The sequence below is a fragment of the Pseudonaja textilis genome, chromosome 11 (genome assembly GCF_049901715.1).
Source record: "Pseudonaja textilis isolate UNSWEBS1 chromosome 11, rPseTex1.2, whole genome shotgun sequence".
Classification (NCBI taxonomy): domain Eukaryota; kingdom Metazoa; phylum Chordata; class Lepidosauria; order Squamata; family Elapidae; genus Pseudonaja; species Pseudonaja textilis.
The window spans coordinates 9,875,553-9,947,641 of record NC_142000.1 but is presented as its reverse complement, the minus strand read 5'-3'; positions in this window follow the sequence as shown (position 1 = coordinate 9,947,641).

Sequence of the window (72,089 nt, the reverse complement as noted above, 5' to 3'; positions counted from 1 at the left end):
TTCCCATTCACTGTTTCTTGTCTTGCCTTCTGATGCTTTGAAAAATAGGTTGACCCCTCTTCTTTGTGGCAGGCCCTCAAATATTGGAATGACTACTATCATGTCATTCCTAGTCCTTCTTTTCACTAGACTAGACATACCTAATTCCTACAGCTGTTCTTTATAAGTTTTAGCCTCTAATCCCCTAATCATCCTTGTTGCTCGTCTCTGTAGTCTTACCACTGTCTCATTGTTAAGCTCCCTGAGAATAAGAAAGGAAAACCAGAAGCTGATTGGAGGAAGAAGGAATGCTTCCCTAGATCAAACCAATAATCTTTCCAGATCAGCACTTTTAATTTCAACATTTAATTGAACCTCCTGGGAAGTTTAAATGCAGCATACAGTGCAGAAGACTATTATCAGTTCATTGAGTAGACAAATGATACTGCTTTTGAATGTGTATTCTCAGTTCTTTGCTTCCATAGCCAAGAGCTACAGATAGATCCATCTCTTAGTGATTTTGCTAATCTACTCCAAAAGCCACCTGTAGTGGCCATTGCAGCACTCCGAGATAGCTTTCAGACTAGTTCTTAGACTGGCCTGTTTAATCTATCAATTTAGTTCTCATTAAGGCAAGAAATGACAGAGATGGCAATAAATGACTCCCCCCCCTCTGCAATTACTTATATGCTCAAGCAGACAGCTGTTTTGTCGCAGGATATTTCCTTGAAAATGTCAGGCTAGCAGAAAACTGACAGAAGAAATACAAATCCCCATAAAAACATTAAATAGACAGAGTAAGCTGGTTTACTAGTGACATAATAAGGAGCTTCTCCACACTTCAAATACTCATTGTGCCTGGCTGGAATTCAATGCAAATGTGTTTATTTGAGAAGAGTTCCAATTCCCTATAACAATAATGAAAAAGCTGTTCAGATTCCTAAAATATTATGTGGTTTTAATGCTGCTTTTCTTTCTTTGAAATTCTTCAGATGGTGCCTCTGATCAGGAATCTCTAAATACCCCGAGACATTTTATATTCAGCTGTTAGGTACTGAATTTAGATCTGGTCCTTTATACGTTGGGTTGTATGAGTAAAATAATCTAGTATCAAGATTTAATAAGCTAACTGAGTTGGGTTAGTTTAAGCCTTGACTTGTTTGTTTGTTTTTATCAGATGAAGCTAGTCACTTTATTTAGGTTGGAACCTCAAAATGTTTGCATTTAGTAGCCAAGTTCAAAAAATTGTGGGAAGGCAAGCACCAAGTAGACTCAGTGTGGCTACTTTAAAATGAGTTGTGAGTTGATTATGTCCCCACATCATACTTATTATCTCTTGGATTCTACCTGTATACCAACTCTGAGAGATAAGCTGAGAGCTAATGATAAGCTGAGAGTTAAAGGCTGAATGCCAAAGAATTGAGGCCTTTGAACTGTGGTGCTGGAGAAGACTTCTGAAAGTCCCTTGGACTGCAAGGTGATCAAATCGGTCAGTCCTAGAGGAGATCAACCTTCACTGTTCTTTAGAAGACCAGATCCTGAAGATGAAACTCAAGTGCTTTGGCCACCTCATGAGAAGGAAGAACTCCCTGGAGAACAGCCTAATGCTGGGAATGATTGAGGGCAATAGAAGAAGGGGACGACAGAGAATGAACGGATGGAGTCACTGAAGCAATAGGTATCAGCTTAAATGGACTCCAGAAGATGGTAGAGGAAAGGAAGGCCTGGAGGAATGTTGTCCTTGGGGTCATGATGGGTCAGACATGACTTCGCAACTAACAACAACAAAAACAACAACAACAATTCTCAGGACAGTTATGTTAACAACCATTCCATTTCAAATCTATGAAGCTGAGGTCAAAAAGTTGTTAAATGTGGGAAGAAGAAACAAAAGGTTTAAATTCATAAAGATATAAAAGGGAACTGCCCCCTCTTGCTGGCCAGGGAAAATGAACTTGTGGTTTCATTCTAATTTACAATAAATATTCTTATCTAGTGCCACCAAATTGTGTGTGAGAGACTGTTTAGCCAGTTTCAACCTTGGCAGTCAGTTCAGCTGTGTAAAATTGTCAGATAGAGATTTATCACTGAGCCCAGGGAGACTGACATCATCCTTACTTATAACTTGAATTACAAGTTGTATTGATGTTTGTAGTTCAGCAGTTTTGGAAGGGAACCCATTCTCCAGCATTAAAGAAAGTGTCAGGTTATACAAGATCTTTAAAGGCTTTGAAAACAATGTTGTCAGACCCTCCAGATATTATTTTATGAAGCACTGATTCAACAAAGACCACAGTAAGTTTTATTTGCTCAGGACAAGATACCAGCAAAAGCAATTCCACTTAAAAGGAAATAATCAAAGGATAGATAGATAGATAGATAGATAGATAGATAGATAGATAGATAGATAGATAGATAGATAGATAGAAAGTTATGATAGATAATTAATAGATGGATGAATAATAGAGAATGATAGAAGATAGATGACAGACAGATTAGATGATAGATAGATAGATAGATAGATAGATAGATAGATAGATAGATAGATAGATAGATAGACGTTATATCAATGACAAAAACCTGTATGTGTACAAAACACACAAACTTTTATTTATGAATGTGCTGTCTAGCCACACCCAACTGATAGCACAACCCCACCAACCCCCAATATAATGAGCCAGATATGCAAAGGAAATCAGAATGCTGTGTTACTTGACAAATTCCTTTAATGTATCTGCAAGATACTGCCAAATTAGCTCCCTGAAGTCTTGGAGCTTTGAATGCAGACAGATTTATCTTTCCCATGTGAAACATTTTATTTTTTTCTGAAAATGAATTGTATTTAGAGTATTCTGTTTTTTTTTCAGAACAAGAAATGAAATCGGTGCCCCCCAAAATTACAGTGAGTCAGAGCTCTTTCTTATTTTTTTAAATACTATTTTATTTATGGCACTCTATCTATCTGCAGGTGTACCATAATCTCCAATCATTTCTCCTTATATTATTGTCAGAGGCATTCTTGGCCAGTTTGAGTCCCACAAGCTTCTATGGGAGTTTCAATTCTGCAAACAGCTCCCTAAATAGTAGGAGAGTAGAAACTTTGATTCAAATTGATATTCAGTTGGACAAGTCAAATCAATTGGATTTGAACTATCAATTCAAGTCATGTTGCATCATCAGTTTTAAAGTACCCAATAGAGATATACATTGAGTCACTGAAATGATATGAAAACCTTTGATTCATCTCATCAAAGTGATGTGGCAATCCAGTTCAATTATTAAAAGCCAATTGAATCTCCTTTTTAGATCAAATTTTCTAAATGTATCATTTGAATGAATAGTTTCTATACATTATTTATCACTTTATTTTGAGCCCTCTCCTTTCATAAAAGGTAAGATTTTATTACATCTGTGTCAAAGTCATCATATCAATCATATAAAATTTAAATAAGTGTAAAACACATCTTTGGTGTACATATGTTCAAAAGCAATTGTTTTTCAGCATCCCCCCCCACCTTGAGAAAAAATCTTAATGCAATATAAATAACGTTTAGGAAACTTGACAGAATTTAAAGACCTGACACCATGTTCCTGTTCCTGGGGAAGGACAAAGTTTGGCTCGGCAGAGCAGGAGAGAGATAGAACAAGGGAGAGGGAGTTCAGAGGAAGACCCAGGCCCGCCCCTTCTTCATGCTAGGACATGCAGGGATGAATGGAGAAGAGAGCAACATGGGTTACATGGCTTATGGGGGAGGAAAGGGTCCTGATTCTCTTCATTAGCCACACCTGGGAATGAAAGTTTAAAAGAACTGAATGCTGACTATGGCAGCTGCTGGTAGAAAACGTGACTTTATCTTGTGTTGACTTTGCTTATCTGTGTTCCTAGTGTCTTCCCAACTGTGAGCTTTCCCATGCCTTCATGTTTGGAATTATTGTTCCTGCCTTGCCACATAATTACCTCAGTTTGGCTTGATTGGACTTAAAGTTATAGTTTTTGTTGACCATGTTTTGGATTTGATTCTTTGCAGTTAAAGGCTGTTTCTGGCAGAGTTTTTCTCCAGCCAGAAGGTATCCAGGACATTGGGGGACAAAGTTGGAGCTACTAAAGGGACTCTTATTGATTATCTGACTGTGTTGCCTTTGTGCCATACCCTGGGTCATCACAGCTCCTTCTCTTTAATTGCATGTGTTAATCTATTCATTTCTGCACATTCTAATATTTTTCTAATCACATTTTCATCAGTAGGAGTCTCTTGTGTGTGTCTGAACAGGCAAGCATTCCCTGGCATGTTTATAATGAATTATTTACCAAATTCTTCTTTGGAGGGGTAGTACCGTATGGGTCTCATCAGCATTAAAAGCATCATTTAAAAAAAAGGAAGGAAAGAAAAAAGCTCATCTTGATAATCCATCAGTAGCTGGATATATTCATCATCAAGAATAAAGTGACGGTGGGTCTTCCTGAGTATGGATTTTCTAAGTACGCAATTTTCAGACTATACATTAAGCTCCAAATAGCTGTGGTGCTCTGAGGATTTCATAGTGTTGAAGAGTAAGAAGGTAACATATGAACTGATGGAGTGCTATCTTCCTCTTCATTGACAAAGTCATAAATGATGCATATCCAAGATTCCTAAGGGGTGGAGAAAACTGTTCAGTGATTGAAAATAGAGCTTTAAAGTCTTGTCCTTGGACTTTATGGTTGGTGTTACATAAACAGTGGACTCCCAAAGACTCCCAATTTATCATAGCAGAAGCCTGAAGTCCTTAGCATTGACACCCAGTTGTCTTGATACCTGCTTCCTGCCTCTCCAGACTTTTTAAAAAATTAATTTTTAAAGGAAGTTAGTGCATGCAACTTGTTGTGAAGTTTTACCTCCAGTCCTAACTTTATTTGTAAGAATACTTTTGAACCCCATTGGAAAATGGGAATTTTACAAACTTGTTTTTAAACTTTGGAATCCAGCTTCACAGTCAATCCAGCAAGTCATTCAATCTTCACTTTTAAAATCCTGGAAAGAAATATCTTGCTAGGATATTGGGCCTAAAGTTATTTAATAATTTCAATAGTTAATTTATGGAAATAACTAACAACAGAAGGGATAACAGCAACAAACTACAAAATACCTTTAAAAATAGAAGCTATCAATATCTGAGAATGATTTGAGACATACAATATGTCTTCATATAACTATAGAACATAGAATAACAGAGTTGGCAGTCTTAGAGTCATCTAGCTCAACTCCCTGCTCAAGCAGGAGAGTTTATACAATCTCAGACAAATGGTTGTCTCTTTTTAAAAGCCTCCAGTGATGGGGCACTACATCTTCTGAAGACAAATCATTCCATTGGTTGATTGTTATCACGGTTAGGAAATTTCTCCTTAGTTCTAGCTTGGATCTTTTATTGATTAATATCCATCCATTGGTTCTTGTCTTGCTTTCAGGTATTTTGGAAAATAAGTTGACCCACTTTTCTTTGTGGCATCCTTTCAAATATAGCAGATAGACATTACATGTTAATCAATTGGGATTCCTTTAACCATAAGTTGTTCAAAAAACTTCAGGCTTGTGCATGTAACAGAGTAACAACAACAAAAATGAGAAAGTTTCTCAATTGTAACAACTCAGCTCATATATCACACTAAGTGAAATCCATGCAAACCATGTTCAGCACATTTTCTATATTTGAAACATGGATCATGCCTTCATAGTGACACATCTTGGTGGCCAACAAGATCTTCCATTAGATCTTTTCTGATGTCAAATGATGCTTGATCTATATTATTTGGGGAAGTGAATTTTTTCACAATAAATACACACAATGCTAAAAGCTATTTCTACAACTTTTAGAATATATCTTTTTGGTGCTGGAATCCTAGATAATCCTTATTTATGTTGTCCATGTGAGCATCATGAAAATCTAATGTCTTATCAGCAATATGCACATTTTTATGGACATACGCTTCCTTATTTTACATATTCTCGAACTTTTTATTTAAGCTGCTAAACTATGCTATGAAATTGAGAGGAAAAAAATGTGAATTTTAAAGTCGCCTTATGGTTTTCTTAATATATTTGACGTTTGATCTGTGGAAAAGTTTGCATTAAAGTGTGAACCAAGCCAATTTTCTCTGATCCTTAATTACTACTTATACACCTTATTAAAGTTAATTATTTTCTCATTTTCACACTTAGAGAAAATGCTTTTTTTATTTTGTTAGGAAAGATTAGCTTTTCAAAATCTTGGGGGGGGAAGTCATGCAGAACAGCTGAGAGCTACCATTTTAGCAAATCTGTACTTTTAAAAAGGAAAGGAAAAGTGGAACCTGCTGTTTATGGCACATTTTTAGTTTGTACATGATGAGGGAATTGGGACAAATTGAAGAGACTAGCAAAATATCTTTCTATTTGACCTCCATGGTTCTCCAGTTGGCCTCATTTGGCCTTTTCAATTTTATTTTATTTTTTGGTAAAAAAAAAAACATGCAGTAACCGGGATTCCTTTTCCTACTAATGAATTTTCCACGAGTTAAGCAATTCAGAACAGAATATGATGACTTGTAGACATGAACAGAACTGCTTGCTGATTTAATTAGCACTCCAGCTGTTGAAAACTGTACATACAAATATGTGGATAGAACACTTGCAGCAAATGTTCCATACATATTTTCTGCAATTAACAAAATTGCTTCTAGCAGTACAACATTGTTGTAGGCTTTGATTCACAGTTCTGGGACTTTAGGAAAATCTGCAATTGAGCTGGTGAAAAAGTCATTTCTAAGAGAACAGTGGCATGTATCTTCAGATCAGAGGTGGTATTCTGGAGAACCGGTAGCAGACATTTTGAGTAGTTTGGAGAACCAGCAAATACCACCTCTGACTGGCCCTGCCCCCATCTATTCTCTGCCTCCAGAGTCCCAGATGATTGGCTGAGTCTTTAACAATGGAAATATATAGGTTGGCTTTCAAGTCATTCTTAGACAAGATTAACTCCCTCCCCTCTTTTTAAGGGAAATTTGTAACTGAAGGGAGGCCCCATGAAAAGTGTTTTTAGCTCATGGATGAAAGACAAGAGTTGTTTATTTTGGGCAATCATTTGAATCAATACATTTTACGGGTGGGGAATATATTTAGTGTGCTCTTCATGCACGCATGTTGTATCTATATTTATAAGGCATAGATAGCAATTTATATACAGTTTTGAATCAGGGTGTGCTACCTGCTCTAACATATGCCAGTGAAACATGGAGAGTAACCTCACAATCGATACAAAAGCTACGAGTGGAGCAAAGAGCCATGGAAAGATGCATGCTCAGCATTACAAGACAAGATAGAAAGACCTGCACATGGATAAGAGAACAAATGAAAGTATCGATATCATCAAGAGAGTGAAAGAACTGAAATGGAAATGGGCTGGTCACTTTGGTAGGCTGCTGGGGGTTTGCAGAGGTTCGGGAGAGCCCCTAGCTAAGGTTCTGTGCAGTTTGGAAAAAAAACCCAAATCCCACTCCTGCCCACCCCACTCCACCCTCCCAGAAGTCCCCACTTGGCTTGTTTTGGATGTAGGTAAGTACAGGACTGACATGGAGGCTCAGGAACGGTGAAAAATGGGCCTCCTGGAATTTCAGCTTCCAGAAAGCTTCCGGAGCCCAGGGAGGAAATTTTCGCCCCCCCGGAGGCTTGAGGAAAACCTTCAGAGCCCCGGGAAGGCAAAAACACCCCCCCACCGCTTTGGTACAGGAGGCCAAATAGGCTATGCTCATCATGACCACACCCATCCAGCAACTAAATTTTTTCAAGCTCACTCCTGGCTGGTCACATAGCAAGAAAAACTGATGGCAGGTGGACCAAGGCAGTCACAGAATATGCTCCCACTTGATAAAAAGCATCCATGAAACAGATCTCAAAACGAGATGGATCCATGACACCAGCAAGTACTGTGGGCCCAACTGACAAACAGAAAACTCAAGACTGGATAGGTTGGAAGCATGAGGAAGATGTCTTCTTCCTGCAGTGGTTGGACAATGGCTAAAATTAGATGATGATGATGATGATGATGATGATGACGACGACAATAGAGTGTGGGCATAACTGTGAACTTTGTAATTGCCATAAGTATTTTATTTTACCATCCTTCCTGCCTCCCTCAAAAAGAAAACATCTTACACCCAACCAAAATATCAGGAGAAAGGAGTCAAGGTGGATCTGATAATCTTACATGTTAATTTAGTCATAAGCAGAAAAGATCAAAGTACACTTGGTTAATGGCACCTTGTTATGTGTTTATAAACCAAGTTTCACTTCCTTGAGCTATTTCTTCATGAAATACAGATAGTCCTCGACTTGCAACAGTTCATTTAGTGACTCTTTGACCATTACAATGGCACTGAAAAAAGGAACTGATGACCTTTCTCACACGTACAACCATTGCAGCATCCTTGTAATCACGTGATCAAAATTCAGGCATTTGGCAATTGGTTCATACTTATGACGGTTGCAGTGTCCCGGGGTCATGTGATCACCTTTTGCAACCTTCTAACAAGCAAAGTTAGTGGGGAAGCCAGATTCATTTAACAACCGGGTTCCTAACTTAACCACTGCAGTAATTCACTTAAAAAACGGTGGCAAGAAGGATCGTAAAATGGAGCAAAACTCATCTAACTGTCTCACTGAGGAACCAAAATGATGGGCTCAACTGAGGTTGTAAGTCGAGGTCTACCTGCATACTGATTCCCAAATAACAACAACAACAACAAGAAGAAGAACAATTATTATTATTATTATTATTATTATTATTATTATTATTATTATTATTATTATTATTATTATTATTATTAGAAATGACTTCCACAATCCTGGGCATTCTCTAGTAACGAGGTGCCATTTGAATGAGCTAAAGTGTGCAATTGCTAGAGAAACATTTGTTTAATTTATTTATGATCTAAGACCAATATACATTTGAATATTTTATACTGAATATTAAAATAAGGACAACATTGCCCCTGGGAGTACCAAGGTATGATAATAAGTTATCCCTGTGAGAGACATTATATGGGGGTGGGGGGGAGGAAAGGAAAAAAGAAACCCCCGCTTGGAATAAATCCTGCTGTTCAAAGTCAGTGGGAAGAGGTAAAAAATTACTCCAGAGGACCAGATTGTCCTGTTTGTAATACCCAAGTTGGAGAGATTGGTGGGGGAAGACCGGAGTTCCCAGACCTTATAAATTCTTCCTCTGCCTGGCATGCCAAATTAGGTCATTAGGAGCTGGGGTATGCTGATTTATTGCTTGCTTGAGCTTTGCTCATCCGACTAAGCACTCAAAGCTAGTGCTGAGAAACTGATTGTTTTAAGTCTTTACCCTCAATGAAACTGTCATTGATGAAACAAGCCGGAGCTTTTCAAAACAATTGGTCAAATCTAAAAATAGTCATATGAACACTCCACAGCTTCCATCGGTCCCTTTTTAAAGCCACCTGCTTTTCTCTGATCCCAGCAATTGCCATTCAAAACAGAGGAAGCTGATTCAAAACATTCCAGGCTGAGGGACAAGTGGCTTTCCAGGGATTCTAGAAAAGGTATCAGCCATACTGAATATATTTTAGATAAGATCTAGAGCTTCTAAATTAAGAAAGGCTACTGGTTTTTTTCTCCGAATGAAGGGTTTTATTCACTGTTCAAAATTGTACTGCATTCTATGGCATCAAAACATTTATGCTTAGGATAAAAAAATAAATAAATAGATGACTTGTCCAGAAGATAATTGGGAATCAGTTGGACTATAGAATATCTTGTAGAATAGAACACTTTATTGGTCAAGTGTGATTGGACACACAAATTTGTCTCCAGTGCATAAGCTCCCAGTGTACATACACACAACAAAGTAATAAATCATAGATCATGAATCATAAGATACAAACAACAATTAACAAATAATAATATACCAAAAGGAGAAGGTAGTGGGAAAGATAAGAGGTGAGAAAGATGAAAAAATAAGAAAAATGATAATAATATTCTTAAATGCTTCCTTAATCTTTCAGGTTCTTGGTTAGGAGGTAAGTTTCCACTAGTCTTAGACTGTGAATCAAATTGTAGATTACTAACACATCATCATCTCATCAGTATGTGACTCCAGCTTGATGAGGTTGTGAGACTTTGTGCTCTGAGGAAGATAAAAGCTATGCCCCAAAAGGGTTCATATTGGACAGGTCTCACCTGAGCAGTGAGATGAAGACTGTCTCTCCCATAAATAATATGGTAAAATTTAATTTACAGAACCCCAATGTAGTATTGGTCATCACTTGGATCAACAAGGACCTCATTAGACGTTGGAATTCCTGGACATCCTGAACAAATGAGTTAAAGGAATCAGGACTGATGGCTGAAGAACTAGAGACAGCAGTTGCAGCACTACCAGAAGAAAAGGTGTTTGTCCGTTGTAAATATGTAAAGACTGAAAACCGAGAAACAAGGCTCTATTATTAACAATGGTGGCAAAAGAAAGCAAAGATAGTACCGATATGAATAAGTGCATTGGGTGTAATCCCAAAACATCTGGAGCACAACTTGAATATCGTCAGCATTGACAAATCACAGCCAGTTGATTGCAAGAAGCAGCTTTGCTTGGAACAGCTTACATCTGTAATAATAGTTTTAATACTATTAAAAACAACCACTGCTGATCTCAGATCCTTGGGAAGGACTCAATAGGTGGACAAAAAAGTCAAGTCCAGTCTAAACATCTGACTGACTGTGCAACCAACTGTAATAATTCAGGGTCTCCACTTTCTCTGGAGGACTTGGTGATTCACCCCATTGAGTTAGAAGGCTTGGTCAAGATGTTCCCACAGATTTAAAAGATTGACTCCATTTCAGGTGACTGTTGCTGGAAACTTCAGATTTGTAAGGTTTAGGAATATGACAGCTACCAGGTAAATTCAGAAGTACAAAGCACACAGAATAAGCCATGCTTGGATGAAGGCTTCCACATGGACTCTTTATGTGATTAATAGGAATCATTCTTTCCTCTTACTGTATTCTACATGCTACAACACCAGGAATGATCCAGTCCTGTCAAAGTGTGGAAAATGTTCCGAGTTATGCAAAATCTTCTCCCCACCCCTGGAGAACCAAGCTATTGAATTTCTTTCCCCCATATTATCACCCATTATGTTAAGAGTGAGATGGAAACAGCATAATGGCTTCATGTAGTATTAATGTGCTAATGGATGCTAGACAGCACATTCTATCATTCAGACGATATAGCACACCATTTCATCTTTAATGGGATAGAATGTGCATTATGGGGAAGCTCCAATTTGTAGATTGGCACTAATGTGGGAGGGTGCTCTGGTCTCCTGGGTTTCACAGTCTGGTCCTGTTATATAAACGTAGCAAAGCAAGAGAAAGGATTTATCATTCTTCTCTTTGAAAGTTTGACATTTCAGTGGTAATTGTTTTGGACTTGTAAGATGGTCAGAGTTAGGGATGGCAAAGCTTTCATTCCATGCAGGTTCCATTTCTGGGTCAGTCATCAGGATCAGAGATTTTGTGTCCTGAGCTTTCGGACTCGTGCCGGAGCCCATCTTCAAGGATCTGCTCTCTAGCAGACCAACGCAGATTAGATCCTGCAAGTGTCATAGGCATTTCTGACCGCTTCACTGTTGCCACACTGGACCTGAGGGATACGGAGGGGGGATTTGAGATAGAGGGGATTCTGTAGCCAAAACAAAATATTTTCTCTTGTATTTTTCTCCATCTTTAAACTAGCTTTCTCCGTTTGATCTTTTAATTGAATAGTTTTGTTAATATTGCCTTCTGATTATTAATCTCAAAACCCGATAACATACCAAATTCTATTCCCCCTATTGGATCTTGTAAAACAAATAGCAAATCATCTGAAAATGCCCTTAATTTCATGAACTTGTTATAAATGCATTGAAAAATTGTCTCGAATTCTCTGTTATCTTCCATAAATTATATATATGACATATATTCATCACTTTTTTTCAAAATTTCTTGACCTTTACATAAAGTAATATAATACTGATGTATAGTACTGATGAAACACTTTTCACCTATTTACATTATCTGTTATAACAGCATTTCTTTCTTATAATTTTAATATTACTTTCTTTTCTTTTACTTTTTGCAACTTCTATGCCAACCAACTTCCTGGTATATTTTTGAATTCAACGTCCCTAGTCCCTAGCTAGCTTTAAAATTTTGAATAAGAAGGGCTTTTTTCCATCTTAATCCATAAATATATTTGTAAATAATTGAGAGAAAAATGTTTTTTAAAGTTGTTCTAGGGGAACAACCCATTAGAAATTTCCCACATTAATTTATAAATCATGTGATTATTCTATACTTTTCTATTTAAATTATTTTTATGCAGACCTACCCACATAAGTAAAAATCAATGCTATGTATACCAATATGTAGTAATAAATAATAATAAGTAAAATAATGCTAAAATATTTTATTGGAGTTAAGATATTGTACAGCAGATTAATGCCTTAATGCCTTAGAAAATATACATGAGTACATATACATATACACATACATACATACATACATACATACATACATACATATATAATCTTACACGGGAAAAGACCTGAATATACCTAGACCTACATATATATATATACATATATATTCTTTCCAAACAAAATCAGGTTAGGCTTTAAACCAGACTGTCTGGGAGTGAAATTCCAAAGCCAATTGCAGATTTGTCTATTAGTGAATAAAAGATGAAAGATGAAAGAAAAAGGATAAGGGGACATCTTTCTAGCATTTCATAAATGGATCTAAATGTGCTTTTAACAAAGTTTATTTTCCTCCTCCAGACCTTGCCCGAAGGCTTATTTTTAGATCTGAAATGTTTTACTGATTTTTCATGCTAGTTTGCAGTAAATCCAGCACCTGCCACTTAGCTTCAATTTTTAAAAAAAGAAAAAGAAAAGCCAACATCTTCTTGGTTAAAGTGCATAAATAAATAAATACCTAACCTGCTCATTTCCTCCCCCTCCCCCCAAGTACTAAAATATCATCAATGGCACTTCATTTCTGGGAATCTCCTATTTATTACATAATGTCTCAATTGCTAACATACATATTTTTTTTGCACAAAGTAATGAATCCATCGATTGGAATCTTCAAAGTTGCAGGCATAGACAGTTCCATGTATGGATAGTCTTCGACTTACAGCAGTTCATTTAGTGACTGTTCAAAGTTACAACGGCACTGGAAAAAAGTGACTTATGATCCTTTTTCACACTTAACAACTGTTGACTGTTGCCATGGTCACGTGATCAAAATTCAGACACTTGGCAACTGACTTCTATTAGATGACCTGGAGTGTAACACAAATGTAATAAAATCCAAAATGTAAACAAATGTCCTTTACTGCCTCCAGCTTGGCCCCACTGTTTAATAGTTCTTAGTTGGAGATAAAACATATTCAAAAATAGTCTTCAAAGAGCAGATGAAGGTGAAATAAAAAACTAAAACAAACTACAATGAAGGAAATTCCACAGTGAACCAGGATAAGTAATTACCAACTTCAAGGAGATAACAAGGCACAGTCTGTTGGAAGGACGCCAACCAAGATAACTTCAGCCCAAAATAAAACACGCTTTGCTTCTAGCAATGCTGTGTTTTAACCATCTCCCTTATATTCTATTCTCCCCAGCTGCAACCAACAAGGAAGATCTTGGCCACTTCCTCTCTCATAAGCCAAGTTGTTTCCTTCTCTGTCCTCCCTGCATGTCCTAGGATGCAAAGGGGATGGGCTTGGTTCTTCCTCTGACTGCCTAGCCAGCCTCTGCCCTTCCCCAAGCCTCCTCCACAACCTCTGGAGCCACACCTGTTCCTCCTCTCCCTCAGAGTCGACTCTAACAAGGGCATGACACCTATTTGTGATAGTTGCAGTGTCCCAGGGTCATCGTGTGATCACCTTTTATGACCTTCTGACAAGTAAAATCAATGGGGAAACCTCGCTCACTTAACTGTTGTTGCCAGTTTAACAATTGCTGTGATTTACTTAACAACTGCAGTGAGAAAGATCATAAAATGAAACAAAACTCAAATATCTCAGCAGCAGTGACAAATGTCTCAGAGGCAGAAATTTGGGGGTCAATTATTAAGTCGAGGACTAACTGTACAGATTGGGCTGGGCTGGAGTGCATAGATACCTGTTGATACACAATCCAACTTAAAACATACTAAGCATCTTCCTTGCTCTGCTTTTTCTTTTGAACATATGGGTCAATGAGAAACAATTAGTAGGTCTGTAATGTGTATGTATTTGAAAGAAATATATCCTGCAAACCTTAATGGTGTTAGATCAATAATATCACTATTGCAAGTCAAATGCTCTTACATATATTATTAAGGCCTTTCAGAGGATTGAAGCTCTCACTCACAGAATGGATAGCTGATTGGGGAACCATCTCTGCAATAAAATTACTAATGGAAGCAGGTTTCCAAAAACAGAACATGGGTAGCCTTGTTTCTGTTTTAAAGCAGTCTGAGTCTTTAAAAAGAGGAGGGAAGATTTATGCACCAATAGATTTATGAGTGTACACTCATCAGAGTCAGTAGCACGTGCCAGTCAGCAAAATTCATGGAAACATCTTTGCTGCCCACTGAATCTTCAGGGACTAGAAGCATGGGAATAGAAGAGGAAGAAGCATCTGCAGCTTTTAGAGGGTGTAATTCACGAAGACTGTAGGCAGTTGCTCCAATAGCTATTTAGAACTGTGAGGAATCTTCTGTGACTCAAAGAAAGATAATGATAGCTGGGAGAACTTGTTAGAGGAATGCCTGAAGGGATCCTTTAATGATTCTTTATCTACCTTATTGCATTTTAAGTAGATTGTGAGCCAACCCAGAAAAGCAGATAGGATATAAATACTTCAAATAAGTCACATGTAAAAAACATTGGGACTATCATTTTGTTGGGGGAAAAAAATCTATGCAATGTCATGTTCAATTAAGCCAATTTCCAGCTTAAAGTTAAAGGTGGACCAAGGATATCAAACTGAGCTCACCTGTCACGTTGCATTACATTAAAAAAAATCCCAAAATAAAATTTAAAAAATGCTGGAAGAAGGAAGCTGCACATTAGACATCACTTCCAATACTAAGAATAACACTTCGCTATGGCTGCAAAAAAGCCCATGAGGGATATATCAATTGGGTTGAGAGGAGCTTAACTTAAAGTCTTTACTTTTGTATAAAATGAACTTGTACTTTGACTCTCATCTATTTTTTCTTCACAAATGCTATGATGGCATAATCTCGTGATAGAATAATTCTAATATGCACACACATGCCTTTAAGTCTTGGTGACTTCCTGGATTCGGTTCTTTCTTTTTATAAGATATCGGAAGTGGTTTGCTATTTCCTTCTTCCTAGGGCTGAGAAAAAGTGACTGGCCCAAGGTTATCCAACTGGCTTTGTGTCCAAGGACTAGGACTCATGTTGTTTTGGTTTCTGGCCTGGTGTCTTAACCATTACAACAAACTGGATCTTTTCTAGTGCAATGAAACTCTTAGTAATAAGTACTTAAAAGGGATGCAGTGGCTCAGTGGCTAAGACACTGAGCTTGTTGGTCAGAAAAGTCAGCGGTTCAGTGGTTCGAATCCCTAGCGCCACATAACGGAGTGAGCTCCTGTTACTTGTCCCAGCTTCTGCCAACCTAGCAGTTCGAAAGCGTGTAAAAAATGCAAATAGGGACCACTTTGGTGGGAAGGTAACAGTGTTCCGTGCACCTTCAGTGTTTAGTCATGCTGGCCACATGACCACGGAGACATCTTTGCACAGCACTGTCTCTTCAGCCTTGTAATGGAGATGGGCACCACCCCCTAGAGCCAAAAATGTTGCGAGGGGAACCTTCACCTTTATCTTTTCATCAGTACTTTGGTTGAAATATTTGAATTGCCTTATAGCAAGGATGTCAAACTTAAGGCCTGCAGGCTGGATCTGGCCTGCAAAGTACTTAGATCTGGCCTGCGCAGCCACCCTGGAAACAGCAAAGGACCAGCCCAAGGTGCTTTTGCCAGTGAAAACAGAGCTCAGTAGGGCCATGCGGCGCTCTCCCGAGCTCCATTTTCAGCAGCAACAGCCTCATGCAACCCTCTGCCAGCAAAAATAGAGCTCAGGAGGGCCATGCACAGCTCTCCCATGCTCCGTTTTTGCTGGCAGTGCTCAGGCCACCACAGTCGCTTCTGACATGAGTGCCATTGAGCTAGCCATGCCCACCATGGCCACGTCCACCTGGCCCCTTGAGATCAAACACAACCCTGATGTGGCCCTCAATAAAATCGAGTTTGACACCCCTGACTTCTCGTGTTTGCTAGGTAGTTTTCCTCTCCCTAATCTTGGTGGATGTTGATCCCCATTCTGTAATCCTTTTCGGATGGCAAGTTGTAGCTTAATTCTTGTGTTAAGACATGTCACACATGCATCCAACATGGAATATGGAATACAGAAGAATAGAATTTAACTTGGACAAAAAGCAAAAAGAAAATTCAAGAATTAAATATCTATGTTCATCTTCATACGTACAAGCATACGCAGAGAAGTGCATGCCCTTGCAGCAAAACTATTAAAAAATCTGTCTCTTCTACTGATTATATTTCTGAACTATACCTTGAGGTATGCAGTGAACCCAAACAAGTATAAAATAATAACTTTTTTTTTAACCAGACACACAAGGTGTCAAAACTTCTTCTTTTTCCCTTCGGTAAAGTTCTCAGTCATTTGTAAAATCTGTTACGAGCTCAGGGAAGGAATCAATATGATAGAACAAGACACAATTGTTTAACATCCTGAATCACGAGATTTGTGCTAAACCTACATTTTGCAGAGGCACAAATATTGTTAATGAGCTGGAAATTATCCAGCTGTTTCTAAAATCTGCCTGTGCTCCTTGATTCAATAGCTTGTTGCAGAAATGAATTCCAGGAAGTGATTCCGCACTCTCTGAAATTATCTCTGTTATTTATTCTGTTTGCTGGCAACTTACTCTGCCAATTTGTATTTTCAGTACAAGACTACGTTTAAAAAGGGAAAAAACAACAACAACCAAGCAGCCTTGATGTCTTAAACAGCTCTTCTTCTAGAAAATAAAGTTCACAGCATAATTCAGAATGTATGATGCCAATGTAAGGCTAAAAGCTAATTTCTTGGACATCTCACATAAGATCAGTAAAATACACCATTTTTAGAAACATGGTCATATAAAAAATTCAGATATCAGTGACCTGAAGGTCTACTATAGCTTAGAAAGGTCATGCCAAAGACCCCAATAAAATCCCAGTAACACTGAAAATTAAGGGGACCAAGAAGTCAGCTAGCTAAAATAAGAGCAACATGATTCCCTACTAGAACTGATGTTGTTATCTAGTTTTGGAAATGAACCACCCCAAGAAAACAACCAAGTTCAAAAAGCATCAAGGACTCTGCCACTTAGCTGGAATTTCTTCTCAGTGAGTCACTGAAAGAGGAAGAAAGTGCAATTTCTAATATATTGTATTCTTTCTTTCTCTCTCTCTCCCTTCCTCTCTCATTCCCTTCTTGTCCCTCCCTCCCTCCCTCCCTCTCCCCTTCTCTCCAATATCTGTAATATACTGTAGCTTGTTGGATGGATTTTATAAAAAAAAATACATAATGTTTTTTTAAATATTTGAAGAAGTTTTAATCTATCAACTGGAAATTTATTTATTCATTGATTACATATATGGCCTGAAATCTCAGAGAATTCTTGGCAGTTTAATAGATCCACAGATTTAAACATTCTATAATGTTTTCTTGACTCAAAATAAGCTAAACTAGTTTCCAGACTCTTCTTAGCAGGCTAGTACTAAGAAAAAGCAGCACCTTTCTATCGATTAAGAGAATTTTGTGAGTATTCCTCAATGCAACCCTGCTTCCCTTGGTTTCTGAGGGCGATTACTACAGGCTTCAGAAGGTGTTTTTGAGAGTTTCCTGCCAACTGTCCAGAAGGTTTTTAATACTATTTCTTTAAATCAGTGCAAATGTATGTTCTCTCCCCACCTCCAAAAAATATTGTCAAAAGGGTTAGAAGGGAAAAAAAAATACTTCAGCTGCCTTTTGAAAAATTTGGAAGCTAAATGAAACAAAGCAAAACAAAAAATAAAATGATAGCAATATCTGGGCTGCAGCATTAACTAATAGTCATGTAAAGAACTGTAATGCAAACATTTCATCAACGCTGCATTTTTGTTGTTGTTTTTCTTCTGCAATATATCACAGTGTACTGATTTCTATGACTTAGGAAAACTGCCACAGTGTGTCTGCCCTCTTGACTGTTGCATAGAAAATAGACTATAATGGCCTAAGTTAGCGATGATTGCATATCTTGTATATGTCAAGGCCTAAACAGATGGAAAGGGAATAACATAAATTTCCCACAGAGTTAGCTTTATGACTATGATTTAGCTGCTTGCCGCAATATAGAGCCATAGAGTTGACTGAAAAAGAAGTGGAAAGTTTGAAATCAATGATATTAAGATGTAGACATTTCCCCTACTTGTCTTTCCTTATAAACTCTCAATATATTTTCTGCATGAAAATATCCACATTTTTATAACAAACTGAAATAGTAGGATGGATCAATGGTATGCAAAGATTTGCTTATGAAAAGAAACACAAGACAGCTCCACTCCGATGAATGGGAACACCCACCTACCCACACCCACATTTCAGTATTGGTTTAAGAGCATCCCCTCTCACATTTAAGAGAGTGTGTCTTTTTATTTATGATTATTTTAACGCTCTTACCTTTTTCAGTAGTTCATAGAGGTTTGCAGATGGTCTCCAAGTAATTTCCGGCTTAAGTAGCTGGCAGGGCCAACTACCATTCATTGATGCAATACAATTCATGTGGTAGAAAAGTGTGCTTTACTACAGGAAGGCTCAATTGCACAGAAAAGGCAGAAAGACTTATTCAGACAAGGTAATATTCCTGATATTTTCTCTTTACTGAATTTAGTTAAAAGAATTATGATTCTGATGGAAAAAACTTGTCTATCAAAAGACATCCTTGACTTACATGAATGAGGAATCATATTATACGAGGAGATCTCCACCCCCCACACGGAGTATCTACATAAATAAAACTGTGCTACAGAAAGAGGTGAATTTAGTAGTCACATCTCCAAAAATGAGTGGAAGTGTTTTGTCATCCATCTGGAGCAGCTCAATAGATGCACCTATTTCTACCAAGAATACAACTGTATTATATTTAGACCTACCTGCCTTCCATGTACTGCAGCTGTTATAGACAGTGCATTTCACACATAAGACAAGTGGTGAACATAGTTATACACAAGGATTTGAAGCCACTTTTAAGAGCAAAATGCTTAATTGGAGATGGACTTTTAAAACTTTTAAGTGCCCTTCTTCCTATATGTCTTTTGTTTTCCATTTTCAAATATCAAATATCTTTATTATGTTCTTATGACCAGCCAGAGAAAAGCAACAGGGATGATAAGGGAGCTGGAGGCTAAAACATACGAAGAACAGTTGCAGGAATTGGGGGTGTCCACTCTTCTGAAAAGAAGGACTGAGGGAGACAGTGTAATGATATCTAAGGGGCTGCCACAAGGAAGAGAGGAAGGTCAACCTATTTTCAAAACACCAGCAGGCAAGACAAAAAAACAAAGCAAAACAAAACAAACAATAGATGGAAACTAGTCAGCCACTTGTCTGGGTTAAAATAGGTTCTCCTGCTTGAGAAGAGGTCTGGACTAGAAGACCTCCAAGGTCCCTTCCAGCTTCATTCTATTCTAAACTCAACAAGGAGAGAAGCACCCTAGAACCAAGGAGAAATTTTAACCAGTGGAATGGTTTGCCTCCTAGAATTGTGGGTGCTCCATCACTGGCAGCTTTCAAGAACAGCCATTTGTTTGGAATTGTATAGTGTCTTCTGCTTGAGTAGAGGGTTGGACAAAAGTGACCTCCATGGTCCCTTCCAACCCTGTTATTCTATTCTATTCTATTCTATTCTATTCTATTCTATTCTATTCTATTCTATTCTATTCTATTCTATTCTATTTTCTCTACTCTACTCTACTCTACTCTACTCTACTCTATTCTTCTCTATTCTACTCTACTCTACTCTACTCTACTCTACTCTACTCTACTCTACTCTACTCTACTCTACTCTACTCTATTCTGCCTTTAAAGTAAAAAAGAGAAATAGTTTTGGTGCAACAAGTTGTTCAAAAAAGGCAATAAAATGGTATAACTGATTAAAAATTTTATACAACTGTATATCTTGGTGAAGTTAGTCATCTGATATGTGCTTCTGGGGTTAGCATCCCTTAAAAATAATAAATGTAAAATTTATCAACGTGGGCCTCATATTTAGAAATTAATAAGGCAACCAGAGCATGTCTTGGGGTATCATAAAAAGGACACTGCACACAAGAGATTTTCAAATATCATATTTGTTGGTTGGTCGACAACAAAATCTTTATGAAGAACCCTAAGTTCCAATAGGTTTTACTTGTACAGAATGAGAATAGTTAATAAAGAAACAAAAAGATAGGTTTCCTTTTTCAAATAAGGCAAGTTATGAACATTAGTGGAAGAATGGAACGAAGCACCAGAACATTCCTAGTGGATCTGAAATATATCAGACAGATAATAGAGAGGAAAAAAAATCTCATTCTGCCCCAGACATGCAATTGTCAATATAGCATAGCCATCAAATCCCTCTAGAAAAAGAGGATTTATAGGGATAATTCATAGAATCATAAAATGTAAGACTGGAATGACTTTGGAGATCACTTAATCCGAATCCATTCTTAATCAGATTACAAGGCTCAGTTCAAACACTGTGCTAAAGTTTAATGTGGCTGGTTTGGTTTTGGCTTAAGCTACTACCATGAGAAATGAGAAGTAAAGACGAAGCGAGTCCTAGGGAGAGAGGCAATAACCATGTTATTTGGGGTCATGAAGGATAAGGATATTTCAGTGAGAACAAAAAGTAAGGTAGTTAAAACATTGATCCTTCCAACAATAAACAGCACCTGTGAAAGCTGGGGGGTGGGGTGGGGGGGTGGGGGGGGCAGGAGAAAAAAGTTTTTTTTTTTTTCAAATTATAGATTTGGAGATGGTTACCAAGACTACCAGAGATTGCTGGAAGATCCTAGACTAATAAAATCCTGAGCCAAGGTTTACTGTTCTCATAAGACAATAAGCACTAAGCAGAAATTCAGATACTTAGGAAATGTAATGTTTGTGGTTGGTGAGTTTTTTAAAAATGACAAAGTTGAGGAGGAGGAGGAGGAAGAGGAAGAAGAAAAGGAGAAAGAGGAGGAGGAGGAGGAGAAGGAGGAAATGAATGTGATTAATTTGCAGTGTGTCTTGGATACACTACAAATTATCACCAAAGTCAGATCAAGTTGATGGACATTTGTTTTATTTATCAGGGAATAAAACTCAACTCAATGTCACCCAAGTAACCTTGCATTAACTCAGGCACTACTGCTTAATCAATACACTATGGTTAAAACAAGCCATAGTTTACTACTATGATACATGAAGCAGATCACAGTGCCAAAAGATTCACTGAAGTTTAGGTGGGCACTTGAGAAAGTTCCTTATACATCTCTGTCAGGGCTGCCTCCAATCAATCCCTAGGAAAGGAAACCCTTGACTCCATAGGCTCAGAGAGGAGGCACTTTTACTAGGATTGCAGCAAAAATCAGGCAAGGTCTGAAGCAAATGTGTACAAAAAAAAAAATTGAAAATAATCAGAGCCCACCCGCCCAGTAGTCAGGCAACCAGAATCCAATCATTGGCTAGGAAGATGTTTTGGGACCGTCTCTGATCCAGGTGCTCCGTGCATGCCATTCTCAGGATAATTGGCCTTGATGAAGCTAAACAGCCCATGCTGGCCTTCTGATTCCAAGCCTCCCCATCGTTTCCCAGCAATTCCAGTCTCACACTAACCTACTTCCTCTCCCAAATGCCCCTTGGATCCTCCCTCCTTGTTTCCATGGCAGCTGGCAGCAAGCTTGAAGCAAAGCGATGATGGCCAGGCTGACAATCTCAATTTTGTCCCTTCTAACACAGTAAATGTGATTCCAACAACATACTGTAAGAAAAGGTATTAAATCATATTCTCATGTAACATTTATAAGAATTGAGAGACATAATGTAACATAAGAGAACCATTATAAGAGAAATTTCAGAGAATTCTAGATGTGGAAGAAAGAGGAAAATAAACACAGTGAAAAATAATGTTGAGAATGCAGCATTAGTTTGGGGAGCAGAATGAATACTCTGAATAAAAGATTCCCTGGAGAAAGTCTTATCAGTTTAATACTTAGACATTAATTCTGTTTTTATACCAAATTAAAATATTGTACATTACCTTTAATCATTCTATGAGAGAGAAGGTGGTCTCTAAGTTTGATAAATAAATATGTAAAAAAATAAACATGTTCCTCTAGCCAACTATTATTTTATTTAACAAAATAACAGAATAGCAGAATTGGAAGGGAAGGGGCTTTGGAGGTCTTCTAGTCCAAGTATCCCCAATCCCCAGTCTGCGGATCGGAACCAATCTGCAGCATGTCAGCAATCAGTCTGTGTAATCCAGTGATGAGCTGCTGCCTGGTGAACCAGTAGTTGTGATCACTGGCTGGGCCTACTGTCATCTCCATCGGAATCTGACTTGGAGGAGGAAGCTAAATAGCTGACAGGGAGTGGGAGTGTGGCTCCATTGGCTGTAGAAGAAACTGGGGAAGGACAAAGTCCAGCTGGGCAGAGCAGGGGAGAGGTAGAGCAAGGCAGAGGGAATTCAGAGGAAAATCCAGGCCCACCCCCTCTTCATCTTAGGGCACACAGGGAGGAACAAAGAAAGGAGCAACATGAGTTGCATGTCTTATGCGGGAGGAAAGGGCCCTGATTCCCTTCATTAGCTGCAGCTGGGAACACAGTGCATAAAAAAGGCAAGCTGCATGCAGCAAGCTGTTGGGAGCAAATGTGAATTTATCTGATATCATCATGACTTATCTGTGTTCCTGGCATCTTCCCAACTGTGTGAGTTTTGCCATGCTTTCAAGTCTGAAAATTCCTTCTTCTGCCCTGTCAAACGAATTACTTCAGTTTGGTTTGTTTGGATTTTTAGTTACAGTTTGTGTGTACCTTGTTTTGGACTGAATATTCTACAGTTAAAGGCTTTTCCTAGGAAAGTTTTTCTCCAGCCGAAGGTAATCTGGACATTGGGGACAAAGCTTGAGATAATAAAGGGACTCTTATTGCTTAGTTGACTGTGTTGCCTCTGTGCCATGCCCTGGGTCATCACACCCATCCACCCACCCCTGCACTATCCTGTCCATATATAACTAACTTTCTGGCTCATTCCCCCTGCTTACACTGCCCAGCTGTGTTCTGTGTGGTGCCTGCTGTACTCACCGGAACTGCCTGAGTAGATTAGCTGCATGTTTGAAGCTGTGTTTCAGCCCCAAAGAGGCTCACACTCACAACCAGTAAACCAGTTGTTAACATAACTGCTGCCCTCCTCTGGTCCAATCAAGCAAAGCGCCATCTGCAGAATGCAGGCAGCATGCAAAACCCCTCTGGTTTGCGGAAAAACCTTTCTCCATGGAACCAGTCCCTGGTACCCAAAAAAGTTGGAGGCCACTGTTCCTACTTAAGGGGAAAACCTTATATTATGTCAGAGAAATAGTTGCCCAATCTCTTCTTATAAACCTCCCATATTGGCACACCCACAACATCTGAAGACAAGTCATTCCAGTGGTTAATTGTTTTAATTGTCAGGGAATTTCTCCTTAGTTCTAGGTTGGTTCTCTCCTTGATTAATTTCCATCCATTGCTTCTTGTCTAACCAAAGGCTGTCTAGGGCTACAAGCAGAGGTTTTCCTCCCTCCCCAGTCATGTTACTTGATCCATTTAATTGGCAAAGACAGGGATTGTATTAAGGCCATTCTGGAATAGAATAACAGAGTTAGAAGGGACTGTGGAGATCTTTTAGTCCTCTGCTTGGGTAGCAAACCCTATAGCATCTCAGACAAAAATTCTGATGCATAAATACATTCTATCATTAGAATGGTAGGAAGAGGAAGCAAAAATACAAACAAATGGTTTGGACAGCAAAGTAAAGAGAAGTCTATAAATACCTGACAAATACAGGGTACAGAACCAAGTACCCTCAATGGCTCTCAGAGAGAGTACTAACAACCAGATGACTGCAATGAAATACAACTCTTCCCCACACCATCCTGTCAGAATCAATCCTTCCATTTCCTCACCATCCAATCTCAACTGTCACTATATGTCCATCTCTCTCTCTCTCTCTCTCTCACACACACACACACACACACACACACACACACACACTGCCATCACAACTGATGAAGCTTCTTGGATAAGAAGCGAACTATCTTCTTCTTCCTCAAGGGACAAAAAAACACCCCCTATGAGACAACCATGACCTGGAAAAATGAAACTCTTTATAGACAAGTATTCTACAGAACAGAAAGAAACCTGCAACTTCTTCCGTATTCTTCACTGCATTACCTGACAGACACATTTTCATTTAAAACTTTAAAAGTAAATTAAAACTGTTATAAGAAAATGGAAATCTCAAAACAAATCCCACCAAAATAATAAAAAAGTTGCATCTCTAATGTAGATATTAGATCATTCAATATCTCTGACTTTCTTTTCAAGGTTGACAGTGGTCTACGGTCACAATTTAATTATATTTAAAGTCGTTCTCAAATGTGCCCTGACCAAATAACAATCCCAAAGAAACTATTTGTTATCCAAAATTAATAAGCACATTGTGAATTAAATGTCAGCTGGAGTAAGAGACCATTTTAAAGTAATCTTTCCTGTTGCTTAAAGCATCAGCCTTTAATACTAAACATGCCTCAAGGTATCGTTGAGTGTTCCAGGAAAGGATGTATGTCGCCAGTGCTCCAGCAGCAGACTTAACCCTTAGAGTGCACATTTTAAGTAAGGATAAGTTCAAGAAAATGTACATGGTGTTTGATTGCACATTTCATCTCCACAAATCTCATTTTGCCACTTGATATGGAAAGCTATTGGACAAAGGTCAAGGAATACTTAAATAATGAACAGCTTAAAGCAGAAATCCAAAATATAACCTTTGCAATTAGCTCCATCGTCCTCTTGGTAGGCTCCACCATATTTTCCAAGATTTTTCTTTTTTAAAAAAATTGACTTCGTTCTGTTTATGCTCATGGTTAATGATTTAGAATTATACCTATCTCTACAGTTTTTTAACGGAGGATAGTATTTCATTACTTTGTTGGGGAAGGAAAACATTTTTCTTTAATTTTATACAGAAGGAAGAGTCATCGAGAGCAGCAAATATATCTTTTTGTTCATATTTGTTCAAACAACAAACATCAAGAACAGTAAAACAATCATAACAACAAAAAACCCAAAGTCAAGTTGGTAGATTGGTCTAGAAATCAGGGGACTGTCTTGCCTTACATATAAAAAAATTGGTTGCGTGACTTTGAGCCAGTCACCAGGAGATGATGAATTCTAGTTTTGATTCGAGCATGAAAGCTGGCTGGGTGACTTTGGGTCAGTCAATCTCTCTCAGCCCAGCTCACCTCACAGGGTTGTTGTGGAGAAAAGAGAAGGTATGTTTGTTGCCTTGAATTACTTATAAAGCAATGAAGATGGGATAAATATATTCATTAAATGAATATATGAAGCAGAGCAAGTGCATAATTCTTTTCTATTTGCTTGTATCTATCTATCCATCGATAAATTCATTTATCTGGCTTAAGCTAAATTGAGAAGCCCTATTTATACTAGTCTAAATCAGATGCCTTTGAATCAAGGTAAACTTTCAGTGGGTTTTCTGTAGGCATGTAGCAGACTCATGTATCAAACTGAACCTCTGAATCACCTTAATTTAAATGACAAAGTTGAGTTGCAAATTTGAATCAGATTCTTTGAATAACATTGCACAGTTGAATTGAATCTTGACTTTTCTGACATAGATAACACTAAGCTTGAGAAAGTAAGACTCTTGTTCACTGTCTGGAATCATATCTTGTATAAGCTGTAATATGTCTTATTTGGATTTGGCTTAGCATATTGCATGAAGTTAGGCATTGTGTTCAGTGAACCATAGCTTGCGGCTTAGCATGCTATATTCTGAGGCTTATTCAGCAAACTTAAACAAATTTAATCAAACTATGCAAAAGCATTATGGTGAACTGAAAAAATATATATTAAAAAAAAGGTTCCTGTGCTAGAATATCTACAGATTAAATGCAAATGGAACCCATTACAAGTTATTAGCCTTAGTTCCCTGAGGGAGTTATTTTAAAAATGCAATTAAGTCAGTTTAATTGATTTAACATGTTTTTATATCTGAAAGATGCAGGAGGCTGCTTAAAATACAAGCAAGCAAGCACACATTTCTAGGAAATCAAACATAATATGGTTGAGATCATTGTATCCAGATCTAATTTGAAAGGGCACAATATTTTCTCACACATTCCTAGAGCATTTGCTCCTGCAATCTGTGTCCTTGAATTGTATTTTCATTTGTTTGTTTAGACCTGTAAGCCCCCTTTTTTCCCATTGATTCCTTTCTTTGCAGAGAGACTCTTAGACTCGATGAATCCAAGTTCTAATCATCATCTGCCGCTATATGCTGCTTTGAGCCACAGCTCAGAACAACTGAATTTCTCAGCATGCCGTGATTAGCATGAATCTTGACAAGCTCTTTGCAGTCTGCATATCAATGACCACTGATTGTTGCCAAGAGAGGCACAAGCATTCAAGATGCTTATAACCAAGTTGTCCACTCTGGCTCCTATAAAAACACTTGATATACTCAAATTTCAACTGCATTAGAAATGATCTCCCCTTTCTCCTTCATTCTGGTATGAACAAGTAATATTGCGTGTCTAAGTAGCTCAGGCAGCAAATGTCACTGTGAAATATTAGATGTCTGCAAGATCATTTAAGTGTCAAAATTCACTATCTAATGTTAGTTGCCAAGTGTGCGGCTTCCAGACACATGCAAATTGACAAGTGCAACTAGATCAGCTTTCCAGTGGGAAGATTAAGATGCTTGAGAGAGAGAGAAAAAAAAATCCAATTACTATTTTGTGATTTATTTGCCCTCATTGTTTTGTTTCAGAGATAACTTTTGGAAGGAGAGAGGGGAGGGAGGAAGAAGAAAAAGAAAAGATACAATAAAAAGGAGGAAATGTTGAGAGGATTAATATGGATATATTTTCATCTGTACACATCTGCACAATTCTGGACTGTCACTCATGTAAAGGCTTCAAAAGAGCAGAACTAAGTTGGGTTGCATCAACAGAGGGATAGCATCAAGATCACCAGAAATGACAGTATTGCTTCATACTGCCTTGGTGAGACCACACTTGGAATACTGCATTCTGTTCTGATCACCATGATTTAAAAAAAAGATGCTGAGACCCTAAAAAGAATGCAAAGAACAGCAACAAGGATGTTAAGGAGTCTGGAGGCTAAACTGTATGATTAATTAAGAAAATTATATATGTCTAGTCTAATAAACATAAGGTGTAGGGGTGATATGATAGCTGTCTTCCAGTCCTTGAAGGGAAGTAAAAGAGAAGAAAGGATCAATCTGTTCTCCAAAGCACCTGAGGACAAGACAAGAAGTAATGGGTGGGAGACCATTAAAGAGAGATCTTACCTGGAACTAAGGAAAAATGTCATCTCCTAAGAACAATTAATCAGTGTCCTACCTCCAGTAATTATGGGTGTTCCATCACTGGAGGTTTTCAAAAAGAGACAGCCATTTGTCTGGAATAATATAGGATCTCCTGCTTAGAGAGAACCTACTCAGTTCTCTCTTTCTGGAACATATGCAGCTTGCCTATCATGATTGATGCCTTTGGGAATTTTGTTATGGATATCAGAATTTTAAGAAAGGATTAAAATGGCTTTTTAATTATTTCTAAATCTAAAGCAGGTGTCTCAATTTTTTGGGGGGGGAAACAGTAGCCACATATTAATTTTTCAAATTAAATCAGATTAACAAATTAGTTATTATCATGTGTGTGGCCAATTACAAAACACATATATTGGAAGACAGACAAAACAACAAGCTGTTTAAGGATATCTTTGAATTCTATAGCAGTACATTCTCTTTAAGCTCAATCTTTTTTTTTTAGTTCTTTTAATTACAAAACTCTGAAAAATGGAGCCTGCTGGGAATTTTTTTTTTTTAAAAAAGGAGTCAGCAGGACATTGTCATCATGTATACTCTCCTGGAAGCCCAAGACTAAGACTATTAAGTTAATGGTCCTATTGTGTCTCTGTATTTTTCCTTTGATTCTGAAGCAGGTTGGCAAGATGTATTTCATAAAAACAAACAAAAAATGATTCCAATCATGGATTTCACACATCACAACTAATTTGTGCAATCACATATAGTGCATGGTTCAATATTTGGCATTTGCTGCTGGAAGATCTCATTGAGTAGATATGGAGGAAGTGATTTTTTTTTGCGGGGGAAGAATGTAATTAGATAGAAATGACCTCAGTCTTGCCCACATAAACACATACCACAGAGACACCGCAACATGTTTGCATATATATATTTTTCCCATGGGCCCTTCCTGTATTTATTTTCCTCCTGGTCTTCCAAACTCAGCTCTTTCTTATAGACCTACCATAACATTATTTTGGTTTCTTTTATACTCGACTGAACTAAAACTCCAACCAATCACTATATTGCCAAGAAAATAAAATTGCCGAGAAAACTTGTATATCCTGAAGAGCATTTTTTTTTAAAGTAATGGTTATTAAGCACTTTAACAATTAATACAAAATGAAACTAAAGAAAGTAAACTTTTTCTTGGACAACTCTTACTTGGGAGCTTCTTAGAAGCATCTTATAGGCCACTAGAGGTGAGGGCATCTTATATTTAATTCTAAAAGGGAAAGTGAGGGCACAGCAGTTATAGATGCTGAGCTTGTCAGCTGGAAAATTGACAGCTCAGGTTTGAGACCTGGTGCTACATGATGAGGTGAGCTCCCGTTATTTACCTCAGCTCCTGCCTATTTAGCAGTTCAAAAGCACGCAATTACAAGTAGACAAATCAGTACCATTTTGATGGGAAGGTAACAGTGTTCTGTATGCCTCACTGTAGTGTTATGCTGGCCACATGACCATGGATCTGTCCTCAGACAATGCCAGCTCCCTTAGCTAAGAAACAGAGATGAGCGCTGCCCCCTAGAGTTGGACATGACTGCACAGGGGAAACCACTACCTTTATATTTACTTCTACAAGGATCTCATGTGTATGCAGGTAATTTTCATAACCTGTAAAGTATCTTGCAATTGGAAACCAGTTGGAGAGAATTGGAAGAGACAGATATCATCATATTCAAATTTAGGAAGTTAGTAGATAAGTGAAAAGCTGAATGCTGGGCAAATCATTAACTTTTAAGACAACATACATTCAGAATGTCTTCTCCTGAAGCTCACCTAGCTTTCTTGTTCTTCTAAAGTAGCAACTAGAGTGTTGGTTGCACTTAAGATAATCTACTAAATATTGAGGGTTGAAAGGCTCAGACTGAAGCTTTAAACTTCTCTAGTGATGGTCTTGGGGCCATCTCAGTAGTTTATTCTTATGTATTCTCTTGGATGTGAATTTAAAAATGATTCCATCAAGTGTAGCCTTTCAAGCATATCTTAAAATATTTATTATTCTAAAAGCCTTCCTAACTTCAGGTACAATCTCATGGTTAAATGCAATATTCTATTGTAAAGCAGGGCAAAACTTTAAATGTACTGTTCACTGTTTAATCTAGCATAAAAATTCCTTCCAAGTATAGTTAATTCAATTTTCCCTCTTACAAATTATCATAAAAACCAAGTAAATCATGAACTGAATCAAGATATTGGCTGTTTCCATATTTTTGCATTGTTATGAATCAGCATGTTTGTGGAGCCATAATCATCTGAATTTCAAATGATAACCAAAATGTTGCACTGTGCAAAGTGTGAGAAAACATGAAAATCCATAAGATTTGTAATTTGATATTTAACAAAATGTATATGGAGCTAAAGGTCGAACTCGTCTCTTTTGCAAAACATGGTCAAAGTAAGGTTTTATTTATTGTTCTACATTTTACAACTATTTAACTGAAATTGGCTTGTTTAACTTGCTCATCTGTCAAAATGCTTTCAAAATTTATTTATTTCTCTGTAATGTACATGCTTGTGCATGTATGTGTACATCAATGTTAGCTTCAGTATTATGAAGGCCAGTTTTACAGTTCAGTATAATCTACCATGATTAGCTACTGTGATCTGTTATCCATGTGGTTATGACGGTGTTTCAGAAGCATATGCAACCATCAAATTCATAAGTTCCTTTTATTAACTACCACTTGGAGATTGTACTTGACCACTGATAGATATATTTCAAGCCTTACCATCCTTCACAAGCCCCTACCAAGTATCCATCTCTTCTGTGTGCAGAGGTGGGCTACAGCCTGAACAGTTCCAGGTTCAGGGTTGACTCGTTTAACCAAAGATGATTTGAAGACATTTTCTTTGGAAGGGAACAGAGGTTCATGCCAGATAAACATAGAGACTTGGAAGAAGAGGCAAAGCATTGGAACAGTACATGGACTAATTTTAATGTGTAAGTTTTATTTATTCAAGTGCTTCTTATCAACCAGAAGAGACATTGTATTATATTTCTTTTCTGAATCACCCATAAAATATATAAATGTTCTGATGGAACTTATCTATAACTTCTCTTTATACTATCAGGATAATCATATATCAGAGTGATAATACATAGAATCTAATTGATCAAGATATGTATACAATATTCAATTGCTGCATGTCAAGGAGAATTCATTGTACACAAAAAGAAATATACACTTTTCAAAAGTAATTCCCTTAACAATTAAAACAAATGATAGAGAGATACAAGCAATACAGTATATATATTTGTGTGTGAGAGAGAGAGAGTGCGGGGGAGAGGGAGGTAAGGAGGAAAGGGAACAGGGGAAAGAAGGGAGGAAGATAGAGTGAGAGTGAGAGAGAAAGAGAAGCATGCACAACCATGTATTTTTAATGGAAAAATGCAGAAAATGTCAAAATTAGATAAAGCATGCAGGAAAATATATAAATGTCATAAAAATATCTCTGTTGAATTTGAAATTTCTAAAACCATATGGAATTTATAATTTGTAAGTGAAATTTTAAAATAGAATGATATTGTCATCATCGTATTTCATTTATTTATATAGATTGATACCTACTTCTGTTAACAGATGCTTGGCAGATAGCAATAGCCATATGGCGAATGAAAGTTCAAACAATTGCAATAAAATACAATTAAGCATCCATGATATAAAATTAAAAATATAAAGAAAAATAAAATCAAGCAACAATGAAACAATAATAATTGATGGCAGCATTTCATCTTTCACAGTTTCCCCAAAACGATTCGGTTCTTAAGAGCTTATGGAAAGCTAACTAAGTAGGCATGACTGTAATAATGCAATTTGCATTCTTTATTTCTTTTTGAACAAAGCAAATTTTATTGGGAAGGCCTTTAAACATCACTGTACAGTCTTTTGCTTGCAAGATTGGAAGTTGGAGCCAATAAAGACAGTTTTTTCTATTTAGATATGAAGAAGAAGAAGAAGAAGAAGAAGAAGAAGAAGAAGAAGAAGAAGAAGAAGAAGAAGAAGAAGAAGAAGAAGAAGAAGAAGAAGAAGAAGAAGAAGAAGAAGAAGAAGAAGAAGAAGAAGAAGAAGAAGAAGAAGAAGAAGAAGAAGAAAAAATGCCGATTTCACTGTCAAGCACATATGGCAGATTTGTAGTGTCATAAATAACAATCCAGACAATTGAAGTGTTAGAAATATGTTGGAAGTATCATTAACAGGTTGATAAGATGGGCTATTACATGATCTCCAATGCTTCAACTAAATGTTCAAAAGGAATGGAGATACAGAAAATACAATAATATTCAGAAACAGTGCTCCCAACTGTTAACCATAGGCACATCAGTATATTTAAAAAAAGAAAAACTCTTAATATTAAGATGAGAAGATGCTTTTTTTTTCCTACTGCCACATAAGTAAATGACTAGAATCAGGCAGTCATCTATCAAAATCAAACAAAAGAATGTAGTAATTATTAATTGCAAGGAGAAAGCAACAGTAAAATAAGCATCTGTTGCTGAAGTCTTTATTAAATTGGAACAACTTCACCAGTGCAATCAAGCACATTGCATTAATTTGATATCTCAGCTTGTTCAGTCTAGCTGAATGCTTATTAAAGGGTATAAACATTGCTTACAGCTATAAGGAGGAACTCTATTGTTATTTAGATAATCACAGATTAACTCTTAGTGTGGAAGAGAGTTTGCTCTTGTGCTTTAAAGCAGCATCTTGATGAGTTTAATATGAGCAGAACATAAATATTTTAGCATACAAGACCAAAATATAAATGATAGGGTTTGTGTGATGCATAGGATGTTACATTATAATAATGCTGATTGTAATAATAAGAATAATGAAGTTCATTAACACATTTGTATATCTCACATTTGTGACTCTGGGTGGCTTACAATTAAAAGATACCAAGCAAAACAAAATAGGCTTCAAACAATGCAAGATGTTAAAGATTAAACACCCAGACAATGCAACCATTGGGAGAGTACAGCCTATTTAGTACAGCCATTTTATGGGCTCCATACCACTGTCTGATCCTCAGGCTGGATGGCAGTGTTAGGTCTTCAGGCCCTTCTGGAAAGATCAAGGAAAATAATCAAGAAACAATCCAATGTAGAACTAAGGAGATTTTTTTTTTGACATTAATCATTCTACAGTGAGTAGAATAGAATAGAATAGAATAGAATAGAATAGAATAGAATTGAATTCTTTATTGGTCAAGTGTGACTGGACAAACAAGGAATTTGTCTTGGTGCATATGCTTTCAGTGTACATAAAAAAAGATACATCTGTCAAGAGTAAAGAATCATAACGTACAACACTTAATGATAGTCATAGGGTACAATAAGCAATCAAATCATACTAGGAAACAGTCAGTATAAATCAGAAGGATACAAGCGACAAAGTTACAGTAATACAGTCACAAGTGGGAGGGGATGGGTGATAAGGAGTGATGAGAAGATTAATAGTAATAGTAGTGCAGACTTTGTAAATAGTTGAACAGTGTTGAGGGAATTATTTGTTTAGCAGAGTGATGGCATTTGGGAAAAAACTGTCCTTGTGTCTAGCTGTTCTGGTGTGCAGGGCTCTACAGCATCATTTTGAGAATAGGAGTTGAAACAGTTTATGTCCAGGATGTGAGGCCTCTGTAAATATTTTCACAGCCCCCTTTTTGGCTCATACAGTATACAGGTCCTCAATGGAAGGCAAGTAGAAACAAAATGTCAATTCGGACATTTTACAGTTAATCAGTAGAATGACTTGCCTTCAGAAGTTGTGGGTTCTCCAGCATTGGAAGCTTTTAAACCACTTGTCTGAAATGGTATAGGGTTCCTACTTGAGCAGGGGCGTGGCCTAGAAGGCCTCCAAGGTCCCTTCTAACTCGGTTATTCTGTTAAAATTTATTCTGATCAGTCCCGTTGGGATTAGGATTGGGCAAGAAACATAAAATATATATCTTTTTAATAAATTAATGAGCCACCAGTAGATCATTGAGGACCTTCAACTATGTAATATCACAACGGTACTCTGCTAATAAGGCAAACAAAGCAGCAAATCCCAGAGCTGTTTTGAACAGTGCGCCATCTTTGCTTGAATAGTTGAAAGAGATGTTGTCAAATGTGGATCCCTTTGTCTGTGCAATTGCACACCCAGCGTGTATGAGCAAACAGTGAGTGAAGCTCAGAGGGAGTACTGATAGTGCTTCCCTTTCTCTTCGCAAGTGTGTTAATATTTGATTTTATATTTCATTTGATCTGATTATTTTAACAGATTACTTAATCAAAACTTTAACAATTAGAGCATGGGAAGAAGGCAGAGGTGGTATTCAGCAGGTTCTGACCAGTTCTGGAGAACCGGTAGCGGAAATTTGGAGTAGTTGGGAGAACCAGCAAACCCCACCTCTGACTGCCTCCCCATCTATTCTCTGCCTCGCGAGTCCCAGATGATTCGCTGGGTCTTCTTTGGTTGCCCTGCACAGGAGAACAGAGCTGGAAAGCAGATTCGTGGGGTGGGGAGGGAATGGGATTTGCAGTAACCTTCCTCCAGGAGTGGGGTGGAAATGGAGATTTTGCAGTATCCTTCCCCTGCCACACCCACCAAGTCATGCCACACCCACCACTGGAAGAAGGAAACTAGCTAAAGAAATTCACATTTGTATCACCTTTTTTTCAGAGAATATTCTAGCACAAAAGGACCAGTGTAAAGTGGCTCAGATGAGTTCCTCCAGGTGTTTCTAGCTTTGGAGGTGACTAAAGGCAAAACAAAGGAATGAGGCCATTTTTCTTGCCTTTTGAAAAGGGAAAATTGTGTTTGAAACCTCTTTCCGAGGGGTGATTTGACTTGAATCAATCAAACTGAATCATCCTATTGAAACGCTGCACAACCTTAGTATAAAGGAAGTCTAGCCGGGATGTCCTTCAGCCAAGTACTTAATTTTGCAAAAATCTATCTGTAATTAAAGAAACTGCTAGTACGAACTGTTACAGTACCAACCATATTTAATTGAGAATTAATAAAGCAATTGAAGGGAAATTAAATCCCAATTGATCGTTGGAAGAGCACCTATTGAGGTATAAGTTATAAAAGATAAATCTACTTGCCATGTAATTAATTCAAATTTGCAGAAACAAATGAGTGTGCAACTCAGTTCCTATTATTTCACTGCACTTGTGAGGGATGTTTAGCAATTTAATTACCATTTAGCCACACAACTAAAGGAAATTAGATATTAAGCATACTATCTAATTAACTTGGTATAGATTGCTTGCTAAACAAATATTACACATATCTAAACAATTTGTGTCAATTACAGATCTCAACATTCTTAAGGTTTAAAGCATTAATACCAAAAGTAATTATGCCTGTCAGTAATATGCAAGGGAAATTCCCCCTTTCTTCATTTAGTTGTAAGTAAACCATAGAATTTAATTGTCAGAATTGCAAAAAGCAAAGGTTTTTAACCACAATATTCCACAATTGATACACGGGATCATTTTCCCCCAAGTATTATGATTTTTTAAGTCATACATCTTTAATGACTTTTATTTAAACAGCAAATGTCTGCTTCTTGGGAAGACATGAAGGTCAATAGTTTTGTGTTGGACTCAGTAAGTCAGTACCCTTCCAAATTTTAAAAGTCTGTCCTATTAACATTGCCAATAATTAGTAATCATTTTCAAAAGTCTTTGATGTCATTTTATTATCTTCTCATAGTGGAATCACTTTTTTTTCTTTTTCTAAAGTTTCACAACTACTTATCAAATGTAAGTAGTTGTAAAAGCAAAGATCATAATCTTCTAATCTTGAGTAACAAACTTAATGGATGCTCTGCCTCAATAATAGTGAGAAATAAGTCCTTTTGTTCCCCTACAGAATAAACTGCCACAATGTGTGAGTCACCAAAGATAAGCCATAAGCTCAAACAGGTGTTGCCAAGCTGTTTGTCTCCATTGACATATCTAGCTTGAGTTCTTCCAAGAATAGAGAAACTCAGGTGGCAAAGGAGATTGGAGAAAGGATTAAGCTTCAGTTTGAAGGGGGAAAAATCATCCTGATCATCTAAGCCAGGGGTCCCCAAACTTGGCAACTTTAGACTTGTGGACTTCAACTCCCAGAATTCTCCAGCCAGCATAGCTGGAGTTGAAGTCCACAAGTCTTAAAGTTGCCAAGTTTGGAGATCTCTGATCTAAGCAATGGGAAATAGGGATGGATATTTATAGATGTGCCCAGGACAGGACTTCAGATTTATATTTTCTAATAAAATATTTTCCAAAATATTTCCAAAAAAGGGTTGGTATTTTTGGTCCTTCCAAATGAAGAAGACTTGTGTCCTTGATGAGTCTGTACCTGATTTTGAAACTTAGGAAGCAGGGGATTCCGGCACAAGAAGAGAAGGTGAAACAATCTCAAATCATGCAGGCATGGTTGGGTCATCAAAACCCGACACTTTTCAAAAACATGTCTTGCACACATTACACTAATATATATAAAGCATGGGACTTCAATTGCCCAGTCATTCTCCTCTTCCCTTAGACACTGCTGCTAGGAAGTGTTCACCTTTGACTTAAGGAGGATGACTGTGAAGTTAATTTAACACATCTGGAGTGTTCCACTCAATTATCTTTCAAGTTCCACTGATTTCTTTTCTTTTCTTATCATGCAGAGGATTACAGTGGCCAAGCAGGGTTGGAATTTTGATTAACTGTCTTTTGATTAATTGTCAGGGTTATTACTATCATTGTTAAAGCATGACTTGCTTTTCCTGAATAGCAAACAAATAACTCTGCATCGACAGCAGATGTCCTAAAACCCTTCATTGTTTGGCATATCACCAAGTTCTACTTATGGGACTGTTTTGCACATGTGATAAAGTTCAATATACATTTCTAGGTTACATCCTAAAAACACTATAGTGATATTTTATAGACAGTTCTGTGGGATTAGATAACAGTGATATTCATTTCGTTCCATTTGTCCTCTGAAGCACAGTCTGAATTCTTCATTTTCCTTTCAGAAAATACACATTCTCCAAAGTAATTTCTGGATAAGAGCTCTTGTTCAGTGTCTTGTGTAAAGACTAATAACAACACAAAATTGCATCCTTTTTTTTTTTTTTTACTCTTGCTGTCTGAGAAAACTGTTGGAAAGCTTCAATAGCATTTTTTTAGAAAGAAGTAATACAGGGCATCTGTACCAAGACAATACCTTTAAGCCTGGTAGGGTAGTGATTAGCCCATGTCACACAAAATGGTTTAACTTGCAGCTTTGCCCTGTCAATCGATCCCCTACTTTTCTTCAATATTCTACACACACGCACGTGCACACGCACGCACAGACACACAAGGAGAAATCAGTCAGGATGTATAAAAGCCTTTAAAAGACCACACTTAGAATTCTGCATCCAGTTTTTGGTCACCATATTATTAAAAAAAAAAAAGAAAAGATGTAGACACCCTGTAAAGCAGAGGTCTCATTCTCGCGGCCTATGGGCCAATTGCGGCCTTCAGGATGATATCCTGTGGCCCCCACCGTGATATGAAAGTATAATATTAGTGTATAATATAAATATAAAGTATAATATAAAGTATAATATTATGCGCCCCAGCCTCACCCAGACTCTACCTCCAGCGGCCCCCAGGTAAATTGTGTTTGAGACCCCTGCTGTAAACAGTTCAGAAAAAAAGCAAGTGGGGTTGGAGGCTGGAGGCTAAAACACATGAAGAATGGTTGCAGGAATTGGTATATCTAGTCTAACAAAAAGAAGGACTAGGGGTGACCTGAGAGCAGTGTTCCAATATTTGAGAGGCTGTCACAAAGAAGAAAGGGGGCCAATCTGTTTACCAAAGTACCAGAAGGCACACCAAGAAAAAAATGGATGGAAGCTAATCAAGGAGAGAAGCAGCCTAGAATTAAGGAGAAATCTCGTAGCAGCGAGAACAATTCACCAATGGAATGGCTTGCCTTCAAAAATTGTAGGTGCTTCATCACTGGAGGTTTTAAGATTCTGGACATATAGGGTATAGGGTTTCCTTCTTGAGTAAGCAGTTGAGGTCCCTCTAAACTCATTCTGATGATGCTGGTAACCTGCCAGCACATCTTCATCTTCTTTTGCACCAGTGTCTTCATACTGCTACACTGTGTTTTTTTAAAAAAAATATATGACTCTAATAGAAGAAATTATTTCTGATGAGCCTAAAGCTTTTAGGTTCATCCTGCATTGTGCTGTAAATATTGGGATTCATACCATCCTGAACCTATTTTTACACCATGTGGCCTGGGTAGTATTTTCAATTACAATGACCCCCATGAGGCGGGGGCTGTATGATAGGTTCAAATCCAATTTTGGACTCATCAGATTTAGCTAGTTCTGTGTTATTTTAAGGCAGGGTGTCAAACTCAAGGCCCAAGGGCTAGAACCAGCCCATGGGGTGCTTAGATCTGGCCCATGGGCCATTCTGGAAACAGCAAAGGACTGGTCCACAGTGCCTCTGCCAGCAAAAATGGAGCTTGGGAGGGCCGCATGTGACCCTCGGTAGCCTGTTTTTTTTTCTGGCAGAGTGCACAGGCAATCACAGGCTCCTCCAACATGAGTGATGTCAAGCTGGCTACACCCACCCTGGCCATGCCCCGCCCTCCCTTGAGGTCAAACACAACCCTGATGCAGCCCTCAATGAGATCAAGTTTGACACCCTTGTTCGAAGGAGTGCAAATCTTCTCCTGGGAAATGAACTCATGAACTTTTGCCCTTTGATAACTATGTACATTAGCTTTAGCAGCTTTGTTGTGGTTAGCCAGCAGCAGGTGCAGATGGCTGAGGAAAGCACCATTAGGGAGCCTTCAGAGATTGTGAGGGCTGGCAGCAGCGATGAGGAGGTTCCTGAGGAGCCTGTGTCAAGTACGCATGCACACAGGATTGCACGCAGGAAAGAACAGCTGCAACAGCATGGGTGACATGGCAGTAAGGCTGTGAGGTAATGGCGCCTCTTTCAAGAAGATAAAAGCCAGCTGTGAAGCAAACATTCTTTGTAGGAAGCAAAGACATTTTGAAACTCAGCCTCATGGACATTACAGTATCTTAAGTTGGTATTCGAAGACTCTTGTGTTGTGAAATATTTCTTATCTGTTATTCTTGGAAGACTAGCACAGTTTTGGCAAAACTTGTGCTTATCAAAGTTAATTAGTTTGCAGCAGCCTTTTAACTGGAGATTCATAAGAATCATTAAAAGGTTTTCTGTTCCCAATGGTTCGTGTTTGTTTTATTTGAAAAGGGTTTGGGTCACAACAAGCTGCCAGGGCCTGATGCTCAGTAGTTCCAGGAATAAAGCCACTCTTTACTGTACATTTGTACATTTGTACTTTTTGTACAAATTGTACAAAACCCTGATCAAATCTCTAACCAGGTCCATCCTTTATTATACTGTATTTTCAAGTTTTTCCAAGATCATGTTTAATTTCAACACTGTGAAGCTTCCATTCCTGTATTCTTTGGGAAACCTCCAAGAGGCACAATTCATCCCACAGGGAAAAGAAAAAAACCCTGCAGCCTATTTACCTTAACAAAATATGTCTTTAAAGAAAATACACAATAATTAATAGAGCTCCAATCTAAAAATCTGTTTTGTTTTGTTCTTCAAAGTGAAGTAAGATAGATGACCAGGTAACTGTACCTAAAGAGGAAACGTTCTTTATTCCAATTCAAGTTGTGCTTTTGACAAAGCAAAGGAATAAGCCGACTTCAAATGAATTTAAGCATAAGCCTTTTCTTTCATGTGGGTCTATAGAGCCCTTCATTTTGTCAATAGTGTATAGAACTTGGCCTGATGTATGACACTGTTCAAATCAAAAATAAAGGGAAGAAATGTATAAAAGGTATGACTCTTAGGAATTGCTATCAAAAGCAAACCACAGTGTCAGTGCTGAATGCTAAGGGAGGTTAAGCTCCGCAGCCTGCATGGTGAATTATGGTAGCTACTAGCAAACACCTCTAAAAGCAGATTAAAAATTCATGGTAAACAAAATCAAATTTTCTTTTGTGATTGATACGCCTTCACCTGGAAATAACTAGAAAGCCAACAAAGGAGAACATGCATTGTTTCTAAACGAATGTGACTTTATCAAAAGACAACTAATCATTAATATCCTAATGACTGGATTTTTTTTGACAGTTCTATTTTTCACAAGTTGTAAGTAAGAGCTGCCCTGTTTGATTATCGAGCCCAATTTTGTACATTTAGTTGTTTTTTTTAAAAAAATGTACACCCTGTGTTTATGCAGATACAACTGTAGCTTTTAAAAGTCAATATGAGGAAGGAGGGTGAGAGGAAAGAAGGCAGGAAGGAAGGTAGGAAGAAAGGACAAAGGGAACGATATAAGAAAGTAGGAAGGGATGGAGGAAGAAAGGAAGGAAGGGACAGAGGGAGGAAGGGAAGAGGGACAGAGGAAGGGAGAGAAGAAGGGGGAAAGAGAGGAAGAAAGGAAGAAAGGAAGAAAAGAAGGGAGGGAAGAAGGAAGAGAGAAAGTAAAGAAGAAGGGACAGAGGGATCGAGGAAAGAAGGAAGGAAAAAGGGAGGGACGGGATGGACGGATGAAGGAAAGAAGGGAAGGACAGGGAGGGAGGGAAGAAGGGAGGAAGGAAAGAAAGGAAGGAAAGAAGGGAGGAAGGGAGGAAGGAAGAAAGAAAGAAAGGAAGGGAGGGAGGAAGGAAAGAAGGAAGGGACAGGGTGGGTGGGAGGGAGGAAGAAAGAGAGGAAGAGAGGTAGGAAGGAATAGCGGCCCAATACATCAAAAATAATCAACAAAATGCAGTTAATCAACCATCACATCTAAAATAAAGAAAAATAAAATAAGAATCTGCAGATATTTCAATAGAAGAGATGTATCCTGATTTTGCTGAACTACGTGTCTACTAAAGAAATAATTGTCAAGATTAATGAAATGTAGGTCTGTACATTGTACATGTGTATTCTGATATATGTCATTTCTATGTGCCTTTTGTGGGTTATTGCGTCCATAATTATTGTATTCAATTGAGAAAGAACAACATAAAAATGCAATCAAAGTAAGAATTAGCACTGCTGCTGAATCATTGCAAAACTAGCTATCCAATTTTCTCTGTGTCCAACTTTTTCTTCCTCTCAGCTGATACTTAGGTACCTCTTTAAAGGAAGATGTGGAAAAAAGGAAAGAAGGATAATGAAGAAGCTGGAATGGCTTTTATAAACTGAAGAATTTGGACTTTTAAAGATGAAGCAAAGATGACTAAAGTTAGACATAATAAATGTATGCAAAATCATACAGACTATGGAAAATTAAGAAATGTATGGTTTTCTCTCTCTTTCAAGGTATGACTGCTTGGTAACATATATAAAAATGAGAAATAAGGAAATCTGGGACCAAACAAAATTTAAGGCTCTGTGTTTCAACTGTGAAATTCATTGCCATTTGATATGGTGTGCATTCCAATTTACACACTTTAAAAATGAATTGAACAAATTGATAGGAGATTGGACTATCAATCACAATTTATCTTGATGGCTTATTGATATGTGGTTTGTGTGTGTGTGTGATTTTTGAGACTCTCTAAACTCATGACTTACAAACGATGCTGAAATTAAAAGAAAGCAGGAGAACAAACTTCATGAAGAAGAAAAACAGGATAAAGATAAAACTACATGACATGATTAATTGTGGATCTTTGACCCTGTACTTGTTGTTTAATGTTTGAAGCTTTAGAGATGTAATGCTCAACCTGTGGTCCATGGACCTCTAGGGGGTTGTGATGTTGTTACAGAGGTATCTGTGAAGGCTTAAAGAAATGTCATTATTTATATCTTGAGTTAAGTCTTGGTGATACGTGGTCATGGCTCATGCCACAAACATTATTTAAAGGGGTCTGTGGTGAAGAAAAGGTTAAGAACCACTTCTTTAGAGTATGATTAAACCTACTTCTCTTATTTTTGATGTCATCCAAATTAAATATAAAGTATTGATGACTATCGTGAATGCTGCTAAATAGGAGGAACAACTAAACTTATTTTCTTCATCTTTCCTAGCCTAGCAAAATATTAAATTATGAAGTTATATAATATTAGATTACATAATACTCCTGTTTATCATAAAATTCTAGTCATGTACTCTTGGGAAAATATTATACAAGTTTTTAATTTACATTGATGTCAATATTACTTTTAGAACTGAAGCACTTAAGAAACATAGGATAAGCACCGTCTCCAAAATTAAATTATTTTTTAAGACAATATGTACAGTCTACTCATTTGTTATATACTTCAGGAATAATGAATTTCGGCTTGTGATCCAGCCATAAATCCATTTATTTCCATACATTACAGTAATGATTTTGAATTGCTTTTGACATCTTTATTCTTATTCTTCTGTATCTTTTCTTCCTCTCTATATTTCTTGTATTTGGATTTGTTTTAAAGCATAAAAAAGTTATTACAAAATCAAGTGCAGCCTCAGAGATGAGAAGGTTGGCCACTGGGGGTTTACATAATAAACATTTCTGTATACCGCATAAAAATTAGATATACGTAAACATACTTAAAATCAGAGAATTGCCATACAATGCTAAAAATAATGTGAGAAGAGGAGAAAAGGAGAAGAGAAAATATATTTGTTGTGGTTCGCCGGCCTGCATGTGATGCAGGGATGGGGCCAGGACCACCAGGGAGTGGAATGCTGCCTTTGGAGATTGTGGAGGCTGGCAGCAGTGATGCAGAGGACCCCGCAGAGCCTGTGCCCATGAGCGCATGTGCGAAGGGCTGCTCAAAGGAAGGTCCCTTCCAACTCTGTTAATATGTATCTGTAAGTCAAAATATCCCAACTAATGAAAACAATCAGGATAAAGACTCCAAAAGAGAAACACCAGCAGAAGAATAAATTCAAGAAGCCCGTGCAGATGTACAATTTCTAATGGAACAGATAGCCAAGTCAAGCAATACTGAAGATAAAATACAAGGACAGGATGACCGCCTTCTTAAAAAGAGAAAGCTCCCAAGAATGAGCCATACGGAGCAGTCACTAAATGAGCAGTCACTAAAATACACTAAAATATAAAATACACAAAAATAAAAGTAGCAAGATACACCTTGACTGACTGGTCAGTATAGCCTTCTTTATCATTTTTCTCTAGCTTTAGCTCTGTAAATGATAGCTGACTCATGGAAAAGTAAATCGTTAGAGAATCTCTCTCTCTCCATCTAAGCCCATGTGCATAAACACTCCATAAAAAATAATAATGCTTACTTCCAAGTTGCATATTTCAGAAAGAAACTAATACACCTAGTCAACTAAGTGAGTTAGGAAATGGATAATATCATTAAACAGATGAATCACTTTATGATTTCTCCTAATACAAGTAAAATGTTGCACATTTATACTGGTTTATGCTTTCATATTTTTAAATTTGGAAAGATTGTTTTTAATCCACTTTTCCTTCTTTAAAAAAGCAAGTCTTTCATCTACCTTTATGTTTTCTGACTTCTCCGCCGGTATTTATGAAATGTATCTTTCTTGTTATTCTTTCCTCCCCACCTCTGATTGTGTTAGGGATAGTTTTAAAGCTGTTATGCTGCAGGCATGTCAGTGATTAAATTATAGATCACATGCAACTGTTTTATTCAGCTTATCAAAAATATGTCAATTTAGAATGGTGCAGCAAATTTTAACCATCTGCCTTAGTTCTATTTGCCACATAAGTAGTGATTTATCACTTATATTAGCTTAATCATTCCAAATGGCAACGCCATAAGAACCTAAATTTAAGCCACCCCACAGGGAAAAGCCATTGCTTGGTGATGGAATAGATGTAACATATGCCAAAGGTTCTCACTTTGTGATATAATGCAATAAAAACACAACAAAATAACAAAGTAACAGGATTGTGGAAGGACAAAAGAAACAAGACTAATAATGTGGAATATGTATGTATGCAGATAATAATGTAAATGATTATTTATTAATGTGGTTTGTTTGAGTTTCACTCAGCAACCAGTAAACAATGTTAGTGGCACACAAGCCATGATTTGTCTTAACAGAATGCATGCATAATGATCAATATATAAGCATTGCTTGATCCAATCAATTGATCAATTTATAGCAATGTTTGATCTTCGACTTAATAAATATGATGCTATTTTTTTAAACAGCTGATCTTGTTAGCTTATTTTAGGAAAACCTCATAAAACTTTGCTCCTTATAGAAAAACAAATTATACAATGGAGTCTCCAGGATTTTTTATTTAGTACCCTAAATCCTAAATCTTTAGACTTCTTAATGTGAATTAGATACCTCATTATCATAAACTGGACAAGAGGAAGCCAAATATTTTTGACATGTATTTCCCAGAATCCCTGACAATTGGCCATTCAAACAAATATAATTCATTGACATAAGAAAGTTGATAGGCTTACTGCTCTTATCAGAGGTATTTCTAATATAAAACATAAAGTGTCACCAACTGTTTCAAAATGCTTGATATTGTTTCATTCTCAAGGCTAACAGAATTGAATGTGTCAATATCTAGGTAGGAAATTGTTTGAGAAAATCCACACAGACTCTGGGCTTCCCAGGGGCATATATTTTCTGTCAAGGCATAATGTTTTCATATTTGGAGAAAGTAGAAACAGAAGGTGATCGTGGATTATGTCCATTATTGAAATGTGCCTATTTCTAGAGGATTAAGAAAATAGGGAAACTGTTTTCAAACTGAAAGAAGCCTTACATTCTGGTCAAGTCAAGTCTGCTTTCAACAAACAAGAATATTCCACATTTAAAAGAGGAAAACTAGGGCACAAGAGAAAAAAGCAGATTGTGAAAGGATTTTGGAAAACAATTCAAAGGCCACACATTTATTTCAGTTGCTAAATGAGTATGGATTTCTGGACTAAGAAACTGGAAAACAGAGTTCCATGGAAGACACTTTTATCGGCACCTGGAATATAATAGGTAAGCACACCTCCTGAGGCAATCACTCTCTGTATTTATTTAGTTTAGAGATGATCGATAACACATAAGGAAGATAGAAATTAAAACACGTGCCTTGAGCAGTTTTGAATTCCAAAATTTGGTTGCATGGTCAGGAAATTCTACTGATTTTTTGAAAAACTTCTCATGTCTGGACAGTCTTTCTCAATCCAGTGCCTTTCTGCAGTATTAAGAGCAGAACTTACTCATTTTGCTTACAAATAAACTACACAGTACATTAAATGTACACCACACAGGACTTGATACAAAAGAAGTTGTCCTCTTTTATTCTATTCAACTTGTTTATTTTTATAGAGCATTGGAATAAACTTGGTGAATCCCAAACAACAAAACAAGAGATATTGGCTAGATAACAGATGGGTGAGAAGTATTCTTAGATGTTCTTCAAAATGAATCTTGATGGAGCATAGATTTCTCTTCCTTCCAGCTCTCTTTTGTAAGCAATGCTGAATTACTTCAGCTTGATTGGTGGATTACCTTGGCTCACAGAACTTGTCATGATCATTTATCAAAGGCTGTTAGTTACCCATCTGATCAAGATGTTCTTTGCTTTGCCTCTTCCATGACCATAAAGAGTGCGAGAATTTAATCAGAAAAAAATGTTTTTAAAAATTTTCTGTTTTCATAATTTGGCTGGGCTTGTACCTTGATATATCTTTCACATGCATATTTGTTAGGTATCTTCCCAGTGCAATTTCTTTAACCCTCATCATCTGGCCATTAATATATCCTATAACAGAGTGCCGATATAATACTTGTTTGTAGTTCATTAAACAGCAGTGTCAGCTGCAGCTGCCTGCATGATCCTGAGAAAAAGTACATGTCTTTTAAGGAATTCCTCATAAGATCTATATATCTCTAGTCCTGAATGGTATAAAATTGAATGGATTCTAATTTTGGAATTTAATCCAAAGCACTGATTGTCTCCAATGTTAAAGCAACATGGAGTTTCCTTCAGCTCATTGTTTGTAAAGTTAGTGTTCCACTATATGGATTTATTTAAATAATTGGTATGAAATAACAACAAATTTTGAAGGGGCCTTGGAGGTCCTCTAGTCCAACTCCTTGCTCAAGCAGACAACTCTATACCATTTCTGACAATTGGTTGTCCAATCTCTTCTTTAAAAACCTACAGTTGTGGAGCGTCCATGACTTCTGGAGGCAAGTTGTTCCAGTGACTAATTGTTCCAACTGTTAGGAAATGTTTTCTTGGTTCTAGGTTGATTCTCTCCTTGATTAGTTTTCATTGCTCTTACAATCCACATTAACATCCAAGAAAATAAACAATATGAATGAAGACATATGAACAATATGAGCTTTGCTTTGTTGCTTCACTTATTTAGAGAATACAAATAAAAAGATTTATCAGTAAAGATCAGCAGTGGTATTCAGTAGGTTCTGACCAGTTCTGGAGAACTGGTAGTAGAAATTTTGAGGAGTTCAGAGAACTGGCAAATACCACCTCTGACTGCCCCCCCCCCCCCATCAATTCTCTGCCTCCCGAGTCCCAGCTGATTGGCTGGGTCCTCTTTTGTTGCCCTGCACTAGAAAGCAGGTTAGTGGAGTGGGGAGGGAATAACTATTTTGCAGTATCCTTCCTCCAAGTATGGGGAGGGAATGGAGATTTTACAGTATCCTTCCCCGTAACGCCCACCAAGCTTTGCCACGCCCACCAAGCCATGCTCACAGAACTGGTAGTAAAAAAAAATTGAATCCCACCACTGGTAAAGAACCAAGAGATTCTGTGGTTCAGATAATACCAACCTTTGTCAAGGACTTCAGTTACTGATTCTAGCTGTGCTTTACACTGTAGTGGAAAGTTCATTTTCTTTTCCCTCTATGATTCCTCAATTACATTTTGTACACCCACCCTCTATTTTGTAGCATCAGACAAATCAATCTCTCCCTAGAGCCCAACCATTTTTCCACATGTTCATCCATAAATTGTTTGTAAGAGGAAGTTTGATAATATGCAAATGTACTTAATTTTAATCATTCCATTAAACATTGTTGATTAATTGCCTAAAATTAAAACTTGAAATGGCTGAGAACCCTACTTTTAGTGTAAGTATGAATAGTTGTTCCTGCAAGTAGCTGAACTGTTAATAAATTGGGCTGTTTCACAGATTACCGTACAGCAGACATGAAAATGTACGTTCTCTATTTAAAAGAGGAAATGGAGCGTATATCTAACATTTCAGACCCACAGTTTTTATGCACCATAAAACTATTCTTCCAATTAATGTTCTAAGGGAAAAAGTTAATTGATGCTTGTTTCTATTCCCCTGTGAATTCCCATTATTGTAGAATTGGTGACTGCAAACCATAAGGCTTCTTTCAGAAAGACTTCAGCATAATAAGCAAAAAAAGAACTTTCTATAATTGTCTATTCATATTCAGATGCAGAATTATATATTTTTCAGGCCCTAAAATGTTTTAAAAAAGTAAAAGAAAAGGAACAAGATGTAACATAACAAAGAAAAATCATAGTAGTTCAAGCAAATAGACTTGATGGTCCAAATTTCCATGTCCTATTCAGGTGGTCACCAATTTAGATTGCAACTGAGACTGGAAATTCTGTCTTTAAGTGATCCTACTACAATACCTGGAGTGTCAGGTGCTATTGTTAATTACAACAGCACTTAGACTTGTATATTGCTTCATTGTGCTTTACAGCTCTAAGTGGTCTACAAAGTCAGCATCCCCCCCGCCCCAACAATCTGGGTCTTTATTTTACAAACCCTGGAAGGATGGAAGGCTGAGTCAACCTTGAGTTGGTCAGAATCGAACTCTTGACAGGGAGCAGTGAGTTAGCCTGCAATGCTGCATTCTAACCACTGTGCTACCATGTTAACCAAATCCCATACTAGTTAAGTGAGAAACTTCTTGCTGGCCTCCCATAACTAAAGTCATTGGGGAGGCTAGCAGAAAGTTGCAAGTCCCGGTGACAAGTTCTGGCTGGGGGAGGGAATGAAGCAGTTTGTGAGGGTATGAGGGAGGTCAGGAGAAGTGCACAAGGGTCAGGGAGATATGCAAGAGTGTAAGGATGTGTGAAAGAGATGAGGCAAGGTTAAGAGGTTCCCAAGGGGCTGGCATAGCATGAGCATGGAGAGGATGATGCACAAGTGAGGAGGGTGGGAAGACTTACTCAAGCATCTTGAGAATCTCCATAGACATCTGTATATGTGGCTGATATGGGTCGATACTGACTTTGTGGCTCATTTTATTCACTCACCTACTCACTTCATACAAAGACATATGAGGTTCAGATCATCTTCCATTTACTTGTCCTTCCAAAGAGACTCTTTGTTCCCCACTTTTGAATGGGGTAGTTTATTTCTCTTTTGTTTTTGCAGAGATCAGATTTGCTTTTATTTTGATCTCAGCCTTTCGCTCTTATAGAAACAAGACAATTAATTTATATATGTATTGGAGATGATCCATTAGTGTGTGTGTGGGCGGGGGCAGTCAAACTCAATTTGATTGTGAGCCATAGCAGGATTTTGTTTGCCTTTGGCGGGCGAGGGTGTGTGTGGCCTCATCATCATGGCTGACTGGGTGGGCGTGGCCATGGTGAACCTGGGCCAGGGTGGCACAGGTTGGTCCCTTGCTGTCTCCAGGTTGGCCCGGCTGGAACAACTCTGTGCCTATCGTGGGCCAGATCTGGCCTGTGGGCCACGTGTTTGACATGTCTGATATAATCCATTAAAAATTATAACATTTTTCTGTGTTCCTGACATTAAATCAAGAAATGAGAGCCCAAAGTTGTTGTCCCAAAGGTGTATTTCAAAAAGCAACTGAACTTCTTATAATGACAGACCATCCTGGAGAAAGTCTGTATACATGGCCATCCCAAAGGGGCTTTTCAAAAGACAAGTGAATTTTCTTGTTGTTGTTGTTTTTTCCTTGAAAGTGTTGACTCTCATCCAAAAACTGAAGAAGTTTCTTGGATGAGAGGTGAAAGGGAAAAAAACGAGAATGTCTTTTGAAAAGCACCTTTGGGATGACTGCATTGTATAGGCTTTCTCCAGGATGATCTGTCAGAAGCTCTGGATTTCTTACAAATATTCCCTTACCCAATTCAAATCTCCTTCAGTTCTAGCTTTCACGGTTTCTCACTGAAGTTCTCTCCAGGTAACCAGTGAATCCTTTAAGAAGATATATGGAATCACAACCCATTCTCCTTCCCACTTGTACAAAATATTCAGAATTTTTCAGCATTAATTCAGTCCCAGAAAAATAAAGACAGAGGGCTGATGCTTCATTTAATATCTTTATAAACATAAGTAGATTTTACAAACCAGTTGTAGATATCTCCAACATGGAGCAAACTCAAGACAGAAACATGTTGCAAATAACTCTCAGCAGAGCAGAACAGAGAGAACTTCCAGTTTCACTTTAGTTCAGCAGGCAAGCAGAGGAGAGAAGCAGTTTCATTTCAGTAGACAGACTCAAAGCTCAACATAGCTTCAGAGTTGCAGAGCTTAATACAGCTGCAGAATTGCAAAGCTTAATATAGAGCCACACCCAAGCTACTTTTAGTTTCAGTTTCCAGCCTAGGCTAATTCTAGTTTCAGTTTCCAAAACAGTCCTCATTGGCTGATTTAGTTGCTATGCCTATTCATTCGCTGATCTTGTTACCATGCTCTATTCCAGTTCATGAATATACTCCGACACAAAATATATGTACAAATTACACAATCTATGTTCTACACAGAACATCATTTGAAAGCATGAATGCTGAGGGTTGGAGGCCCCATTCAGTTTTTTAGCATATGTTTCCTAGTTGTCCAAATAAGGCATAATTTCCCTTTCTCCTGTTGTGCGGACATGCTGAACCTGGGCACAAGGATTTCTCATTGCACGTGGTCAATGTAGCTCTCTTATAGAAGAGAACCACTTTTATGTTCATGCGTCTGGGATCACAGCTGGAGCCACGGGATTGCAGCCAATTTATATAACAGATTTTCAAGAGCCATCAGCTTTTTTGATTCAACTCATTAGTTCTTGATATTATTCAGTACTTATGGAAGATGAATAAATCAATCATTGTGTTGCTTCCTAATTCTGTAACCACACTTCTTTCAAAAGGCACATCATTAGATTAAAAATGTTTAGTGAAATGTATACATGAAACTGGTATTTAGAGTTTCAGTGAAGTTAGTAATTAGTGTACTCCTTGTCATTTCCAGTGTGCCATGAAATATTGTGTCATGTTGTGACTTTATTTTATGGGACCTGTTACACACCTGTCACTTTAACTCATGTAAAAAGGCTTCTGTATGAGAATTCATGCAGTATCATAAAGTCAGTTTATATTTATTATTCAAGCACTTTACATCTTTGGGTTGACATTAAACTGGGAAAGAGAAGAGAAATCAGTCACCAGCATAAATAAGCATTCAACTAAAACAAAGGAGAAAGCAGGAAAATAGTGAAAAAAAATTAGTCCTCCTCCTCCTCCTCCTCCATCATCATCTATTTTCCATCAGATGTAAGTGTCCCTTCCTGGACTTGCCAAGCAGAACGAACAAAGTTTATTGACAGAATAAACTTGGGCTTGCTGCGGTGAATAAAGCAGAGCTGGAAGGAATAGAAACAACAGCAGGAAAAATAAAAGTAAAAATAAAAATATCAAAATAATCCTACAGATCATGCTGTGTAGAAATCTCCCTTGAAACTTCTCAAATGCTTCTTAATCCTGCAAAGGAGGCTCCTGTTTTTCAATATTATTTTCAGAGATTTTCTTTTACATTTCTTTAGGCCATACTTTTTAAAGATTTTTGTAGACGATGGAAGGTGTTACTCCTGATTTTAATATTTTCTATGACAGTTCTTTGCAGTCTCCTGCAGCTTTGCTGAGTGGCTACTCTTCCAAAAATACTTTAAAAAAAGTTTCATGGGAAGAATTTGAGATTTCTTTCCTCAGATTTAGCACAAATGGGAGAAGTCATGGAAGCTGGAGTCTGCTTCATGATATAAGGAAAGATAAAGTCTTTGCCCAGATCTCTTAACAGTGTTGTTATATTTCATTTTTGATAGATAAAAAGCAAAATTCAATCCATCTTACTTAGTAGAATGGAAGGGAAGGAAGGAAGGAAGGAAGGAAGGAAGGAAGGAAGGAAGGAAGGAAGGAAGGAAGGAAGGAAGGAAAAGAAAATAATATACAGTATAAGTTCAAACACTAATTAAGCACAAATGAAGGGACATGATGAATTTGGGGAGCCAAATTGTTGGGGGCAATATGCTGACTCTGTAAATCATTTAGACAGGGCTGTAAAGAACTGTGAAATGGTATATAAGTCTAGGTGCTATTGCTATATACACACACACATACATTGAATGAAGAGATAATTATGAGAATCAAAGTATTATATGTTTTGTTCCCCATGGATCGGTTAAAGTATGAGTAAATATAGATTCAATTTATGCTTCCTCATCAATATGGGGGCAGGCAGTGCTTGTTCTTATTTTAAATATATACTGTATATATGATGAGGTCAAATATTTTATTTTGAACTTTTAAGATGCCTGATTTGTTAATAGAAATGATTTTTAGCAAATAAATGTTTTTCTTGGTCCTTCCCGGAAGGATCATCTGACCATAAAATAATAGGTGTATTGTACTGAACATATTCAGTACAATAAAAGTCAGATAGTTTTGTAACATACCTTTAAAAAATGTGAAATAAACCTGGAACAAACTTCATGGCCACTTGATTTAATTTATAAAATAAGCTGCTATGTGTTGCTTCCATCTGTTATTGTCTTCTTTGGTGAGTGAGACTGCAATTGGCACTTTTAAAACTGCAACAAGAGTCCCATCAACAAAACAGAAATGGGTCTGGAAAAGCGAAGAGATACACAAAACAGATCCACGCTGGACTACTTTTTCTTGTCTTTCTTAAACTTTATTGGGTTTAAGGTGATTATAAAATCACTATACTCCATACTGAGGCAGTATCAAGGCAATCAAAATAACTTTCTGAATCAAAAAGTCAAATGGAATGAAATACCTTCTGGTCGGTTTGATGGATTTGGACCCTTTGGCACAATGCACTGATATTGCATTTGATGTACATGTGCATCAGTTGTGGGATCCAAAAAGTTTAACCACCATTTTGGTGGGTGTGGCTTGGTGGGTGCACTTTGTGTGTATGCACACACTTTGTGTATGTGCACATGCAAAATGTGCACTTTGTACAGTCACAGAGGTATTCCAACTCACCTCCTGCAAGCCTGCACTCTCCTGGTTGCTTCAGCAGCTGCCACGCAGCACTTCGCTGTGCTGCACAAAGCAGTTGTGCTTCAAAAGCAGAGGATAAAGGTGAGTATAGGAGCCTGGCCAGGCAGGTGGGCCCAACAGCAGAGTGGTGGAGAGAACTGGTTTGGTCTCTTCTGCTCATCACTGCTACCAGCTCAGCCAAATTGGGACGAACTGGTAAAATACCACCACTGATGTGCATGTATTTAAAAGTCTGAATCAAACCAACCAATAATTAATTCATCTGGGCACCTGAATCAAATGAGAATGGTTTTCTTAATTTATTTATTTGGAACATTCTGCCATAAGAGGTGACCCCCCCCCCCAATTTTCTTGGTTTTTAGGAGCTGGCTTGTGACCCAGTGGGGACGCTCTACACTGGAAGTGGTTGATGGAGTAAAAGAGAAACCCCACATCTGTGGTGTATGTCCCATTGATTTTCAGTCTCTATTTAATTTATGATTTAATTCTTAGGGCCCCCGATGGTTTAGAAATAAAAATGAGGAGCTGGTCACCTGGAGAGCTGACAGCCTGTGTTCAAGACCCAAGCTTTGCAGAATGTGTTGAGCTCCTATTACTTGTTCCAGCTCCTGCACACCTAGCAGTTCAAAACATACAAAGGCAGATAGATAAATAGGTACCACTTTGGTGGGAAGATCACAGCATTCTATGTACTTTTGGCATATAGCCATGCTAGCCACTTGTCCATGGAAATAGTCTTCAGACAACACTGGCTTCCTCAGCCCAGAAACGGAGATGAGAACTTTGACCTAGAGTTTTTCTCCTATTTAATTATTACTAATTTTAACTGTTTTTGCGTGTATCCTTTTATCATCTAATAAAAAGCTGTCATGGCCCTGTCAGAGTCTGAATCCAAGGAGGAAGATGAACAGCTGACAGGGAGTGGGAGTATGGCTCCGTTGGCTATGGAGGAGACTGGGAAAGGGCAAAGTCTGGCTGGGCAGAGCAGGGAAGAGATAGAACAAGAGAGACAAAGTTCAGAGGAAGACCCAGGCCCATCCCATCTTCTTCCTAAGGCATGCAGGAAGGAACGGTGAAGAGAGCAACATGGGTTGCATGGCTTATGGGGGAGGAAAGGGCCTTGATTCCCTTCATTAGCCACACCTGAAATGAAAGTTTAAAAGAACTGAATGCTGACTGAGGCAGCTGCTGGGAGCAAACGTGACTTTATCTTGTGTTGTCTTTGCTTATCTGTGTTTCTGGTGTCTTCCCAACTGTGTGAGTTTTGCCATGCCTTCACATCTGGAATTCTTGCTCTTGCCCTGCCAAACTAATTACCTCAGTTTGGCTTGATTGGACTTAAAGTTACAATTTTTGTTGACCATGTTTTGGATTTGATTCTCTACAGTTAAAGGCTTCTCCTGGGAGAGTTTTTCTCTAGCCAGAATGTAACCAGGACATTGGGGGCAAAGTTGGAGCAATTAAAAGGACTCATTGATTATCTGACTATTTTGCCTTTGTACCATGCCCTGGGTCATCACAAAAGCCTTTGACAGTAAGATGGGCAGTGTATACATTTAATAAATAAATAAACTAATCAATGGATGGTTGCATTACAATTTCAATGTCAAGAAAAAGGTGCAAACAAAGCAGAAACATTGCATTAAAGGGATTTCATTTCCCGAAGTACAAAATTTCCTGGTTAAGTTCTCCAGTGTAAATTTCATCCCAGGCATAATTATCTGAGATCTGTGTTACTCTCTGCTGGTTTTAATGGTGCTTAGGTCTGTCAAAATTGATGAGACCTCCAGCCTACCATAGTCATGCTTGTGGAATGTTATATTCACTTCTCAGGGTTGTATCTTCTTCACGATGACTAAGAGCTATGTAACACAGTTCCAATGAGACCCCCGAGGAACCATGTTCTTGTTCTGAAACACACTTATCCCAATAACTTTGGAGGCTCCTTGTGGTTGCTCTGATTTGCTGCGTTGATTCACGGCTCCATATTTTCTTTTTGCCAATTCCCTGGCCAGACATCTGTTCTTTTCCACTCTTCAGTGACAGCCGTTTTGTTTCATTTTTTTAAAATTTGCTCTTTTAAACTCCATCCATATATACAGTATAAATTTGGAGGGATTGTGAAGCAACATAGATGCTCATGATGCTTTTAAGCTAATTTGTTCATGAGGTGAAGTGAAACAAAAATGACACAAAATTACCAACGGTGAAATAATAATTCTGTGTCAAAAAAATCATGGAAGTTCAAAAGCTGTCAACAAGCTTTGTGAAGCTTAAAATTCACCATTTAGGTCTGCAAATGGTCTATTCTTTGTAGGATGGACACACACACACACACACACACACACATGTATTTGAGTTCAGTTTGATCTAATAAGTTTCTTGCAAATAATGATATTGTCAAATGAAGATTTACTTTTATTGCTGAAATTTCCAAAATGGATTTCACAGCACTCATGCTATGTGCTTACCTTGAGGTAAGCATATGCATTGTGAGGAATCCTTTGCTTTCTCCCCCTCCCACTTTTGATTTAGTTATTGTTAAGTATTTACCATCAAGAGACAAAAGAAGAGCTATTACCCATTTAATATAAATACTGAATTGTTACAAAGGAAGAGATCTCACTCTTGCTTTTGAAATTCTCTAGCAGGAATAGGGCTTTGAATGGGAGTATATATCGAAACTATGCTCCAATGGATCTGGACCCTAGACGATTTCATATTCAAGTTTCATGAAGAACCTACATAATATTTGCCAAATCTGTCTGCAGATGTCAAACAGTGATTCATCACCCTTGGCACATGATGTATCAGCAGTTACACAAAAGGGTTTTGACCATTAAGAATGACCAACAAGGCAATAAGATAAAAACATATGCAAAAGCATATGGACTGCACAACTCGATCAGGGCAAAACAATAGACACAATCTACATAGACTTCTGTAAAGTCTTTGATTCAGTGGTACATGACAAATTACTCCTAAAACTAAAATCTTATGGTGTCTCTGGACACCTACATAACTGGATAACAGCATTCCTGTCAAACAGACAACAAATGGTCAAAATTGGGAGTGTCCTATCAAATTCTGTACCTGTCAATAGTGGTGTCCCCCAAGGCAGTGTTCTAGGACCAACTCTCTTCATACTCTACATAAATGACCTCTGTGATCATATTAAGAGCAACTGTGTTCTCTTCGCTGATGATGTAAAGCTGTTCAATACCACAGACAATACTGCTACCCTTCAAAAAGATCTTGACTATGTATCAGAATGGTGAAACAAATGGCAACTTCAAATCTCAACAAATAAATGCTCTGTCTTACATACTGACAAAAAAAAAAAATCAGAAAATAAAATACAAACTAAATAGTCAAGATCTTGTTGAGGATCCAAACTCTGTCAAGGATCTTGGAGTACTCATCTCTAATGATCTAAGTGCTAGAGCTCACTGTAACTACATAGCCAAAAAGGCATTAAGAGTTGTTAGCCTAATCCTACGTAGCTTTTTCTCTGGTAATATCACACTACTAACTAGAGCATGCAAAACTAATAATAATAATGCTAGACTAATAGTCAAATATAGCTCATCAGTCTGGAACCCACATTACCTATCTGATATTAGCACAGTTGAGAAAGTCCAGAAATATTTCACAAGAAGAGTTCTCCACTCCTCTACTCATTGTAGAATACCTTGTGCCACCAGACTTGAAATTCTAGACCTAGAAAACCTTGAATTATGCCATCTTCGGTCTGATCTAAGTATGTTATATAAAATCATACATTGCAATGACTTACCTGTCAATGAATACTTCAGCTTCAATCATGACAACACAAGAGCACATAATAGATACAAACTCAGGGTTAACCGCACCAAAATTGATTGCAGGAAATACGACTTCAGCAACAGAGTGGCCAATGTCTGGAATATTATACCGGACTTTGTGGTTTCTTCCCCAAACCCCAAAAACTTTAAACTTAGACTGTCTACTATTGACCCCTTTCCTAAGAGGTCTGTAGGGGGCATGCATAAGCGCACCAATGTGCCTACCGTCCCTGTCTTGTTGTTTCCTTTATTTTTCTTATATGTACCCATTTCATGTATTCATAAATATGTATATACTTATACCTATTATCTTGTAAGCAGATTTTGATTTTGACAAATCAAAATAAATAAATAAAATAAATAAACTATAGATTATTTACTCAATTGTCATAAAGAATGTAGTCCAGGTAGAACATCCTCTTGAATACATGAACTTGGCTGAACAGAACAGAAGAATTAATGGACAGTAGATGAGATAAGAAAAAGAAGGATATGCTACACTTTGTTACAAAACACTCTTGAATGTTCAGTCCTTTGTAACTGAACATTATTAGATCTGACCATTGTTGAACAGTCATTCTTCTATTTGGGTCCAGTACAATAAAATTTCCATTTCAATCTGGAAAACTTTATTCCAAACCATAAAGTAGTTGCAATAAACAGATTGAAGTGAAATAGATTTTACCTCCCAGGAAGAGGCTGTGCAGTATTTTATGCCAATTTAAAGAAATCTCTGCAGTAGATTAATTTGATGAGTTTTAACAGCATACACAGGGTTTGAATTACCTGATGTTACTCCAAAATTTGTGCCTCTGGATCACCTTCGAGCTGTTACATGATAGTTATTTTATCCATAAATGTATAGCAGCATAATCAACATGTCTTCAGTGAATGTGTTTGTGTTGCAATTTGTTTTTATTAACCTGGGATAATGTAGCAGAGTCTGAACATGATATATTGTTTATTTTTTATAAGAATGATGCTGGTGGGCTTAATACCTGAATAATCACTAGATTTTACTAAAATAACACACTGTGATTTTATCTTTGGTTCATAATGTGAAATGCATCTACTCCTTCAAAATTATATTGCAGAGCTTTGAATAATTATTTTAAATTCATTTGCATAATTCAGCCATTCTGTTTTAAATGTACTTAAGCAAACAACACCTTTTGTTCATATACGTAGATAGCTACAAATGACTTTTAAAAGTCATTTTTCTCCTGTTTTCCAAGTTTAATACAAATGAATATTTCTCCCATTCCTTTTAAAGCTGACTTCATGCAGCACATATGAAAAAGTCATAACAGCTGGTCAGACTCGTTTGAGCTTAGAAACTAAGCAGGATCAAAGCTCAGGGTAATATAATACTGAAATAATACAATTAATTGAAAGAAATAATAAATGGATGTAGTGTGGCAAACCAACATTGTTGGTTTTAAATTAACTAATTCATACCAATAATAAATGAATACTAGCCAAGATTCCATATTTCTGCATTTCTGAAAACCTAAAGTATATATCTGTGTGAATTACAGAGCTTAGACGTCCCAGTTCAGAGCACTTTCATGCTGGATCACTGCAATTCCATCTTTTTTTAGTTGTATTAGAAGTTTTTTGTTAGAAGCAAACACAGATAAGTAAAAATTAAAACAATAAAAAGCAAATTAAACAGCTACATAAAAGGCAGAAGAGTGCTAACAACAGCTCATAAACAATGCAACCATCTGATACACTCTCTACGTATTCAGATGCTACCTAGAATGTCAGTATTCCTGAGATGTCCCAAAGGTGCTTTTTCAAGAAACCGCTGGACTTTCTGTTTTTTCTTTGAAGGTGTTTCACTTCTCATCCAAAAATCCTTTTGAAGAAAGAAAGAAAAACCAGAAAGTCCAGGTGCTTCTTGAAAAAGCACCTTTGGGATAACCATGATCTGGATGACTGACAATCCCCATAGACATATTCCTGAAATACTTAGTAAACGGTTGTCTTCTCATCCTCATTTTACAGACGCATCTGCCATATCCTTATTCACTCACTATTTGCCAGGTTTACAAGGACCACGGATCAATTTTATTCCTCCTAAATCCTCTGATTCCAATCCAATGCAACAGATAACTTTGCCAATTTCTCAGTATATTGTAGATTTGCCAAGCCCTGACAGACAACTACAGCCAAGTAAGTTTATGCCTAGCTATTTTGTTGTTGTTTTCAACCTCCAATTATTAATTTTTATTATTTTAACGTTTCAGATAGCTCAACATATTACATTACTAATATTATAAACAATATTAGAATTTTTTTTTAATAAATGAGTTAACATTGCTTTTTAGATATTTTGGTTTTCAACAGTTTGGAAACGCAAACAGTTTGGAAACAGTTTGGAAATTCTATACTCATTTTCCTTACAATATTTAGACAGTGAAGTTACAGTTGTTCATATTTATAGTCTCTATTTCTTTATCATTTTATTTCTGTTTGCCGGTCAAATACTAAAATGGATATATTTCATTACATTGTAGGATAACCTGATATGAGAGCAGGATGGTAATAGTAAATGTTATTATGAAGTATAATGTTGGTATTTATCCTCTATAAGTTACACTTATGATGGGCAGATCATAAATCAATATATTCCACTGAAAAGGACATGGCAACCCATTTCAGTATCCTGCAAAGAAAACTGGTGGATAGTCAGATAACCAATTACAGATGGATAATTCTGGTGAAATGCTCTGGATCACAAACTGTCAGACATGGGGAAAAAAGACAGAATAATGGGCTAGAGTGAAACACTGCAGAACAAAACACAGTAGCAAATTACTTGCGCATTATTCTCTATAGAAATATGTATTCGTAAATTCACCAGGAGCATTCCTAAATCTGAAAATTTAGCCTAGGTATCTCAGTTAATTGGAAATTAAAATTATTAGAGGTTTCCTTTTCAATAAATAACAAAAAGGGGAAAAAGCAAGACCAATTAATAAAATGGTTGGAAGCAGATTCTTAGTCGCTATTTTATTTATTTAGAAAATTTACATGGCCTCCCCCTTACTCTCAGTGACTCTGGGTATCTAACAAATTCTCAGTCCAGTTTCCTTCACAAGACTGATGTGAAATTAAATTAGGGAGTGTCCCCCTCCATCCATGTTCCCTTTTGTAAATATATTAATAAATGAATGCATATATGTGTTTGTGTGTCTGTCTATCTGTAGACATTATGTTTATACAGATAGCTCTACCTAAGTTTTAAGCAGCAGTCAATTCTAAATTCCATTAGGATTTCAAAAGGAATTTCAAAGTTGGTAAGTAGAAAACAAGTCCATTCAGTGCTAAAAGTGGTGGGTAATGTGTAAATTATACATAGTCGAAATATCATTTCTATGTTAGGTGATCTGATCCTTAAAAACTGTCTCAGTGAAATGAAAAGATGAGAAAAGAGATACACAAACCACAAGAGAAGAGATAAACTTCTTTAAATTAAACACTGCAATGCGGGGGGTGGGGTTGGGGAGTACTATGTTTTTTTTCTTGCCAATTCTCTGATGAAAGACAAAATGCTTTTGAAATGACTTGTGAGGGTGAGAAAATATGTGATTATATTTTCAAGATATGCTCACTGCATTCTTTAGTGTGGTATTCTTTTGCTTATATAGTAGGTGATCAAAGATATGAATGTCCCCCTATTTCCCTTTATAAAAATATTTCTAGCAAACTGTCTTGCTGTTCCTTATGCTTCAGTGAAAGACACAAAGAGTATGTATGCAGAAAGATGTATGCATGTATATGTGTGCACACACACACATGCTCACACACACACAAACAGAACCAAGGACCAGAATGCACTAGGAAAAGGGGAAAGCTATTCAGTTCAGAAGGTTTTCTGTGCATATCTCAATAGAGAGCCAAACAATTAAATATAAGACCATGTAGATCATAAAAAAAAACCCTAAGATCATTAAGAAAACTAAGATCATTAAGAAAAGTAAGATTGTGGCATCTGGCCCTCTCAATTCCTGGAAAAGTGATGGGAAAGAAATGGAAGCATTGACAGATTTTATTTTTCTGGGCTCCAAGTTCACCGCAGATGGGAACTACAGCCAAGGAATTAAAAGATGCTTGCTTCTGGGGAGGAAAGCTATAGCAAATCTAGACAGCATACTAAAAAGTAGAGACATCACCCTGCCAACAAAAGTGTTTATAGTCAAGGCTATGGTTTTCCCAGTTGCAATGTATGGCTGTGAAAGTTGGACCATAAGAAAGACTGAGTGCCAAAGGATGGAGGCCTTTGAACTCTGCTGCTGGAGAAGACTCCTGCAAGTCCCTTGGACTGCAAGGTGATCCAACTGGTCAGTCCTAGAGGAGATCAATCTTGACTGCTCTTTAGAAGGCCAGATCCTGAAGATGAAACTCAAATACTTTGACCATATAATGAGAAGGAAGGAGTCCCTAGAGAAGAGACTAATGCTGGGAACAATTGAGGGCAATAAAAGAAGAGGACAACATAGAATGAGGTAGATGAATGGAGTCACTGAAGCAGGGGGCATGAGCTTAAATGACACAACTTTGCGACTAACAACAACAAGAAGACCCTACATCCAACCACATCCTCAGTTTAGGAGCATAGTTGAAAGCATCTTAGACCTGTCTCTTTTCTCCAAGAAAAGGAGCCTTTTACCACTTAGTCTAATTGATTTCAAAGTTATAGTGCTCTGTTAAGGTTTTTTTTTCCCCTAACATTTTGTCTAACACACTGCAAAAAAAGCACTTCAAATCCATTCATATGGACTCTCTGAAAAGAGGAGAAAAACATTCATAAGTCTAATGACACCCCTTTGAATATAAGAACTCCAATTCAATTTTATGCATTTCCAGTTTACAGTTGGCAGGTGCACTGAATTAATGGAGGAATAAGAAAATGCATATTGTAAAGGGAATGTGAAATTAAACCTATTTCATATAGATCTTCTTGGCGGCATTGGAGAAATTTCCATTTTATTGTGTAACTGTTGATGCATTGTTGAGTATAATGATGGATTAATATGCAACAGCTGTTGCAACTTCATAATTGTTTCCTAAGTACATAGGTAGGATTGGATTATTTCTTTTTAATTGTGCCATTCACACTGTAACTGCTAATATTTCCCCCATTCAAGATTAGTCACATATTGAATTGGCTTTCCTAATAAGTATGATGTGAGCCATGAAAATTTGGATACACCTGGCTGCTGGGAAAAAAAAAAACATGCACATTGAATGAGCTCTTAATATGAACTCTCATTACCCAAGTGAAAACATTGAGTCCAGAATTTCTGTAATATGAAATACTGTATTCTGCAAAATAAAAACATTTTCTAGTGATTTGGGTACATTTACTATAACATACTCTTCTGCCTCAAATTTTCCTATAATATTTTCTTACTCTGTCCTTTAGTTCTGGTATTTGCATTTGTGCACCATGAAGGTTGTGATGTTTTAAAATTAGTTGTAGTGAAAAGAATTAAAAAAGCTGATATGATTTTGAATATCATTTTCCAAATATTGTTGGAAAAGGAATGCACAGAATGAATGCCTCTTATCAGGAAACAGGGTTAAGCCATAGCAAGTGCTATGGTCAAGGGCAGGCACATTGAAAGAGAGCCAGGGTCAATATGTGGACAAAGAACTTTTTTCAAAAAAAACAAAACAAAAAAAACCCTAGGCAATTTTGAAGTAAAATGCTTAAAAAATGGCTTCTATGCAAAGAAAGTTTAAGCAGCCTTCCTAAATGGTAGTATTCAGACTGGCAAGCAAAACAAAAACATGGGAACTGTTTGCTGGTGGTTTTCTTTAGCCATAGTTGGTTTCATATCCATTCTCTCTCTCTCTCTCTTTTTTTACACAGCCTCTAAACAAACTTTATTTCAATCTATTGTACGAATTGAATTCTGCAATTCCACACGAGTTGCACACTGTCTTAAATGACATGATAGCTAACCTGAAGTGGCTCATCTCTTTTATATGGGGAGGGTATGTTTTCAATGTTAATTTAGGTGCTTGATATAAAATACTCAAGGCATTGATAGTAAGGGCCTTTAAGGAGTAAAACATTGTGAAGGGTAACTTGCCATTAGGCTAAACACTTAAATATATTTCCCAAGACTGCTGTTGACATAAATACATCTGTTCAAAATTAAATTTTACAAAATTCAATAAAAGATAGATTTTTTTTTAACCTTAAACCCTAATATTTTTTTTGTTTCCTCCCTTTGTATTTTTCCTTTATTATCCAGTGAATAAAGTTGTCCTCTTTATTTGAAGAGTCATATTATATTATTGTTAGACACAATTTGTGAATTTGCCTCAATTACTTTGGTTCACCTCTAATAAGACGCACAGTTAATTGTATGTGGTTTTTCCTCCCTGCTTGATTACTATATTGGACTATGTTGTGGATCTAATTAGATTTTGCACTTAATAAATACAGCTTCTATTGAACCTTGTGGTAGCAGTTCCATCTGAGACTATTTTTCAATTATCATGGCAACCTCCATTCATCACTATAGAAAGTGCAACAAACAATTTGTCCTCTAGTCATATTATAATCTTTTCTCCCATTCTTTTAGCCTCTTCTAATTAACATGAGCACATAAAGAGCTATTACGGCAATTTCAAGAACATAACCTATAGTTGATTTCTTTCATGCCTCTTTTTATATTTCTCTAAGCCTATAATGAAAATGTTCTATATTAAACTTTATGATGAGTTTATTCCCTTTCAGCTAATTATATTTTTGCATTGCAAAGTTCCCTGCACGTTGTCCTGATTCCCTATATCTTCTTAATTTTCCTCTGCAGGTAATATTGTTTTTGAAGACTTTTCTTACTTTCCAGAAGAATTAATGTGCCAAATGGCATGTAAAATCATTTTAAAAGTTCTTTGTCAAAGTTAGATAATTGGGAATCTACATGAGGCAATGCAATATTGAAATATGACAAGCCAGGCAAACTAGGTTCAAGAAAAATGGGCTAAGAAATTTGTTTTGGAATTATATCATAACAATGTACTAAAGAATAATACCAGAATTTTCAAAGGAAAAAAATGACAGCATTTTGTGGTATATTCCATGTTTCCACTAGATTTATCCCTGTTGTCATTTGTTAATAAGTTCACTTCTTAACAAGTTCTATTCTTTAACTTCTCAGCCCCATGATTTTTATACTGAGCTGAGCTAACTTGTGTAATTCCAAATATGTATAAACACATTTATCCATTTGATCTGTAAAATGAACAAAAGGTTCAACTACTAAAACATATCTATCATCTATTGACAGAGAGTCAGACAGACACATCGATGTAGAGGTGTGTAATTAGGATGTATGTTAGTACAATGACAAGTCAAAGATATGAAAAAAGCTGAAATGTTTTATTAAAATAGAGAAGGAGAGCCAATATCTGTGGCTTGGATATCCTATGGATTAGGAAATATCAGAAAATGTGGAGAGAACTGGTCCATAGAATCTCCAAGAATTAGCCCTGATTAAAATTAAATAGGAGGAAAATGTATCCCTAAGGTCATATTAAGTAAACATTCATGTCATCTTTGTCATTCTTTTTCTATGGTCTTGCTAGCAAGGTGGGATTTGACATCAAGATGTCAAATGGAGAAGATCCCAAAGTTATTAGGTGGAGAAGATCCCAAAGTTATTGGCTTGGGAGATACTCATCTCCAAAGAACTCATTTCTTGCCAAAATGCAAGAATAGTATGACAGATAACTAAAGTATGTGTTCTTTATGACATTCAAAGTTGCAGTCCTAGGTAGCCATTTTATATAGCCAGCCCAGAATATGAAGGGAGAGTTCAGTCATTTTCTATACTGATTATTATTGAATGTATCATTTTCCATTTCAGTACATATTAACCTTACAGCCAAGGCCATCATGAGCAATTAAGGCTGCATGTCACTTGAGGATAAGATCTGTTTTCATCTGTGATACCTGTTTCCAAGGATTACACAGTGTTTACTTTATCATGATATGAAAATGGAGAGTCAAATGATGATTCTTCACTTCTGTTTCATTTAATGTGATCTGGACCACTGTTTTTACATTTGCAACAGACACACACCTTCAGAGAGAGCAGTGAAGGTCTCAATTAGTCATCTGAGGAAAAGGAACCAAATTCTGACAATTGTTAAATTGGCAAACATCTCTTCCCCATAGCCCATTTGCAAACAATTATGGGTTATGTTGTTATTAGTTTGGGCTTAACATGACCCCTTGGACAAATTTTTGTGAAGAAAATTAGAGAAAAAGGTATGGAGTCATTTTTTTAGATCTGAAGAAGGATCTTTTCCTTCAGATCTGAAAACCATCCGGGATCTCAGAAATCCAGGAAACACCTTTCACCTCTTCAAAACTTTCACATCTGTTCTTAAGATATCACAGTCCCCACGTTTTTTAGACTGATGTCAGATAAATACTACAATTCTGTAGCTACAAGGTTGGGAGTGAAGTTGTTATGTCCTGAGAACTCTAGGAGTTCTCACTCAGGTCCATTCACTTTGTGGGGGCGTTCTTCCCCTCCACTCATTGGTTGGTTCTCCCCAGCAGCCAGCTATAAAAGCAGGCTGCGGGGTCCAACCAGTTGCTGATCGCTGCGAGCCAGTTCCAGGCTGGGCAAGCACGGTCAGCCCTTTATTGTTATAATAAAGTATTGTTGCACTCATGCTCTGGTTCAGCCTCTCTTTTCCCAAACTTAACACTGGCGACGAGGATGGGATGGCTACCAGAAGCACCATGCAACCGCTGAGTCACTAGCCGCCGATTCGCAGCCAGAGAGAGCGATCGGCCGGCGATAAGAGCAACGCTGATCCGCAGCCAGATAGAGCGGTCAGCAAGCAAATAGAGCGAACGCTGATCCGCTGACAGAGAAAGTGGTCAGCAAGCACTAAGAAGCGAACGCTGATCCGCAACCAGAGAGAGCGGTCAGAATCGAAAGTTAGAAGCGTCTGTAGCCGCTTGTTAGCCCAGCTACAGGGAAAGTGAAGCGCTGCGAGCCGCAGTCGCTTGTTTTGTTTAGGCGTGAAATTCAAACGGCTGTCATTTGAATTTCAAACCTAAAAGGTACAGCGCGGTGCTGTACTCAAGTCACTGACGCCCACACAGGCGCGAATTCAAACGCCGCCAACGGCTGACAGCCAAACCGTGTGCTAGCCCAGAGAGAGAGAGAGGATTGCGAAAAGCCTCTCCAGAGCTGAAATCACTTGCCTACCACAGGCACTAGAACCTTTGCTGCTGCCCCAGAGAGATTTTGTCCACAGGTTGTTCTACCGGTTCCATCACCATGAATGCCAATCCAGTCTTCCCAGCGTTCAAACCAGATGAGGAGAAGTGGGAATCATACAAGAACCGCTTCAACCATTATATCGACGCAATTGGGCTGGCTGATGCTGGGGAGCATCGGAAAAAATCGTATTTCCTGATCTACTGTGGAGCCATCGTCTTCGATACTGCCACGGCCCTCGTGGCTCCACATGAGTTGAAAAACGTTCCTTGGTCTGAACTGCTTGAAATCCTCACTAACCACTATTCTCCCAGGCCTTCACAGATTGCCAGGCGATTCACCTTCCGTATGAGGAAACAGTCAGACAAGGAGACCATCAATCAGTACATGGCCGCCCTCAGAACAGCAGCACTGCATTGTGGGTTTGGAACCTACCTGGAGGACATGCTCCTCGATCAACTAGTCTGCGGGGTCAAGGACCTCCACCTTCAAAGACGCCTTCTCGCTAAAAAAGACCTCAACCTCGCACAAGCCGTCGAGGAGGCCTTGGCAGCAGAACTGGCAGCACACTCAGCCACCGAAATTCATGGCCCGGCTTCCAAGCCAACAATAGTTCCAGTCCACTCCGAGGAGGTGGTAGCAGAGGAAGCCCTTAGTGATGAAAATGACGTCCAACGCCTCTCCAACGCCAGACACCCACAGGTAGGAGCCAAACGAGAAAACATCGGGCCTCCCAAGCACATCACTCTGTGCCTAGCCTGTGGTGGATCTCATCAGAGGGCCACCTGCAAATTCAAAGGAGCCACCTGCAATACCTGCCATAAAAGGGGACACATCGCGAGAGTCTGCCAAGCCTCTCAAAACTCAGCACAAAGGCACCCCCCCCTTCTCACACTCTGGACCGGAGAGGCAAGTATTGAACTGTCGCACTCACCACCATGCCAAGCACACTTGCCACACTGTTAGTAAAATCTCTCTCTCCGTTTCCTTAGAAGGTAAACCGTGCCGCATGGAGGTTGACACAGGGTCAGCGCTCTCAATTATCTCATGGAACACCCTCAAGAGGCTCCAGCCCAGCCTATCAACTAGCCGGCTCCAGAAGTGCCAGTTTAGCCTGAAGGACTACCAGGGGAAGACCATTCCAGTAATCGGCAGAGGCAAGTTCCTTGTCAATTTTAGAGCTTTTAAAGGTCACCTACCTCTAGTGGTAGTTAACGGCAATCTCCCTACTTTATTGGGGCTCGATTGGTTTCCCCATCTCGGCCTAGGGCTAACAGGAGTCAATGCTGTCTCAACCTCTGACACTGACTCCTTATTCGCTGATTACTCAGATGTATTCAGCGATGAGCTGGGGTGTTATAACGGTACCCCCATCTCATTCTCAGTCGACCCCCAGGCAGTCCCAATCAGGCTAAAACCGCGTAGGGTCCCATTCGCTATTCGACCAAAACTAGATGCGGAATTGGATAAACTGTTAAAACAAGGGGTCATTGAGCCAACAGATTTCGCCAAATGGGAGACGCCCATTATCACACCCCTTAAAAAAGACGGTAGCCTGAGAATTTGCTCGGACTACAAGACCACAATCAATAAGTTTCTACAAGTTAGCGCTTACCCAGTGCCCGTCATTCAGCATTTATTACACACTTTTGAACCAGGCAGCATCTTTGCCAAATTGGACATGTCTCAAGCGTATCAACAGTTCCCTGTTGACAACCAAACAGCGGAACTCCAGACCATTGTCACTCACAGGGGTGCCTTCCGATGCAAGCGTCTCCAATTTGGCGTAAGTGTTGCCCCAGGTATTTTTCAATCCCTCATGGAGCGGATTTTACAGGGCCTCCCTGGTGTAGTACCCTACTTCGACGACATCTTAGTCTCGGCCAGGGACAGACCCCAACTCTTCCAGAGAGTTTGAGCAGTGTTAGAGAGGTTCAGACAGCATGGCCTCAAATTGAAAAAAGAAAAATGCGCCATTGCCACTAGACAGGTGGACTTTCTGGGTTATAAAATTGACGCCTCAGGCATTCACCCCCTGGAGTCCAAGGTTAAGGCAATTCACGAGGCACCCACCCCAACCTCCAAAACTGAACTACAGGCTTTCTTGGGGCTATTGAACTTTTACGCATCCTTCTTGCCCCATAAAGCATCAATAGCTGAACCCCTACACAGATTACTGGATAAAAAATCACCTTGGCACTGGGGGCACATAGAAGACTCTGCTTTTCACGCCATCAAATCACTACTCACGTCAGAGGCGGTACTTATTCAATTCGACCCCAACCTCCCATTAGTGCTGGCAGCAGACGCATCCCCCTTTGGAATCGGGGCAGTATTAAGTCACAGGCTTCCCAATGGCGCCGAGGCTCCCATTGCTTTTTTCTCCAGGACGCTCTCTGCAACAGAGCGTAATTACAGCCAGATCGATAAGGAAGCTCTAGCAGCTGTTGCAGCAGTGAAAAAATTTCACGAATTTCTCTTTGGCCATTTTTTCGAGCTGGTCACGGACCACAAGCCCCTCCTGGGTCTCCTAGCTGGGGACAAGCAGACCCCTCAAGTCCTTTCTCCTAGAATGACGAGATGGACCCTCTTCCTAGCAGCCTACTCCTACAGACTCATACACCGCCCAGGTAAAACATTGTCCCACGCTGACGCTCTCAGCCACTGTCCCTTGCCGGCTCCAGCTGAAGACCCTGCTCCGGTCCACGCTATTTTTGAGGTCACCCAATTGGACCTCCCCATCACTGCCCTTGACATTGCTGCTAAAACCAAGGCAGACAAAACGCTCGCCCAGGTGCTGGACTGGGTGAGGAGGGGCTGGCCGGGTGGTAATGTTAAAAACAAATTCACACCCTTCAAGACCCGCATGCAGGAATTATCCAGTTTGCAGGGCTGTCTACTGTGGGGCACTCGAGTGGTCATCCCGACCTCACTGCGGACCCGAGTTCTGGAGGCGTTGCACGAGGGACACCCGGGCATCGTTAGAATGAAGGCATTAGCACGCAGCTATGTATGGTGGCCGGGCCTCGACGAGGACATAGCCAGATGGGTAAGTTCCTGCAACATTTGCCAGGAATCCCGTCCAGCTCCTCCTATTGCCACCCCTACTAAGTGGGAGAGCGCCAACGCTCCGTGGTCCAGAATTCACATCGACCTGGCCGGCCCTTTGCATGGGAAAATGTTCCTAGTGGTCGTGGACTCCTATTCTAAATGGATTGACGTAGCACAGCTATCCACGACCACCACACAAGCAATTACCAAAGTATTAACTCGCCTGTTTGTAACACACGGGCTACCCGACTCCATTGTCTCCGACAATGGCCCACAGTTCGCATCAACCGAGTTCAGCCGTTTTGCTGCCAACCTGGGTATCCGCCACATTTTCACAGCCCCATTTCATCCTGCCAGTAACGGATTGGCTGAAAGGGCCATCAGGACCACTAAAGAAGCCCTGGCTAGGTTCAGCAAGGATGATTGGCACCACAAACTCTCGCGTTTCCTGATGAGCCAGCACTCAACTCCATGTTCAGTCACCAATAAGTCCCCAGCTGAGCTCCTGATGGGCAGGCGCCTGAGGACTGTATTGGACAGACTTCACCCACAATACTGCCCTGACTCTCCCCTCGCTTCCACATCGGGGGTTAGACATTTTATCTTACAGGAGCCAGTATTCGCGAGGAACTTCGCTGGAGACCCCCTGTGGATCCCGGGCGAGATCGTGGCCATCACCGGACCCAGGTTGTATCGAGTCAGACTGGAGGACGGCCGTGTCTGGAGAAGGCACCTGGACCAGCTGCGTAGGCGTCTCAGCACCCTCACTAGCAGGGACCCAGAATTACAAAACGAAGGGAGGCCTCAGCATCAACCCCACATCCACATCATTCCCGGCGACCAGTTTACACCAGCAGCCTTCCCAGAAAGCCCGAACACGGACAGCGGCGCCCAGACGGCTGACCAGTCCGATCCAGTCTACGGGAGCACGTCCCCAGTGACCAACCCTACGAGTCCCGGGCCTGCCCGAACTGAGGGGCACGTTGGTGACACTTTACCGGCTCTGCCTTCCCAGACAGACCCTGAACGGACAGACAGCGTTCCAGAGCTGCGCCGTTCCGGGCGCCAACATAAACCTCCTGCCTACCTCAAAGACTATGCGTGTTCGCATCTGGGGGGAAGGGGTGTTATGTCCTGAGAACTCTAGGAGTTCTCACTCAGGTCCATTCACTTTGCGGGGGCGTTCTTCCCCTCCACTCATTGGTTGGTTCTCCCTAGCAGCCAGCTATAAAAGCAGGCTGCGGGGTCCAACCAGTTGCTGATCGCTGCGAGCCAGTTCCAGGCTGGGCAAGCACGGTCAGCCCTTTATTGTTATAATAAAGTATTGTTGCACTCATGCTCTGGTTCAGCCTCTCTTTTCCCAAACTTAACAGAAGTCTTATTTGGGAATCAAGAATTTCTCTTTCATTAATGTCTCAGAAGGTAATTTAAAGTAGCAGAATGCCAAAATAGGGTTGAAAAATATCTGGGGGACTTAAACTCTTGTGTAAATATAGGAATACAGAAAGAACCACCATTATCAGATGGGCATTTTCAGAGGAAATTTCACAGGTGGCAGAAAACTAAAACAGATTATATATTGCCCATATTGGTCATTCCACAAAGTTGCTCCTCATGTAGCACCAAGACATGAAAATGCCCGACAATGACTAAAATACCTGGATGTCTGGAAAGTACAAGATTTTTCTCAGCATTGTTATCCAATTTGTATCTGCCCCTAATGTTATGGGACATTCTAATCCAGATCTTCACCATGTAGAGTTAATAGTTTTAATAACACCATCTCAGAACCTTCTTCTACAAATCATATTAAATTAATTGCACTACAACACCATTGCTCATTTCTGTCTGCTCTTTATATTTTTCTTCACTGCATTTTTAGAGAAGCTAACAATGAAAAGGCAACTGTTCCAAATAAACTGAGTATATGCATTATTTTATTACATTTTATTACTCACTGCAAATGACTAGAGCAATAAATACTTAATGAAACCAACTTTTAAAAAGTGGATTTTATATAGATTCATGTAGTTGTATGAGAGCTTAATATTTTAAAAGCATTTTTTTTTAAAAAAAATGGAATTGTTAATTCATCAGACCATGCTGGAGAAGAACTCAGAGTAGACCTGTATAAATTATGGCACAGGTCCTGATTAAACATCATGCTGTATAAGATATAGCATATAGCCCCAGATAAATCAGCACCTCTGCTAGTAAATGATTGGGGTTCCACTTGAATGGTGGAAAATGATAATAATTCACTGTGAGGAACGGTGACTTCAAGAAGTATTGTTGTAGCTCAGTGGTACATCATCAGTCTTACATGCAGAAGGCCCAGTTTCAGTCTTAAGCATCCTGAGAAAATCTGAATTTAAAATATTGGAAAGGCATTACTAATGGATGACAAGAGGTAGATACACCATGGAGTCTCATCACACTCAGCATTATAGTTCTTTTCTTTTTAAATCAGATGAGATTTTTTTTCCTCCACCATTTTCCCTAAAGGACTAGTACGCTTGCCTTTTCTATGTCTTTTTTTCCCCCAGAGGTTGGAAATTGCTGCCTCTGTAGTTTTTGACCATGAGAAATGCAACATTCATTTTGGTCATCATGTGTGTTAGAACAGAACATTGCCTGGGTACACCATCATGGAGGTAGTCTACACTTCATATCCATTAATGTTGTATATCAGTGTTTTCATGACTTCTGTAGATGCCATATACTAAATAAATACATAAAATAAAGAAGAGGATGGAAACTACCCTGATAAAGATGGAGTAGGGACACACACCAGAGGTGGTATTCAGCAGGTTCTGACAAATTCTGGAGAACCGGTAGTGGAAATTTTGAGTAGTTCGTAGAACCAGCAAATACCACCTCTGACTGGCTCCACCCCCATCTATTCTTTGCCTCCCAAGTCCCATCTGATCAGCTGGGTCTTTGTTTGTTGCCCTGCACAGGAGAATAGAGCTGGAGAGCAGGTTAGTGGGGTGGAGAGGGAATAAAAATTTACAGTATCCTTCCCCTGCCATGCCTACCAAGCCACACCACCAAGCAACGCCACCACTACCAAGCAATGCCCACAGAACCAGTAGTTCTGTTCTGCACACTTTTCCCAGCAGTCAACTGACAATCCAGACAATCCTCAACTCTTCACTCCAAGGAGAAAAGCTATTGACATAGGAGATTATCTCTCAGCCTAACTTATCTTACACAGGTAGCAGAAGCAAGAAAATGAATCTGTTGCCCCTCCTTAAAAAAGGAGGTATAAATGCAAAAAATATTTTTTTAAAAAACCAAAAACGATTTTCAGTCATCCCCCCCCATGTAGTGGTTAAAGAAATGAAAATGAAAGGAATGTGTCAAGGAAACTATCAGAATAAAACTTCAATTAAAACTACTTGACATTATAAATGTCTAAATTACATCTATATTAAAAAAGATGAGATCATAAGGAGACATGAAAGGATATAAATGAGAAAGACAAATGAATTCTGTTCATCAACTCAAAAGACAAAAGAGCCTTACATTTCAAATCTGCGATGCAAATGTAGGGTAGATAAAGGCCTCCCTCCACAGCTTATTTTTCTCTGAAGTTTTTTTATATATAAAATGGAAATGATATCATATTTCCTACAATTTAAGACCATCATGCCATATCTTGAATTATGGGATAAGTCATTTCAGCCATCTTCTGTATATCAGCCTTTCAGATAGTATGGGTGACTATTTCATGTTACTGCTCTTTGGACATCTATATAATCAAACTGAATAATATCAAACCATTATTTCAAGCTAGACCAGGGATATCAAACTCAATTTCATTGAGGACAGCATCAGGGCTGTGGTTGACCTCCTGCAGAGGTGATATTCAGCAGATTCTGACCAGTTCTGGAGAATCGGTAGCAGAAATTTTGAGTAGTTCGGACAACCAGCAAATACCACCTCTGACTGG